The 58,986-nt window shown below is 40.0% G+C and overlaps 5 protein-coding genes across 9 annotated transcripts; 3 read left to right on the top strand and 2 right to left on the bottom strand.

Annotated features, from left to right (window-relative positions):
• Positions 1-1,223: 1,223 nt before the first annotated feature.
• LOC105191779 (probable phospholipid-transporting ATPase IF) lies at positions 1,224-23,885 on the bottom strand. 2 transcript variants are annotated; one of them, XM_025297021.1, is made up of 20 exons: positions 23,705-23,885; positions 11,204-11,308; positions 10,730-10,984; positions 10,470-10,619; positions 9,802-10,097; positions 9,398-9,612; positions 8,642-8,928; positions 8,203-8,382; positions 7,936-8,083; positions 7,709-7,851; positions 6,792-7,031; positions 6,117-6,259; positions 5,845-6,004; positions 4,377-4,685; positions 3,735-3,921; positions 3,481-3,626; positions 3,172-3,275; positions 2,840-3,047; positions 2,433-2,615; positions 1,224-2,102 (listed from the first exon to the last, which is right to left on the bottom strand). In XM_025297021.1, the coding sequence occupies exons 1-19, from the start codon at positions 23,705-23,707 to the stop codon at positions 2,475-2,477; spliced, it is 3,420 nt and encodes a 1,139-aa protein (XP_025152806.1). In that variant the 5' UTR covers positions 23,708-23,885; the 3' UTR covers positions 1,224-2,102; positions 2,433-2,474. The 2 variants fall into 2 exon arrangements, with proteins under 2 accessions (XP_025152806.1, XP_025152805.1); XM_025297020.1 differs by lacking the exon at positions 1,224-2,102 and having other exon boundaries at positions 2,303-2,615.
• Positions 11,762-24,977, top strand: LOC105191778 (2-oxoglutarate dehydrogenase, mitochondrial). The gene is made up of 15 exons (XM_019845366.2): positions 11,762-12,503; positions 12,817-12,926; positions 13,371-13,652; positions 15,194-15,404; positions 15,977-16,154; positions 16,750-16,865; positions 16,953-17,092; positions 18,167-18,312; positions 18,699-18,888; positions 19,468-19,689; positions 19,923-20,199; positions 21,084-21,169; positions 21,271-21,591; positions 22,125-22,409; positions 22,572-24,977. Exons 1-15 carry the CDS (start codon positions 12,302-12,304, stop codon positions 22,770-22,772), a joined length of 2,967 nt encoding a protein of 988 aa, XP_019700925.1. The 5' UTR covers positions 11,762-12,301; the 3' UTR covers positions 22,773-24,977.
• Positions 24,730-28,512, top strand: LOC105191774 (uncharacterized). 3 transcript variants are annotated; one of them, XM_019845365.2, is made up of 6 exons: positions 24,730-25,128; positions 25,190-25,326; positions 26,440-26,552; positions 27,334-27,565; positions 27,720-27,959; positions 28,277-28,512. In XM_019845365.2, the coding sequence occupies exons 4-6, from the start codon at positions 27,389-27,391 to the stop codon at positions 28,427-28,429; spliced, it is 570 nt and encodes a 189-aa protein (XP_019700924.1). In that variant the 5' UTR covers positions 24,730-25,128; positions 25,190-25,326; positions 26,440-26,552; positions 27,334-27,388; the 3' UTR covers positions 28,430-28,512. The 3 variants fall into 3 exon arrangements, with proteins under 3 accessions (XP_019700924.1, XP_025152808.1, XP_011153726.1); XM_025297023.1 differs by lacking the exon at positions 26,440-26,552; XM_011155424.3 differs by lacking the exons at positions 24,730-25,128; positions 25,190-25,326; positions 26,440-26,552 and adding an exon at positions 26,931-27,215.
• A 1,641-nt stretch (positions 28,513-30,153) lies between these two features.
• Positions 30,154-41,262, top strand: LOC105191781 (mitochondrial folate transporter/carrier). Of its 2 annotated transcripts, none has more exons than XM_011155434.3 (6): positions 30,154-30,814; positions 34,810-34,960; positions 35,542-35,794; positions 35,924-36,037; positions 37,647-37,792; positions 40,599-41,262. In XM_011155434.3, the coding sequence occupies exons 1-6, from the start codon at positions 30,655-30,657 to the stop codon at positions 40,777-40,779; spliced, it is 1,005 nt and encodes a 334-aa protein (XP_011153736.1). In that variant the 5' UTR covers positions 30,154-30,654; the 3' UTR covers positions 40,780-41,262. The 2 variants fall into 2 exon arrangements, with proteins under 2 accessions (XP_011153736.1, XP_025152811.1); XM_025297026.1 differs by lacking the exon at positions 30,154-30,814 and adding an exon at positions 32,308-32,440.
• Positions 41,263-44,677: 3,415 nt separating this feature from the next.
• On the bottom strand, positions 44,678-46,085 carry LOC105191786 (uncharacterized). Its single transcript, XM_011155440.2, has 4 exons — positions 46,053-46,085; positions 45,605-45,786; positions 45,273-45,380; positions 44,678-44,813 (listed from the first exon to the last, which is right to left on the bottom strand). Exons 1-4 carry the CDS (start codon positions 46,083-46,085, stop codon positions 44,678-44,680), a joined length of 459 nt encoding a protein of 152 aa, XP_011153742.1.
• Positions 46,086-58,986: the final 12,901 nt, after the last annotated feature.

Genomic DNA, 58,986 nt, shown 5'->3' with positions numbered 1-58,986 from the left:
GAAGTCATAAACTAATCACAACAGAGCCGAATGAACGTCTTAAAAGGCATTATTTATGAATATTAGTCACTAATTAGGTACACGCGAGTGAGGCGCGCGTGCCGGCCCTGAGCGCCACATAGGTAAGAGCACTTATTCGTTAACTTTAACACGTTCTTCTACAAAAACTACTTGTTGGACGCAATTTTGCTAAAGGAAAAAGTTTATTTTAGTATAAAGTATCATGTCCTGTACTCCGAATGAGGGGATTTCGGATCACCCTGTATATATACCATATATATATACGTATATATTTGTGCGAAATTTTCGTAGCTATTCGTGATCGAAATCGTGGTCGGTAATGTCAACACTCTTCATTTATCCCTCTGGATATGCTACTGGCAATCGCGGCAACTTTAGTTCACTTTAACCAAAAATGACAGTTTGGTCGGCGTCTCAGCCAGAACAGAAAATCATGATGACATCAAAATGACGTCAAAATGATGAAGAAAACTCAGTTTTGCATCACGATTCGGTCATTTTCTCGTCGTTTTGATGCATCATGATTTTTAGTTCTATTTGGGGCGTTGGGTCGTAAGCAAAGAATAATGTTTTGTTAAAGGAAGAGAAGTAATTAGGTAGTGATTTCATTTTAAAAACAGTTGTACCGCTTGTATATAAGGTGTTTCCTTTCAAAACGAGAGAATTTTCATTTAAAATTCCGAATGATTTAACAAGTCTGACTTTCCGTCTGAGTTTACAAGTAATTGGAATATGTAAGGTTATGTATACATTGTCAATGTGACGGTATACTGAGTGCGATTTTTATCTCTTAAACATCTTAGATAAAAAAATCAATAGCACGATTCGCTGATAACGGATTTCTGATTCACCCGACGCTTATTCCATTAAAAGCGTGTTTTGTCGAATTTTCAAGATTTTATATATTTTTCAGTATCTTCTCATAGGATATAAGAGCTGATATATGTGTATATATGAGTATGTTTTTATATACATTTCTCCTTTAATTCAGGCTTTAACTCATAAATATTTCCCACAAAATTTCGCAAGAAGAAGGAAAATTTCACGATACAATTGACAAATGTCATATATTTATATTATTTTAAAATCAAATTACTTTCTCCTGATTGCCACAAGCTTACCTCTGTGAAGTGGTTAAACAATAGTGCGGATTTATGTGCACATGTGTACTTTTATAGAGAAAGGTAGAATTATTATCCAATGTGAAGGTAGACGCGAGACTTATCAACATGTCCGCTCCGACTGATCGATCCACAGGAATAAATCGATCAGTACCGCGCTAGCTCTCGTACCGATTGGTTCTTCCACTATCTTTTGTTTGTAATAGATTACGTGCCTTATCATCCACATGTGTCATCGAACATTCGTAGCAAGTAACGTATTGGATCGAACCGGTATTGCAATCTACGTTTTTATTTAATTCAGTTTTGACGGAATTAATTGACGCATAATTTCTCAACGGGCACGGTAGAAAGTTTATATGTTAACGTATTGTGTGCACATAAATGGTATTATGCACATAATTGGTATTATATTTAGAATGGAAATATATCGACGGATCAGGGAGAAAAATTCACTTTAGTCTAGTATAAAATATATATTACAAATATGACTTATACATCACAGAGGAAGAGGGAAATTAGAGAACACTACAATTGTCATTTGCCGCTCGATTTCTCGCGTTGTTCTTCCTTACGCGCAATACTTCAGTATTGCAAATCATTGGCCGTCATAATTAATTGCGGTAGGTCGAGGTTCAAGTTCGTTACACGTACATTGTGTGTTTTATGCGAAGTTAGCGTCACGGTACACAATTTTTTATTCCTTTTCTGGCATACTGGAAGCAACTCGATTTACTACATAAATTTTCTAAAAAATGTACAGTAATAATTTATGAGTTGATCTTCTTACAGTGTGCCGACCAACATGCGTGTTAAAATGCATGAAATCGTGCATTTTTTTTACTAGCTTGATACATCTTATCTCAAGTTCAATATATATTGTAGTTTTTCAAGTACACTTGTATTTTATTTTATTGTCCATGTGATAAAGTAAATATCCCAATTAGTGTCAATGTTCCACTATAAATAAATACATTATAATTAATGTATTTAGTTATTAATTATTTAATAATATATTTAATTATTAATATATTAATTATATTACAAATAAAAATATTATAAATAAATTGAAATATTTTCATAAATTAAAAAAATATAATACAATTAAAAAACTTAACATAAATATATAATACAATTAAAAAATATAACACAATTAAAACTACAAATGTTCTTTTCAACGAAGCTTTCCAACGAAATCAATATTTTGGAGACTAAACTTAATACGTATATTATTAATTTATTAATTTATTTTCATAATGAGAATACTTGGTTACTGAATGGGACATTTACTTTAGAACATCATGTGGAGGGTCAAAATGCTAAAAATTTTTTTCAATAATTCTGTAATTGTATGGATTCCCCTTGAAGTTGATCACCATTCTGCCGGTCAGAATCCGAGGAATCGAGATTTCTGCGAACAATAGTTCTTTCAGTGTGTCTCTTACTTTTCCGTATGTGTCTTCCGCGACGTGTCTGGAAACAATTCGTTAATTTCCCCGTTTAATCTTTACCGAGAATACAGAAGAGAGAATTTGATCACCAACGTTTTACGCCGCGTATTTATTTTATATCATTTATATTATTGTTTTATTATAACTATTACTATTATCCATTACTATTACTATTACTCATTGTTACTGTAATGATATAAACAACAATTCACATAGAAAAGATAAAAAGAAATTGCAATATGCTACCTCGAACTCATAGCTGTAGTCGCTACAATCATCAGATTGAGGAAATTCTTCGTTCTTCCGAAGAATCTTCATCGGGCTATAGGTGGTATATGTCATCAATAAATAATCGGGTATCAAGCAAATAACGATGACGATTAGAGTGATTAACCAGAAGGAGGGTGACATTATTAACTTTTGGTAGACCCCCAGCATGTCGCCGTCGTATCTCCTGAAAAGAGACTAGTATGATTGCGAAAGAGGTAATCACGAACATTGCATTTACTTTTGTAGATGAAACTTAATATCTCAAACAATTGTTGTAGATTTGCCGATATTGCAAAATGTCCGCTTACTTTTTTATGTATGAGTAACTAAGCGCGAAACAGAAGAATGCTATTTCGGACGATATTACGCTTAGCACAAAATAGAAGGTCCAGTATGAGCTACGTAGCAATATCTGAAATTCCGATTAAAAAAGATTATATATAATTATATAAAATTATATATCATTATGTAGGGCATATTTAAACTTGATATCACAGGACAGATTCTACGTAAAAAGAAATAAATAAAACAATTTCAGTAAATATATGTAGCTGTCGCAGCCAATAGCAGTTAAAGACATATATATATATATTTATTTAAATAAATAATATACGCACCTGCATATTCGTTATCAAAACGACTAGATGAAAAATGATCGTGCTGAAAGCCCATTGTCCAACCGTAGTATTGTCATATAAATATGCGGGATTGGTGTACGTGAGATAATATATCATAAAATACGTCACGCATGTATGCCATAAACCTGAAAGCAATAACGACGGTACGAAGTCAGTATTCGTTGTTAACATTTTTTATTATTTACGTTGCAATATTTTTATGAAGACTTGCTGAACTCTCTTCGAGTACGCACTCAGACACATCCATATCATGAACTGTTGTCTTGACAGTAAATAATTCTTTCTATATAGCTTGTACAAATACGGTTGTTGTATGAGCTTCTTCGCGTTGTAGCTTTGCTCCAATAATCCGTACACCAGCACCGGAAGTGACGTGAATATCATGTTGAAAAACATGAAGAACATACCGTCGTAAAGTTCCTATAAAAATTCACAAAAACCATGAGGGCCAAAAGTCACCAAAAACTCGAAATTGACGATATAACGATACTGGCTCGATTTTTTTCTTATGTACAGAAAAAATTTCAATTTGTTAAAGTAACTGAGTAGGGACAAGTAGGAACTGAATAACGAGAGGAATGGCATCTCTCTGTTGCCGCAATTAAAAACAAAAAAATTGAACATTTAACTGTAATGAATTCTGAAGGTAACAAGCTCGTGTTTGAATAACGCCGCACATCTACTGGACGTATATTAGCGAAGTATTGATATTTAATATTTATTAAATCGTTGAATTAATTTATCTCTACTGCGAGATTACTTGTTTATTAATTGGGACGCTCATTTCACAGGAATCTTTCTATTCTTTCCGGGCAACGAAAAATTCAGTTACACACTAACAGACTTGTTTTTTTCGTGTAGGATGTCACTCTTACTTGCGTGGAAAATCCGTTGTGCAGGCCGAACAGCACCTGCGGCGTGATGAAGACAAAGTTTTTGTAGAAGAAATATTGCGTCAAGATACTGATGCGCTGGTAATACCAGTGGCCGTGCACCAGCAACGCCTTCTTCAGGAACATAAATTTCGAGAACGCGAAGTCGGCCGACATGGAAGCCTGGCGACCTTCTCTTCCCAATATCCCGATTCCCACGTGAGCTTCTTGTATCATCGATACGTCGTTACCGCCGTCGCCGATGGCCGCGGTATGTGGACGACCCTTTGCGTTTTTTATCAGGTGCACAATCTGTACAGGTCAGTCATGTTTCATAAGTTCAATCGGTCGTTCTTTGTTCTCTTTTTGCAGAAGGCTCTTATACGGAGAGAATTTTGTGATAAAAATTACTGCAGAATTTTTTAACCGTGGGACATATCGACGTTTCGCCGTATTATCCTTCCATTTTTCCTGTGTGCCATTTATATTTTGAGAACTGAAATTTGTTATTAAATAATTGCTGTTGCTTTTTAGCAAGATAAACTCTACTAACGATCTATTCGTGCATTAAAAAAAAAATGGCAAAATTGAAAACGTGATTATACATAAAAAAAACTACATACGTAACATTCTTTCCGTATATAGAACACTTGTCTCGCAGGCAGAATAAATACTTAAATATTGCCAATTAACATTAACATGGTATTAGTCAAATTATACGGACAAACACAAATATCGGCGTTTCGTCAACGTTCAAGCGGAATGCATGCGAAGATATAAGCAAAGGAAACGCGAGACTCGATTTTGCGAATATTATATATATAAGATATATTATATATATATATAAGAGTCTAATATATGTGAATATGCGATGTAATGTTAAACACAAACAGTGGCTTCGTCGTGCATATTGAAATAATCGTTATTGACATCACAGACTAACCGTGTAAAGTAAATTAGTGCCGTATAATTTATATTAAGATACTCAAGAAATAGTAATTATATATTTTTATATTTGAATTAATACATAATTAATAATTACACATATCTACACTAAGAAAATATCATATAAAGATAATTATAGCTTGTGGCAGCCAGTAATGTTGACGTTTAATTAGGTGAAAATGTTCTTTTATTTTTTTATTCAACAGCGCCTCTTTCTCCGCATGGACGTGTATGATTATATATAATTATACATGTGGCTATATATATATATACATATATATATATATAAAATTCATATATATATAGGTTATGTATATATAATCATATATAATTATATAATTAGACATAGTTATATATAAATGTATAATTTACATACAATTATATCTAATTTTCTTTTTACTCGGGCGTCTTTTCAGCATTCGCATTTCCTTTACTCCATTCAAAACGTTCTAATAAAACTCACATCATCATCGTGACACGTGAACATAGTAACGATGTGAGAATATATATTTTCTTTCTTCTTTACCTCGCTCTTTTGTAAAGGCGTTAGCCTGCAACAAACTACAGCTTCGCAAGCCATTCCCACGGTTTTCAATAATTCCGGGCAATTTTGCATTGTCATTGTCATGCTCGTACCATCTATTATCAATCCATATTGCTTATGCGGTTCCAGTTTCACTTTCCGTCTGTACAAAATGGAGAGACGAGGTACGTTAGAGAATAATACAATTAATAGTTGACAGAAGTAGTTGTCGAAAGAAAGAAATAACAGCTGACGAGTACATAAGTCGCACTTACTCGAACACTGTCAAAGTCACGAAGCAGGTTTGTCCCGAAGTCTCTCCCATCAGCCGTAAAACCTCAGTACCTTTTTTAAAATGACCGCAAAGAAAAGCGATGTTCTCCGCGGTTTCTCCTTTATCCCCGGTGAGCATCCATACCTAAACGACACGTTCACGTTAAAAAAATCATCACGTGATATTAATCTTTTGAGAGAGAGAGAGAGAGAGAGAGAGAGAGAGTCTCGGTTTTTGGAAATTTAGTATTATTTTAATAGAGAGTGTTTAGAGCACGAACGAACTAAAAATTTTTATTATGAGAAATTAAAAAATTAACGAAGTCAATTTTTTTACAATCATTCATGATTAGGAGGGAGCAATATTAATCGGAGAAAAATGATTTTGACGTAAAAGTTGAAAGAAAAGGTACAAAAAATTATACATTTCGGAGGAAAATATTACTGACTTCCAAGATAAGAATTAACTGAATAGTTTCAGAAACATTTTATTGAGCGCGATGTAAATAGCCCGATCAAAATATTCTTATTTTTAGAGATACATATTGTGTGTACCTTTAAGGACTCGCCGGTTAAGAACTCAAAAGATTAATTCGGTTAGTCGAGTCGAGTCGCCGGTGCTCTCGATCGTATTATTACGTTTTTCATTTCTTTCAATGTTTGTACGATAAACTAACTTTAATTCCAGCGACTCGCAAGCACTCCAAGGTTTCCTGCACGTCGTCTTGCAGGCGATCCTCCACCGCGGTTACTCCGAGCAGAGTGAGTCCGTTCTCTATATGATTATATGCGCGTGTTATATGAGTCGCTCTGTCGCTACCAATCATCTGCCGGGCTTGTTCGATGTCTCGTAACAGTTGTTCGTACTCGAGCTGATCCATTTTCTTGCATGCGACTACGAGCGTTCGTAAGCCTCTCTGAAAATTGCAAAACTCGACAAGTCCCGCGACATGAAACATATCGCGTGGCACAGTATGAGATTTATCCAATCAGGCGAGACAAAAATATTCTAATTGGTATTGACTGCTCGAATATTTGGACATTAACCCTCGGTGTACCTCCGTCATCAAGTTCAATTTTAGTTTTCAAGTTTCGCTTTTGAATCTTTCTATTTTCTGAGAAGACCGATATATTTTATGACCCTTGTTCCATCTTAGAATATTTTACTTTTCGCTATATGTAATAACGAAGAGAACACTTACTTATTTTTCTTAAATATGAAATAAATTAATTACTCGGCCTAATTAACATATCAAGATTTTCTTGAAATTTGAGTTCGAAATATTTGTAAGAGAATTGACATTTCGTGACTTTTATTTTTCCTTCCGCGCAAACAACAAAGAAAAAAAATTTCTTTTTTTCTCAAACAGAATAAATCAATTATCGAACTTGATTTAATTGATTCATTTAATTAACATGGAACGGCGGGGAATACCGAGAGTTAAGACGAAGAAGAAACAGACCGAATAATTTTGTTCGGCACCCAGATCTCGGAGCAATCTCGCGCACTGTTCAGTTGAATATCGATCGACTCGCTTATTGTCACTGTGATTTGCGGTATTATCAATCTCGCTGGCGAGAGATAACAACGAACCATAGAGAAATCGGCAACATGAGCGGCCGCTTCTTGGACTTTCCCACTAACGATCAACGGAAAAACGGCCGAATCCGCACCCTTGCAGTACAGCCAGTGATCGCCCGTTTCGTCTTTCACTATTACCGACATTCTCTTTCGTTCTGTTCAATATATACATACATGCATGTATAATACATAATTGACATCCCGATCGATTACGCCGATGTCCGGCCGCGACCACGTACCAGAGCTGAACTCCAGTATTTCCAGCTTCTTGAAGACCGACGCTATGCCGTTAACCTTCACCTCCATTTCATCGTTGGTGTCCTTTTGAAAAATCACGCCACACCTGGCACTTGCCTCCACCAACGCCTTCTCGTCCGCCGATGCCGCCTGCCATATGTCATACGTTTGTACATTCTTTTATGCGATCTCAATTGAGCGCATTCATGCCCGCGCTACGGGAACGGGAATCGTTAGCGTATGCGCGCCAATTGGATGGCTATTTTTACCTGATACTCCGGCAAGTCCGGATGCATCATCAGCGAGCTGTTAACTCGGGTGACTTTCTTCAATCTGAAGCTCTCGCGGAACAATGTGCGCCTGGCCACGACCACTGGACGTTGACTCGGCGGTGCGATATGCACCACGTGGCACAGGGAGATGCTGATCATGAAGTGCCAAATCTCCGCCTGCGATCATCGTGGTGCGATTTTCATCAGGATCGAGTGTGAGCGAGGATAACATTGAGATGTCCATCTTCTACATTTTTTCGAACGAGATTGAGGCGCTCGAATTCGAGCGATTCTTCCTCACTCGCGCAGAGAATGAACTTCTTTGTTAATTTTCAGAGAATTAAATCGCGGCAGAGAATTGAATTGCGGCGGTCGCTCTACTTTTCGAATGAAGACCGAGAGATTTAGAGGGTCCGCCTTCGGGTTGCAGATTTACCTGCCACGACGTCACTTTCACAGCTTCTTCCTCGTTTCCGCTTAGCGGTAGTAGGTAAAGATTCCCGTCGCAATCTTTCTCCATGTATACATTCCCGTCGATCGAACAGCGCCTGAACACCATCAGATTTTCAGTGAGCGTGCCAGTCTTATCGGTAAACAAATACTCAACCTGGCCGAGCTCCTCGTTCAAGTCTGACGTGTTGGCGAGTGCTGGCTGATCTTTGTCTTTATCATACATGTCCAAGTCCCAGCCAAAAAAAAAGGAGCCGAGGAATTTCTGTAATTCTAAAGGGGGTCGTGAATTTCGTCGTTGATGCGATGATACGCTTGTGAAATTTTCCAATTATCGAATCAACAGCAAGAAAACACCCAATAAGAGTCAACGCAAGATCTTAGTCGCGGCATGCATTCAATCGCGAAAATGAAGTAAACAATGAAGAATGGAGTCACGAAAATAAAAGGAAAGAAGAAATTCACAGACAGACTTTTACAAGAGTTATCCGGATGTTTAAATTATTCCGACCCTTTTTGACGGATAAAAGACTAAAGATAATAAATTACACTAGACATTTTTTATTCCCTTTTTCGTCTTTTATTTTAATTTATATTCGTAATCGAGTGGGTTTAGTGACTGACATTTTGGGTTGGCACTTATTAGTTTCTATTTTTTGTTGATAGAGCATTAGAGGCTTGATCATTGACTTTTCAAAGTATCGATCGTTCTTTTCTCATTATAAATACAAGTGCATCTTACCGACGGTGACGTACAGTGATATCGGTATGATGTAGTTATATAAAATGGCGAAATTCAAGATATCCATAACCAGAGTGGAGAAGGTAGTTTTGTAGTGCGAGCCTAAGTAAACTTCCCACTTCGAGTAGCTTTCGACGTACAGCTTCAACATAGTTGACAACAGCACTTCGAGCAACAGTAACACGATAAACACGATAAGATATTTATTGATCGACCTGCGAACGCGATAAAGCTCGTTGTAAGTATAAATTCAAATAAATAACTTCTCGAATGAAGATATATCTGAAGATGATTGACGCCATTCGTAGAATGATTGAAGCAGCGGTAACGAAAATGCGAGAGTGAATCTAGCGAAAGCGGAATGATCGTATTTTTACATTTGAAGAATATTGAAGCGACATCACCTTTCGGCAGTCGAGAATTTATTGCTGACGATTTTTGAGTTGAGCGACAATTTCGTGTCCTGTCCGGTGTAGACTGCATAGCCGATTACATATTCCGTGTCTTTTAGTCGCGAGCCGCGAAGCATCAGATTGTCTATCGTCAGGTGTCCATTAGTCATTTCATTGCCATTGTTAATTTCGAGCTTGCCAAAGAACGTGTAGAGATCAGCCAGGGGGTGCTGGCACGTGATTGTTGCTTCAGCAGCCACTATTTGCTCGAGTGACATCTTTGAGACGACTTTCGGGATTAACAATGTCTGAAAAGATCATTGAAAGTATCTGAAATAGTTTTGTAGCGCACAGCGCGTGTTCCAGAATTTGCTATTTCAATTTTACCGACACGTACAATGCATTATCGAAGAATGATTCGCTACTAACATCCTTGCGCGACAGTTATTGACCTAAATTAACACACTGTTAATTGAATATCTGAGAGAGCCTTCATAAAAAAAATTAGTCTCCTCGGAGAAACTTTCTTCTTGGCGTATAAGTTTCATTCTCTCCGGATAGATAAAAGTAATTGCTAGTTATTTTCTCTCTCTCTCTCTCTCTCTCTCTTTCTCTCTCTCTCTCTCTCTCTCTCTCTCTCTTTCCCTCTCTCTCGGCGAATTATCAACGAAGATAATTACCTTCAAATTTGTTTCCCCGTCGAGATTAGATGTCGTGACGTAACAACAGCCCGGCGTCTCGCTATGAAGAAGAAGGATGTCGCACGGCACGTCTTCGTCTCGAGTGACTTTCACGAGGTCCCCTACTACTATCTGCTCGCAATGTATATTCTGCAGGTATTAACGTTAATCAATCGCGGGAAGTTCCATCGCGTGGAAAATCACGTGCGGAATAAGCGCGAGCGATTTCGCACTTTAATGACGCCGCGCGCCCTACGAACCTGCGCACATTTGTTGCGGATAACGGTGACCGATCTTTGATTATCTTGCTGGTCCATTCTGTAGCGCAGGTAATCCTCATATCCCTGCTTGCACGCAGTTACAAGGATGACGAATGCTAAAGGCAAGGCGCTGGTCACCGGCGAAATGGGCGATTCTATCGAGAGCGCGATCACGGTCGTCAGCAGGAAGTAAAAGTTCGCTATCCTTCGGAATTGCTCGAAGAGATTCTTCGGAAGGAAGTTCCATAGTGTGTACTGTGTATTGCGGTAAATATTGCAATATATTCCGATACTATTATAATATTTCTGTTACATTTAAACTAACAAGAGCGCGACATATAGACGATCATTCGATCAACGACGAAAAATCATTGCGTCGGCGGAAAAGACATTTCCGATGGAAATGTGAATTTTTCCCAGCCATTAAATCGATGGAAAAACGCACGATTTGGAATCAACGCACACAAGCCTTACCTTATTTGATACGATCCGGTTGTTAACGAAAGGTATTTCCAGCGGATCGTTCTTAACATTTATTTTCACGACTCTGTGGTCGCCTAATGTCGAAGTGGTAGAGCCCTGTGAACAAAGATACTTGATTATTTACGCTGGTGAATGAAAATATTGAAGAAAATTTCAATGGTAATTAAAGGGATTACGATGCTGCATTGATGGCCGCGAGATGGTCATCAGTTATATATGCGAGATAAGTTTCTCTCCTACTCTCATATTTCGAAGATATTCAAGGTGGTAATTTTGTTGTGAGTTTATTGCTTCACCCCGTACATAATTCATATTTTTAATGCCATAAAAAATACCAAGTATTAAATATATCGTCAAACGTATTAATAATACTAGCATATCGTCAATTATATTATTACAATTATTATTGTAATTGCATTAATATGTATTATTTGATTTTTATATATTATCCGATATTTTCTGACTGATTAATATTATTCTTATCGTTAAATCTATTAATTAAATTACATATATAAAATTTAAAATTACTGTTAATGTTTAGTTAAAAAATTAAAAACTTTTGCACCCCCAACCACAGGAGAGAAGGAGAAACGTGAACTTAGTTTCTAATCCGAAATGATTGCCCGAGATGATAATATCAGTCGAGAATGTAGCCAAATATTTGGACATGACTAAACAGAGTGATACGAAATTAATCACGATTGACCAACGCGATGACGTAAAGTTATAAAATAGAAAGGAAGAAAAAAAATTGTCAGTTCACTCGCGCGATTCGCCCGGCGAGATCAGACTTCGAAAATCGCCCGATTGCTGGATCTTCGCATTGTTTCATGCGTGCGTCGCGCTGTTTCTTGTACTCGTTTGTGGTGTAGCGACTAATGGCGATGTACTGCACGAAAATACAACCTCATCAGGACATTCAACGCATTGTGTCGCGCTTATACCGACAGTTCGTACGCTATTCGTTCTCTAATTTAAGCATCTCGCAAGAGTAGAGAGCGAAACTTTTCTCCGCACAACAGATTCTTTCGCGAAAATCCAGCTCGCCGCAAACACGATGCCGGCGATAAGAAGAGCAATGTGCTTAGTATGACCAACAGCCAGTATTTGGATTACATATACAAGGCATGGCTGAAAGATCCAAGATCCGTGAGCTTCTCATGGGACTCGTATTTCAAGTTGGTCCACGCTGACAACACCAAGGACCTCCGCCAAGCCAAACTTGGTTCGATCCGCGTCAATTTGTCCTCTAATCCGATCCCGTCAAATTTGAAGAAAGGGCAATCGCACAGTAAATGTTTTCCGATTAGTGCGGTTATTACCTAACAGAATGCTTTCGGCTCTGTCTAGTGATAATTTATTTATAAAAAAAATGTTTTCATTCTGTTATCACAATTTTCCAAGCTTTCATGATACAATTTTTTTAATTTTTTTTCCGCTGCTTTCGAAATACTGTTTTTATAACTATATGCTGTATCTCTATTAAAATAGTGTCAAATTTTTAAAATAGAAAGACGTGAGGTTTAAAAAGTTGAAAAAGTTAAAAGTACGGATAACTTGAAAATCAACTAATCTCATGTTTTCGGACTTGAAATGACTCGTAGGGTCGCTGTTTCCGAAAGAACCCGTTCGATCTAAGTCGGACAGTCCAATGCAGGGAGATCAATACATAAACGGCGCACTCGATATCAATGCTACGATTCGAGCTTATCAAGTATATATCCCTCATAAATGTCATGGACAATATTGATTACTTTAGTCTTCAATCTTCGATGATCTGTCGATACTGTTTTCGAATTGAAGATGACGATAAAGAAATGGCTGAACCGTGGTTCGCTCGGCGACTAAAGTTGAAAATATACGCTTGAATCTCGTAGTAAAAACATCTTTCGTAAAGCATTCTCTCGTATGCGGTCAAAGTCCACTCAACAAGTTTGAGTGAAATATTCATTCTCTTGCTCCATCTCGAGTGGCGGCATTTTCACTGTCGCGTCGAACGAATTTTTACTTTTGAGCAAGATTACTTCTCGATAAATTTATAAGGCCACGATTGTGTAGCATGTTAACACTGTCGATCGATGACAAGCTGGGGACGCATCTCGAATCGTGCACGTGTGTGTAGAAGAGACGGACTAAAACGGCTGTTTGTTCGTTCAAGGCACGCGGCCATTTGATAGCCGATACCGATCCGTTGGGCATTCAGAATCCGGAGTCGGCGAAGCTGCAAGGTACCCCAGATCTACCACCCGCCATTGTAGTGCGACAGCATCTCAAGGGTATGACGGAAGCGGATATGAACCGGGAATTCCCGCTCGCGTCCTTCACAGTGATCGGCGGCAAGAAGAGGAGCCTGCCTTTACGGGAAATACTGACGAGACTGAACAAAGTCTACTGCGGCCATCTCGGTCTTGAGTACACGTACATTCACGACCTGAACGTGGTATATATATATATATATATGTATTGAACTATACAACAAACTGAAATGAGCATATCACCATTGTCTCTGCCCGGTGAGTTCGAGCCGAGAGAGATAATCCTAAGTAGGATCTCTATTCTTCATGTTATATATCAACAAAAAATAGAACTATATGGGTATTAAAAAAATAAAGTTCAGGACTTTAAAGGCAGTACTGACAAGATGGGAGAAAAAAGTCCTAATAAAGATGGGTCGAAAAATCAATATTGTCGGACTTATGAACAATTATTTATTTTAATTAAAACAATAACTTAATGATTTTTCACTGTGAAATAAATAATTGTTCATAACATATTAATTTTTTGACTCATGTTTATTCAGGGCTCTTTTCTTTCACTTTGTTATATAGTATTACTTGTCCTTAAAATCCTGAATCCTTTGTTTAGATACTCTATATGTAGGACGTTAGGAAATTGAAAATTGAATCTGGACAGGCCTCTGAAAAAAGTCTGGAAATGTAATACGTTAAAATATAATTTTTGTAAAATTTATCAATGTTTAATGTGCTAATCTCGGTTCGATTTCTACTAAGTGGTTTTCAGTGTTCATTTCAGTTTCTTAGTTGATAATTCAATAATGATAACGCGCGTCTCTTTGTCCGCATTTCTTCCTTTGATTTTTGTACACGCGGGATTCGTTTTCCTAGGAATAATAACGCAAACTTTGTCACCGAGTTTTACAGTTGGACGCAAATAGCGATACTTCGCGATGATAAGCAATACGCGAGCGGATTTTAATCGATACACGCAGATTAAGTTGCGAGATTAGTTATTGTCACGCGCGTTCCATCACTCGAGCGAGCAATTAACCGAAGCGAGTTTGCAAATCCGAGTTTCTTCTCGCCGGCAGTATTATCAATAACTAATGGAATAGAGAACACACATGTTATTGATCGATTCATGTTTGGCAGACGTCGAGATATCATGTTTAATTCGCTTTTCGCTATCTTATCGGGTCTTATCTCGTAGCGATGGAAAAAGTTAATGTCTATTATTTTGTATCAAATTATATATTATTGTTTATCAAAATCTTTTTGCCACGAAACATATAAACGGTAATTCGCAACAAGTTATAAGTTTCTTTGTTTCAGTAACGTATTGATAGCGATTTTATTTTATTTTCTTTTTATCAGTGAAGATAAGACGATAACGCAATTGCATGTTCGGTTAACGGTATTGATCATAATTCTTACGTTACTTTCGTCGTTTATTTTGCATCTAAAGAAAGAACAGAAACGAATCCTATGAGAAAAGCAAAAGAACTCGGTGGGAAAAGTAGCGGAAATTGTGAGACGGTTCGTTACTTCTTGAATACCGTTTTCTCTCTTTCTAACGAGCTAATTTGCGGCTTCTTTCGAAATTTACTTCCCCAATCCAGACGATAATTGTCTGAAGGCTCGTGCTGATCATTGCCGATGCATCTTCCAATTTTTACGTCACGGTACATGAAGGATGTCTACGTTGTAAACCCGCGGGACACACACCGATTATATTTTTCACCAGCTAGATTGGCTGAGGGATAAGTTTGAAGTACCGGGCGTCTGGGAATTACCGGCGGAATATCGGAAGTGGATCTGGATGAATATCATGAGGGCTGTGAGTTTTGAGAATTTCCTCGCGAGGAAGTACGGCACGGAAAAGAGATTCGGACTAGAAGGTTGCGAATCGTTCATACCGGCCATTGCGGAATGCATGGAGACATCCGCGGAAAATGGTAAACGACAGAGAATTATATTTCCCGAGTCGAAATTTTGCTCCTGTATTAACCTTGCAAATTTCGTCGACCTTGGATGAGTAAATTGGGAATCTCGAAATATTGTACGGATTATTATATGTATGTTCTACCTTGACGCTGCAAATAACGATTTATCAATCGGCTGTGCGAATATTGTACGTAACAAAAGTAGATACAGATTGACGAACAATCGGGGAGATTTATGATCGGGGCGATTTGTTAAATTATAGCAGACTCCAAATGTCGGCGTAAATTTCGACTCCGGCTGAGTCTTAGAGCGAAGTATCGATGGGGTGAGAAGTCTATCAACGGCGACTTCGAGCTCATTTATCCTTTCTAGGTTCTTATTGAGTCGATACAATTATTTTCACGCTGCACAAGGATACGGAATAATTAAGTTTGCTCGGAGATAATCTTTTTCGCAATCTCATAATTTTTAATGTCAAATGTCCAATTCTAATGATTAGACATCCACGGTTCAGAGTTAACGGAAAAACCTCAAATGAGAAAGAGATTTCTCGTTAAACTCTTATGAATGGTATATTTATTAGGGGTGGAATCTATAGTTATCGGCATGGCACATCGTGGTCGTTTGAATACCTTGGTGAACATATGCTCGAAACCGTTGGCTCAATTGTTAACTCAGTTCAATCCGATTGCCTTAGAAGGATTCGGTTCTGGTGACGTGAAGTATCATCTCGGCACGCACTCGGAAAAGCTCTTGGAAAGGTGAAGAGGATTCTCGATATTAAAGTTTCTAACGATATTATTCGACATTTAATTGCGATCTCAATCATTCTAATTTTCTATATTACGTTTAAGACGAAATTGTATGTACAAGGCAGAGAGAGAGAGAGAGAGAGAGAGAGAGAGAGAGAGAGAAGAGAGAGAGAGAGAGAGAGAGAGGGAGGGAGGGAGGGAGGGAGGGAGGGGGAGAGAGAGAGAGAGAGAGAGAGAGAGAGAGAGAGAGCGAGAGAAAGAAAGATATCGTTATTCCTTGCGCAGGTTTTGATAGTGCAATAATAAATTTATTTATTATTCCGTATTGTAGCAGGCATATATATAATAAGTTTTTATAATAAATTTATTATGGGTACAAATTAAAAAAAAATCTAGTCAATTTACTTTAAATAAAATTACTAAATTCTTAAATGAATAAGTTCATCTTAACATATTTGTGATAAATTTATCTTATTATCGCACTGCAAAACTCACGCGCACGCTCTGATTGGTTCTTATAAATTTGACTGATTGTTAACCAGGAGAATTTTAATTTCTGTCCTTCGATATTCCGCCAACTTGATTTATTAACGACAACTTTCAGAAGTAAGAAAAAAATGCTTCTCGCCGTAATGGCGAATTCTTCTCATTTAGAAGCGATCGATCCGGTCATAGTCGGCCGTGTTCGCGCTGAACAAGTCGAAAAGGGTGATTCCAAGTGTATGTATTGGCGCGGTAACAGATAATAATCCGTTAATATAAAGGAAGGCTATAACAATCCGTTCTCATGTAAAACCGTATCTTCAGATGGCAAAAAGTCATTGGCGGTGTTGGTTCACGGTGACGCCGCCTTCGCCGGCCAAGGTGTTGTTTACGAAACGATGCACCTCACGAATCTACCGGAATATACGACGGGTGGCGTTTTACACATCGTGATTAATAATCAAGTAAACATTGAATCGTGCTTTAAATCAAATACAGTGCAAAGCGATATATTCGCTGGTTAACACGTTGAATCATGCTGATTTCTGTTGACCTCAACACAATGACAAGTTTTCGTTGTGTTGGAGTGATCAAATTCAATAGTTAAGTTCAATTCAACATTTCACTTGTTCGCCAAACAAACAACGACACAAATATTATGTACGCAACAATACTGTATTAGCACTAAATTTATAACAATTTGACAACATCTGAGCGGTCAACGTGTCATTCTCTGTAACTTATATACGAGTAATTAAGATCCATTCTCCATTTCTTATCACTAATGCCACACCTTATTATCAACAAAAATCATAGTGATATTGATGATACCGATCTTTAGCACGCAATCGGTATCGATAGTCTCATGTGCACTTACATGCACGTATCTAATCAGCCTTGTGCTAATATTAAATCGTGTGAAACAATTATTGGCATAGAACGAATGTCTCAATTAGTAACGACGAGTAATTTTATTGTGAAGATAAATTAATATATTAATAATACTAATATACATGCTATAGGCTAAATGCACAAGGTTGATTTTGTTGGAAAATTTGAACATTTGGAGCTTTACAATTGTATTGTACTTTTCTAATGTGCGCATGGAAACATTTTAATTAATATATTTTCTCAACTGAAATGACTGAAGTACCTAATATTTAATGGCATGACAGTTCAGTTTTGTTTTTAAGAAAAGTTAACAAATAACTTCGCAGAGAGCGAACGAATCATCCGATATTGACTGTCAGCTTCTGAAATGTAAATAACTGTTTGAATCGTCATCGTCAGCGGTACGCTCGTAATTATGTTCCAGCATTTATTGTAATCTTTTAATCTTACTCGAAACTTATAATCGATAAATACATGAAATTCAGGATCAAATATACATTTAGGATAAATATCGGCTCATATTAGCTGATTTATTAAGGTAAACAGGTTCAATTCTTACAAAAAAAAGAATTTCGGGGCTTACATGTCAAAATTGTAATATTCAGCAAAACAGTTCTTCTCAAATATTCATCTGCTCATGACTTTAGATTGGCTTCACGACCGACCCGAGGTATTTACGATCCAGTGCACATTGCACGGATGTGGCGCGTGTCGTTAACGCCCCTATATTCCATGTGCACGCCGATGATCCCGATTTGGTGACTTACTGCAGCAAAGTGGCCGGCGAGTACCGGTAAATCATGATGAAAGATAAAGATCAAGATAGCACACGTGCAATATTCAACTCGTATAATCTCGATCTATCGGCTCTCTTGTGGTACTCGTGATGATTTTATCTTACTTGGGACTCGCGGTATTAATATCGACATTGAAGAACTTCTATGAGTTTTATTCAAAGATACAAGTGGACGGATAAGATCTGTCCTGGAATTAATTTCAAGTGCTGTCTATCTCTTCTCTGGAAAAAAAAATATTTCTCGCAAAGATCTATGCGCTATTTTTATTCGAGGATTAAATAAATATCTAGTCTGCTCTGCTTTTCTTTTTTATACAGAACTAGTACTTGCTATGAAAATCCGTTGACTTCACACAAAAGATCATTTTTTCACATAATATCAGAGCCACCTTCCACAACGACGTAGTAGTGGACATCGTTGGATACCGAAGGAACGGCCACAACGAGATGGACGAGCCGATGATCACTCAACCGCTTATGTATAAACGTATAAAAAGCCATCCAAGCGTTCTTTCGATTTACAGTGATAAGCTTATCAAGGAAGACGTGATAACGGAGGCTTTCGTCAAAGAGGTTGACAAAATATTTTGATAACGATTGGTAACTTAATCTTTCCTCCGCGACTGTGTACCCAAAGGAAAATCTATTGTTATCTATTAAGATCCAAAAGTTTCCGTTTGAAAAATATAAGAAAGATGACAAAATATAAAATAAAATCATTTTTATATTTTCGTATAATCACCCTTTATTTTAATACATGTTTTACAACGATAAATTAATTTTTCTACATCACAAAAGAATATTTTTAAATTTTCTACTTAAAATTATTTCTTTGTCATTCGTACTTTTTTCCACATTAATAGAATTTCAATCTTGAAAATTAAATTAAAATTGAAGTGCGGTTTGCGTGGTTGGTTACCAATGATGAAGAAGCGACCTCTGCAGCGTTAATTCATCTTAGGGACAAAAGATTAAATATTTTTTAGTGATAAATTAATTCATCTCTCTAAAGAATGTATTGGAATAAAGGGCGATTATATTTCAAAGTAAGAATGTTACGTTACGTTTGTTTCATTTTATGTTACCTTTTTTTTTCATATTTTTGGCAATTTTTGGGCTTTATTACATATGTTGTTATTTTCGGTTGCGCAGGAAATAAGCAAGTATTTGAGTCATTGCGATGAGGAGTTTAAAAAAGCTCAGACCATCAGCTCCATGCAAATGAGCGACTGGCATGATGTACCCTGGACCGACTTCTTCTCGAGTCAGAGTCCGAAGAATAATGTACCGCCGACCGGTATCGACACGGCGACCATCAAAGCGATATGCAAGGCTATATCCACTCCTCCCAAAGAGATCGAAGCGCACGTTCAAGTTAGTCGCGAAATGTGTACAAATATCGCCAACGATATTTATGTGCTGTCATCCGTACTCAACATTTTCCTGAATACTCAATAAAATCATTGTCAATTAAGTGAAATCTCAGCTGCGAATGGCTGGACCGGCCCTTACGGGTACTTATTCGTTGCCTATGTCGTGCAGATACGGATGACGCGGTGTTAAGTGTGTTAAAACCGCTCGAAGGTCATGGCCATGTTGCTCTATAGGTGTTGAGAGCGATGGACAGGCGTGCGAAACTGATGGAGGCCCGGCAGATCGACTGGGCGATGGCGGAGTGCATGGCGTTTCTTAGCTTGTTGAAGGAAGGTCATCACGTGAGATTGTCCGGGCAGGACGTCGAGCGCGGTACTTTCACTCAAAGGATACACATCATTCACGATCAGAGCAGAGACAAGACCTATAAGAATATCTTGCACGACGTTTTCCCGGGCCAGGCTCTCTACACCGTCACGAATTCCTCGTTGTCGGAGTACGGTGTATGCGGTGAGTTTGCTGCGAAGGTATACGCTTGTAGATGTAAAAAAGGAGCAGGAGGAGCTGAAATGCAGCCGAATCGCAGCGACGTATTTCCTTGGAATGGAGTCAGCTAATGTCGCTGCTCCTGAGGTTCGATTTATCAGCTGTTTGGTTGTTTATTAGCTGTTTAGACGCTGCAACCGAGAGATACTTGTCATTTGAGAAGTGACGTTCGGCTGAGTCCATCACGTGTTGTTGTAGTTGTAAGATACAGCAACCGGCACAATAGTCTTGATACGCAATGCAATTAGGTTATTAGATTCCTCCAATCGTCATTGACTATTCAACGAAGCGGGGACAGTGCGTCGAAACAGTGATAGCTTTATGTTTAATGGGCAGAAACAAACAAATGTATGTTACAATTAGGAAATAATTATTTTATTTTATTTTTCTTGTTTTTCTTAATTGCCCGATTAATTTAATTACACTTCGTGTTAATCCAGACAGAAGAAAAAGATCACGGCGACATGAGAATAACGAGGGAAAGATCGAAAAGTGAATTTTTATAGCATCATTCGCTATTTATTTTACTTTCGCTGTGACTTCCCGTTTTGCCTGGGAAGACCTGCGTCATTTTATATTTATATCACTTTTGCGGTTACTCGTGCTAAAAAGTATACTTTTGATTTTAGTAAGCGACACTTTATTTCGTAGTACGGACAGAATTTTGCACAATCAACTCTTAACGGTAATAGCAAAATGAATTTCACTGCGAGGAATCTAGAGACAATAGTTGACACAATTTGACTTGGTACGTAACATTGAGAGGGTGACAATTTTAAATTAAGTTTGTATCACTCAACAAAGTCTCACGATCCTGCTAACATTCTACGAACTGTTGACGCCGAAAGGGTTCGAGTTGGGCTACTCGGCGTACAACCACAATACTCTGACGATCTGGGAAGCGCAGTTCGGCGACTTCGCCAATACCTGTCAGGTAGTTTTGCTCGTTTCGTTCATTGTTCGCGCTCTTTTCTTTACGGTCAGCCTGCGCAACTCTTTCTGCAAGCTCGCTTCGTGAACAATTTCGCCTCACAGGTCATACTAGACTGCTTGCTGTGCTCCGGCCAGACGAAATGGGGTAGGCAGGTAGGGCTGGTGTTGCTTCTGCCGCATGGTCATGAGGGTCAAGGTCCGGAGCACACGTCGGCCAGACTGGAGAGGTTTCTTCAGTTGTGCGACGACGATTGCACTCGTCTGCCCGGCACGGAGCCCGGTGCTCCAGCCGACGAGACCGTCGAACAGATCATGACCAGGCAGCTGTTTGAGATCAACTGGATCGTCTGCAACCCCACGACGCCCGCCAACTTCTTCCATCTCATACGTCGGCAGATGAAGATGCCGTTCCGAAAACCGCTGGTTCGTTGAGCCATTTATTCTCTTCTCTATGGGTGGAATCTGCTTCAAGTTTGAGTGAAATATTTCTTCTTGCCATTCTCAGAGGTAGTAATTCACCTCGAATGGGGTTTCACTCGTTTTGAGTGAAATTTTATCTCAAAAAATTTAGAGAATGTTTGCTAAATTTCCTGGAACGTAATTCCACGCGGAAAGTACAATGATAACTCGAGCGTTACTCGCTCGAATGCGAGCGATTTTTCATTTATATTTCATTCGCTTATATTCATTTATATAGAATCAATTCTTTAGTCTGAGGCGAATTTCTACTCGCTTTGAATGAAAAATCGTGCAGAAGTTTAGAGAATAGATCGAGTAATTATTAATATCTTCCATCTTCTGGAAAAATATTACACGGGTTGTCGTGTGTGCCAGCGTTTCTCTCCTTTCTACCTACGACTCCAAGTCCTCGGATTAATTTGTAAAAGAATCAATCCAAAAATATTAATAAATGTAAAAATTGTAGCGTGCTATTTTGATCGATCCTCGTTACTCAGGTCATCATGGGCCCCAAATCATTGCTGCGTCACGCAATGGCGGTATCGGATTTTGAGGATATGGGACCAGGCACGAGCTTCAGGCACGTTCTACCGGATCCTTACGTGCAGCCTAGCAATGTGAAGAAAGTGTTGCTCTGCTCCGGGAAAGTATATTACGACGTAGTGATCGAGAGAAAAGAGCAGCAATTGGAAGATAAGATAGCGATTATCAGGATCGAGCAGTTATGCCCTTTCCCTTATCACCTTTTGGCGGCGGAAGTCGCCAAGTATCCGCGTGCAAAAGTGAGAACATTTGTCGATTTAGTGACCTAAACGATTGTCTCCCTCGAAATTGGGAAATTGGCGCGAGCGTTGACACGCGCCAATTTCCGCCAAAGGGGAATAATGATATCGTAAGCTTCTTGAGTGAGATTAATCGTGAGTCGTGTCGTTCTTCATGTGCAGATCATGTGGCTGCAAGAGGATCATAAAAACCAGGGCGCTTATTACTACGTGAGAGACAGGATAGCCTTAGCGTTGGGGATCTCGCTGGAGGACGTGAAGTACGGAGGTCGACCTAGCTCGGCCTCGCCAGCAACCGGCAGCAAAATTATTTATAAGAACGAGTACGAAAATATGATCGCAACGGCGATGAGTCTCGATTGATCTGGCGCGGTAAATTCTAACAACACCGCCACGACCAGCTCGGTGAAATTTCTTCAAGTAAAATCGTTCATATTTTACTCATGATGATTCAAAAAAATGAAGGATTGATTGGACGGATCGACAATTCGGGGCGACTCATTGTGCACGAGCGAGAAACCTCTCTCGAATTCGAGCTTTGCTTTTCGATCGGAGTCGCATTCCAAGGAATTTAGAGAGACGAAAGCGATAGAAACGGGAGTTTCGTCGTTTGGAAAAATAACGCGTGCGATTGTATCTCGCCCGGCTAATTTCACGGTGAATTTTCCCGTCGTGTAAACTCCATGCACTCACCAACAGACACAAGTACTCGATGCGTTCGCGATCTGAACACGGCGTCACTCTTCTTCTCTTACGAATCCACATCGTACTTTTACTTTCTTTATTTCCGCATTTTTCCTTTTATTCTCATCGCGCTCACCACCAGATTTCCCGAGCACACGGACGAGCAAGAACGCTCACTATGCTCGCGCATGATACGGAACTAAAAGCTAAACGTCGATTCAACCGGAAAGTGCTAACGATCGTCCTTGCCTACACACGCAGGTGGAATTTGCACCTCCGACAAAGGTCGCGATTGTTAACCGGTCGCGGCTGCGACTGAACTTCCACATCTCTCGCTCCTGGCCGATTTCGCTTTATAACGACGTCGTCTCACATTGTTACACGAATTCGAGACGTTTTCTTTCGAGGGTTCTCTTTCCACGAGGCTGGAGAGTCGTAAAATGTAATAACTAACCTGATAAACTTGATAAAGTAACTTGATTAAAATTTCACGATGAACAAATATCTGGACGATAGGATGGCGTGTCGCTTATCGAAATGAGACTTTACGTTGTCCGAAGAAATTTGCGCACACACACACACACACACACACACACACAAGGTTTTCTTACCATTTTCTCGTTTTACAATGATATTCGTGCGTGATTTTACAACAACAAGGAAAGGGCACTTGTATCGCCGCTTGGCCAGTCGTCCTCTTCTTTATTTTCGTTCGATTCTACACTACTCGGTGACGAAGATAAACCGAAGAATGCACACGTCACCGTATATTCATCACGTTTTGATTGTCACCAACTCGATACCCTTTGCGTAAGACACAACGTCGCCGAGAGGGATCTAGAAAGAATGGATCTTCTCCAGAAATCGGATTCTTACTTCTTTGTTAATCCCGCTTCGGCAGTTCTCTGTCAGCGTTTAGTCCGCACTGCAAACTAGCTCGCGAGGCTCATTGAATATTTATTTGCAATACTGATATTTACGCAAATATCAATTCGCACGGCGAACGATAACGAGCGGACCAAACGGGCCCGATGTAAAACGCTTCTCCGATGAAAACCCCATGAAAACGAATGCAACGCGCTGCTATATCTGAAAAATGAGCCCGGGAAACGTTGTGCAGTGCCGAATATATTTATTCTTTGTCGAAACCGCGGCTTTTCCTTTGCTCGCAGTATATTTTTTCTTTATCGCATATCGCTGGACTCTGAGAAATTTTATATTTGGACATCATATGAGTGTCCAAGGGTCGTCTTTGAGACGTCTAAAGTACATTCCGATTGCCTCGGACGCCTTTTAGACGCCTCTGAGACGTACTGAGACTTTAGGCACTCGCGCTGCTGCAGCAACGACCGAAGTTCGCGAGACTGGTTACTTAATAACCTCGACTTGAACCTTATCGGTGGTCTCCTCAAGTGCCGAAGCACTGTCTTTGCGCACGACACTTTTCGCTAGTCTGATTTCTCGCGCGCGCGCGCGCGCGCGTCCGTTACTTGTCGACGGCGACGGCGAGCGCAACTGAAGATATCCGAACGTGAGAACGGGTAAGGAAATCTTTATCGAACAATTTGCGCGCACCCACCCTTGTCGTCCATCGGCGATTAGGCATACGGGCCGTCGCTTATCGCGAACAGCAGATAACGTCCATGGACTCAAAACTGACGATTCTTCCGTACTTCGTATTCTTCCGTCACCGCGCATTACACTTATCTGTTGTAAATCGTCGACATGTTCGACGTCGCGGGCAGTCACGGTCAAGCAGGTTGCTCGACGACCTTGAAGAACTTTTCTTCTGTTCTTGAAACAGCGATCGCTTCTTTCGGAGAGACGAAAACTTACCTGCAGCGATTCGTCGATGGTCGGGGATAGTGGTCACTTTTTTTTTTTTCAAAGGACATGTGGAAAGGTGGAAAGTTTCGCGTGAACTCGACGACTTCGTCGATCGTGCAATTCATGGTCAGGCAAAATAATGCAAAAGAGTTTAAAATAGGAAATAGTCGGCGAACCCCAAGTCGGTGAACTGAAGATACCGAAGGAGGTGAGTACGCATAAGAAAATCTTTATCGACGAATCTATGATTCTCCGTTCGTTGTCCACAGCTAACCGATAAACAAAATGTGGGAAGATCGGCAGCGTAGTCGAGGAGAGAATGTGACATTCATGGCCATCTGCATTAAGTGTTTTGCCGACGGAGTCTGCTAATGTAACTTGATAGTAGACTGGCAGCGGAAGTCGGGTAAGAATTACGCTTCATTTAAACACGATTAAGTGATTACGAAACGACAGTTTCTAATCCTTTTCCATCGACGTACTCTCGGCGTAGATCCTACTTTATTTGGAGCAAACAGTGACGAATATTCTGATGAATGATGAGTGTTCCAATTTGTGACAATTGCATCCGTTTTTCTTAGTAAACCACTTAATACGTCTCTATATTTACCTAAAAGATTCTTCCTTATTTCTGTGCACAAAGATCGGTTCCTTTACAACCTACATTTCGATTTGTTTCCGTAAGATTAGCTATCTGGGCATATAAAGGTTTGCCTATTGTCGTAAGCAGAGTTTCACTCTTTTCTTGTTAGCGCTTTACGCACATCTATTTCTTACTAATCGCCTCTTACGTTACCGCGAATGGTGAACAATAACGCCCGTACCTTTGGTCTCTTCTGCACTTTCCGAGATCTGTCACAGTGACTTTGCGATTTAATTGATCAAGTGAAGTGCGATTAATTGAATTTACTTATCGCTCATGCGATGCGTTATCAATTTAAAAATTGAAAAGTCCTCGCTTTATCTCCGGTCGCGCATATAACGATATCTAGCAATGTAACTTCTCGGAACACAAACACGAAGTATCGGTGATTTTTATTATTCTGAGAAGACGATTTCGATGGATAATAATAGGCTATATTTATCGCGTTCATCCGGTTAAACTTCTTCCAGATTAAACTTATATTCCTTAATATAAAATTGTAAAAAATTGACAAAAGGAAAGCAATTAGAGTGACAATATCCAAAGTTAACTAGAAGATAGCTTCTAGAAGATCGGCGTACCGAGTTACTTCATTTCATATTTATAAGCATTTCTTATCTTCAACAATTCATTTTGAATAATTTAGAAAAGATAGACAGGTTGTCTGATAATTAATGTCACAGCGCATTTGTGCAAATATAACTACAAAATTGAACCACACAATTGAATTGAAAGTACTTTGTCATCTAATAAATTCCACCATAAATATCAAGGCATTAATTAAATAATATTACCGAATGAGCGCGTGAAAAGCGATAGGGCGATTTCTGCAAACCAGGTCTCATCTAAGATAAGTTTAATTTATTCCTTTTCCAGGATCTCTTCGAAAGGATTGGTAATGCAGCAGAGATATAGATCAGTATTTTGAATTCTCTTTTGTCGACAAAAGTAATTTCAAAAGTGGTTCACAGTCAATCAGAAAAGCACTTGTAAGGCATTTACTAGAAGTTGTTATGAAAAAGAATAAAACTTATTTAAATTTGATTTTGTGTATTTATTTGATGTAACGTTTGAATAATTGTCTATATATTATTGGTTATATTTTTTAAATTCGTCATCCACTTGAGTATCTCTTTAAGGTTGCAAGCAAGATTTCCTTCAAATTTGAATTTTGGGTTATATCTAAACAATATATAAATGTTTAAAAGCTGATGCAAATTTTAAAAATATAATATAATAGAATTAATTAAATTGCATTGATTATAATTAAATTAAATTACATAAAAATTTATATAAATAAAATTCAACATATATATATATATATATATTAAATTTGAAAATTCTTGCTAAATATTTTCGTTCGCACATGTAATGTATACCAGTAGAACCGCGAGTATATATTCCGAAAAGTATCGGTGACCTCTATTTTCTTGAGAAGATAATCTTGACAGACAACAAGCTATATTTATCGTGGCCATTCGTTTAAATTTGTTGAATATTGTTATATTTATATTATACATGAGCACGCACTCTTTTCCTTGTGAGTAGAAGCGTATATAAGATTCTCTATTCGTCGTACGTTATATACGGTTGTCCTCACGAGACGGGGTTTCATTTGCGGTTTGAAATTACGGAATAATATAACGTTGAAGGTTAGTCTTCGAACTTGGCGAGTTTGTTGAATCTTTTTCGGATCTTTTATTACCATAATGCAAAGGCAAGAAGTGTAAATCGAGAGAATTTTGTGAATATTTATTTCATTGTTTGCAGAGCAACAGAAATATATTGAACAAAGTCATCAGATCTTCTAAACGATTTCAAGAACATGATATATGAATATGAAATGACCGCAGAGGTCGACAACATAGAGAAAATAATGTCAATATTCAAAAAATTTAATCCTAAACTTAAATATTCTTTCAAAAGAACATATCAGAACTTTTACTTCGATACAAATAAACAGTATGAAAAAGAAGCAGTTTTTATGCTGCGAAAATTCGAAGTGAGTATTATAATTTTTTTATCCAATCTAACTTTCGCCTTTATGACACGTAACGTTATTTGTGGCATCGTTAACGAAAGTACCATCGTTAAAATTACCTTGTATTATTGTATATTATTGTGTAATTTGAATAAAATTTTTCTTTATTATACAGGACAATACTGGGCAGATAATTTATTACAAGGATATATATATTGAACAAATGGTTGATCACAGTTATGTAACATTATACCTTCCTACACCTCTCGCGGAGGAATTTATAGATATTTTTTCGCAAAGTAATGGACACAAAAGGACTATTTCTGTTACAAGTTACACTTATCAACGTTACAGTGAGAGAGTTGATTTAATATTGCATAAGATCGATTGTTTGGGTGATTTTTTAACACTACAGGTGTGCGGGCTTTTATACATACATATACGTACATATATATACACAATATACAGGGTGTCTGACAATTGAAGAAAAAAACTATGTGAAGTTAAAACAGATCAATAAATTGAGAAGTCATATAATATTTTGCAAAACTCGTAATAGTAATTTATTGATTTTGTTGTACTCGTAATATAATAATTTATTGATTTATTGAGTTTTATGTCAGACACTCTATACATACATATACACATATGGGCATATAACTATATAACATTGATAAAAAATTCTGAAATTGATAAAATTACACAATTACTATAGAGTTTATATTCATACAGAGAAACCCGACAGAAGAAGAGAGGAATTTTATAAAGGAGAAAGAGATAATAGAAATGTTCAAGGATATTTTAAAAGAATTAGGTATAAAACTAAGCAGGATAGTGACTAAATCGTTTCTAGGACTCATCGAAGAAGCCGAAAGGGGAATATAATGTAATATTCATTGTTCATAATAAAATTCATTCAATTTTTTATGTGCCGTAAAAAATGTAAAACACTAAAAAGAATTAATAAATAAAAGCAATTTAAATAATTTCGAGTTAATTAAAAAAACATGTTGCTATATTGAGTTATTTTATTTAATTTTCATATACATTTCTCATTTTTCTTCAGCAATGTAAATAATATAGGAAAATAATATGTGCTACATAATAAGTTAATAATATATATATATATATCACATACTTTTATACATATATAAAACAATTATTGAAACACATGATGCTGAATACTGTTTTTAATTATTTTAGTACTGGAAAATAGAGTTGAAAATTAAACGACTGCTATTTTTCGTTCATTTGTTAATTAAATATAAAAGATTCCTTATAAAAGATCCTTATAAAAGATGACATCGGTTAGCAAAATTCGAATATTAATATTGTTGAAAAATTGAGACTTTAAACTGCAAAATGAATCGTTTTAATAGCATTATTTTTGTTGATATTATAATCTTTTGAATTGTATATATTTTTCAAGATAGACTAAAAATATATTTTCTCTGGCGAAAATAATGGGTCTCATGGTTCTTGGATCCATATTATTTTTGCGAATGCGCGTGATTAGTTTCAAAGAATCCGTTATGAGCCGCCACTTTCCTTAATATGTGGCGACATCTGAACATTTGGTTGGAGTTAGCTCAAAGTGCCCATCATGAATTTTTTTTTAATATTCGTAAAAACTAAAGAATGAATTTTTACTAAATTTTTATTGAATTTTTAAAATTAGAACTCAATAAATTTTCGTGATAAAAAAAAAGATTTTACACTAATTCGTCAAAATTAAAACTTTTTGTATAAAAATTAAATGACAGTTTCGTTTTAGGAGTCTCTATTCCCAGAACTTGCAAGAAATGATACTTTTCCAACTTGAAAATATCTGAAAATATGTTTATTTTTTACAAGTTTATTATTTTTCGAAAAACTCCCTCAACTATTGCGTATTGGTGCGTATTGGTGCAATTAATTAAATTAGAATGAAACGAGATATACTTGTCGCACTCTAGGTTACTATACCAATGTACCACCAGTTCAGGAAGTTGTTGAAACAGAACAAACCTAAAATTTATTCATAGCCCATTCTTCTCTTTATGATTATCTTAAATTCAGCTCATTCAAATCTTTCATAATCAATAGAACGATTCATGGACGCTGCTACTGATCGTTTCATTGTTTTCGGAAGATTTGTAAGGTGAACTTATGTGAAATTCAACGAAAGACGGACTATGAATGGATCTTAGTCCGCCCCAGTGCGTCCAATCGAATTCGCCATCAGCTGAAAAGAATAGACCTATGCACGCATTCCCAGTACTGCGAGATCGGGAGAATTTCCCACGCTACAGCGCATGCCTGAAGTGACGTAGAACTACGTACATCTCAAAACCCACTGACGGTTTAAAGCGCATGACAGAGGATCCATGGAGGACCCTTTCTATTCTCCCTACAATTCCTTCATATTTTCTTTCAGAACAAAGGATCTTACGTCCATATTAGACTGACAGATTGAAAACTACAAGTGGACCAACTTAAATAACCAGGATTTAGATCACCTGATTTATCTGATTGTAATTTTCAATCCGTAGTATCATACGGGCGTTAAAATACCTTTAAATTTATACGGTACTGAGACTGCCACAGCGTTTGCTCAATGCGCATGCCCGGAAAATCTCCCGATCTCGCAGCACGGCGAGGAGGCGGCAGGTCCCTCAATCTGGTGGCATCGCGCCTCGTCAGGTCAGGTATTTTGGTAGGTACGAGCTGGTGCGGGTGTACTCGGCAGTGCAGTGGGAACTGGTGGAGCGTCGTGACGTGCCTTCTCGTTATTGCGTAATCGTCGAGGCCCGCCGAGCGGCACGAGAGCTGGCAGGAACGACCACGGCGAGCTGCGTCGAGAAGTGTCGCTTCGTCAACGAGCTGTTGTGCTGACAAGCGCGACGACAACGACGACAACGACGACGACGACGACGACGACGACGACAGGGAACAGCGAGGATTTCAACTGCGAGTGACGCTGCGGCAGCTCGACGACAGTGCCTCCCGCGGACCAAGAGATATGCCGCAGAGTGGAGGCGAGCGTTGCTAGCGCTAAGAAGGATGCGGTCGCGGTGTCCGCCGACGGATCGGTAACGAACGGTGAGGAACGGCTCAACATCCCCAGGAACATGTCGGCGATCAAGGATAGCAGCACGCCGCCGGGCGCGCCGCGCCAGCTGCCTGTGTTGAGCAACTTCAAGTATGAGTACTTCGTCGCGGGCATCTCCGGCGGCGTCGTTTCGACCCTGATGCTGCATCCGTTGGACCTCATCAAGATCCGATTCGCGGGTGAGTTACGCGAGCGAGCGGGAGAGACAGTGAGAGCGATCGAGCGAGCGACAGAGAAAGAAAGAGAGAGAGCGAGAGAGAGAGCGAGCGCACTTGCGAAAATGGCGACGGCTGTCACGTTGTGCCTCGCGATCGCCAGCACGTGGTGCTGTTTCCGGGAAGAACTGCGTCAAGGCGTCAATGATGCCTTCCCCGTCGGCTCGGCTCATCGTCGAGCGGCGGCACGGACGCCGTCCGTGCCGCCGCTCGCGGAAACGCCGTCCGCGTCCGAGTCGCGTCGTGCGCTCGCCGCGCTGGCTTGCGAAAACACCCGAGCGATTTCGTCAACCTCGCGGACCCGCACCTTTCTCGCCGAGAACTCTCGCGATCGTCCTTACTCGTGACGAGGAGGATCCCCGCGGGAAATCTCGAAAACGTGGTTGCCGCGGTTCTTTTCCTCTGCGTAGATCCCCATTATCCCTTCCTCCCCCTCTCGCTTTGTCTCTCTTCCTCTCTCTCTCTCTCTCTCTCTCTCGCTCGCTCGCTCTCTCTCTCTCTCTCTCTCTCTCTCTCTCTCTCTCTCTCTCTCTCTCTCTCTCTCTCGTCGCAGGGACGAATCGAACGTTCTCGTCCGTTCTCGTCTGGGAATCGCGAGCGAACGAGCGAGCGAGTTTCTGACGAACGAAGCGCAGCGGTCGTGATTCTCCGCTCTGGCGTTTCACTGGCGTGATAAGATTGAACGAGCGACAGATCTCGGGGCCGAGGTACACGCTGATTATCGGGGCACGCAGGCAACCCCGTCGTAGATGTGGAGACGCGGAGAAAAAGGAGTCCGAGGGTCGCGAGGGACGCTCGGGGAAAGCGGCGAGGCGTAGTTCCAGCTGATTCGGCGGGAACGCGATGATGATTACGAAACGTTTCCGCTCCAGAGAGAGGTGTTTATCTCGGAGGCGCCGTTTCGACAACGCGTTTCGTCATCGTCCTGACGTGAAACGAATGACTGATAACGAGCGACGGTCGACACGTGTCCCTGAAGATAAATGAGACGTCGTGGGATTGGTCGAAACTTTCGGACCTGGCAAGGCCCCCGCGAGCGAGGAAATTCCAGAAGTTCCTCCTGAGGAACGATCCTGCGAGATCTCCGGGTAGTCCTTCGCGATGTTCGCTTACGCTTTTCTAGCTAGCGACAAAGTGAAACTTGAGGTCTGTTCCTTTTAGCTGAAGCAGCTTGCGCTTTTCGCCGTTAGGCTGAAATAAGTATAGAAATTTGCGCCGAAGAGGAAAGGAGAACGAAGTCTCTCGGTGCAACACTCTTCAGCTAAAGAAGAACGGACCTTCGCTTTCTTTTTCTCGCGATGTATACTCGAGCGGTTCTTTTTAGCCGAGCCGAGCTGCGCTTTGCCGTTGGAGCGAACGAAGCGTATTCAATTTGGCGTCGAAGGCAGAAGGAAGGAAATTTCCCAGGAAACTGGAAAGAGAACAGGCCCTTTATTCTCTTCCGGAGGAAGAACCCGGTTCGGCGAAGAAGCACGAAAGTTATCGGACCGCGCGGAGGCGAAAACGTTCCGCGATCGTGCCGGAAGAAAACACTCCGAGACGGCCCCAGGACATTCGTACTCGTTCCTGCAATTCGATTCTGAATGAGAGGTAGTTGCTGCCGGACTGATAAGATAGAATCGAGCGATCCGAGTTCTATACGAGGCTGATTTCGTCATCGGCGAAAAAGCGGGGAACTGCGCGGCAGTTTCAGGTAGCAGAGAGAGAATTCCGTCTTACCTGAGAAATTCAAGGAACGATCCAATCGGACACTTTTTCGAACACGGTTTCTCAACAACCGGCCAGTTCTTTCCAGCAGCGAGACGAGAGAAAGACAGGACGAGAAAGACAGTTTCTTTATCCGCCAGAGTAGCGTAGCCGCGAACGTTGCGACAAGTCGAGCAGATCGATCGGAATGAATTTACAATCGGGCTGGAATTGTTGATTCATTTCGCTCATTCGTAAGAGAGAGAGAGAGAGAAAGAGAGAGAAGTACGTGTGATATCCATGGCTTTATGAGCCTTGGCCTTCGCTCATCCGCTTTAAACTTCCCGAAGCCTCTCGCCTCCTCGCGGACATCTACATTATCGCCTTCGACTGTGACGTCACAGACGAGGCGATAAATAGAGCTCTCTCTCTCTCTCTCTCTCTTTCTCTCTATCCTTCTTCCCTCACGGCAGCGCGCCTCGCGAAATCGCGGATTTCCGCGGCGCGTCGAGCTCTCCCAGCGGAATATTCGTTGGCCATTCACCAAAGCGTCAAGTCACGAGAATTCCGCGAGTTGCGTCAGCAGCGACACGTGACCGCCGTTATTGAATCGTGTGGTTGCGCGTGGCCGCCGAATCGCGCGCTCCCAGTTGGATCGCCGGGATTCAACAGATGGTGCGAACGAGTCTCTCTTCGCGGCCTCGTTTATTCTCGGAGGACGTGCGAATGCAATAGACATGGGGACGACAGCGGTGGCGGCGGCGGCTACTATAACGACGACGACGACGACGACGACTCTTGTTACTGTCCTGGGAACGCATTTCCCGAGGCGCGGCGTTATCGCGATAGCGAGAGATGAAAATTCCCCCGGCAAATAAGACGCATCGCGCGGAAAGAGCTGTTTTTGTACGCCGAGATACGCGATACGCGACACCAACACTACCACGATATTGGTGTGGCGATGATAAACGCGCGCGGGTACCCGATGCTCGATACTCGATACTTAGAATTGTGTATATACGCATCGAGAGAGAGAGAGAGAGAGTGTGTGTATGTATATCTAAACATTTAAATACCGCGTATCGCGAGGCGACGCGTTATCGCCGATTGGTTTCGCAAACAGAGCGAGAGCGGTGCGCGATAATTAACAGGCGAAATTAAATATATCGCGCGCGACTGCGATCGTGTGTATAATTCGGTCGAAAGATAGGAAATACGTTTGTATGATGATGATGATGAAAGTCGGCTCTGCGACGGCTCCGATAATCACTGCGATGACTTCGCACTTGGAGCCTTCACGATAAATTAATGAGTAAATTTAAAAGTGTATGACGTATACGGGGTGTCCGGCCAAACGTTAACACTATATTCTAGAATTGAGAACAAACAGAAAAGTTGAATAAACACAAGTCCGGAAACAACTCGTTAACGATATCAATTATATCAGTTGCAAGGAATGTCTGAGATTATTTACAGTATTAATCCCGTTAATTTTTATCTACGAGGTCATCTTAAAACTTTAGTTTACGCTGCGGGACTTGTTCAAAATATTGATGAACTTCAGAGACGTGTCGTAAATTTGTTTGTTATCATGCGAGACTCTTCTATCATTTTCGACCGAGTTCGCGGAAATCTTTACGAATTGAGATTAATGTAATTCGTTAATGGTTTTTGGTATATTCCGTATAATATGTGAAAGAAATATATCATATTTGAACATATTAATTCCAGACATCTCTCAGGTGTACTACTGGAATAATTCCCCCTATCTAGAATTATGAAAACCACGCAGGGAGATAAAACAACTGTTACAACTCTTTTGCGATAAGCGATCTAAGTCAATCTTTTGACAATATACGTCTAATGGGCGTACAATATTGTTACCTAAGTGCAAACTAAGCGTATTTCCGTCAAGGTTGACAATAAATCGAAGATATATGACGTTGTCTCTCTGGATAGAATTACGAAAGCAAATTTAATTCGACAAATCCGTACGAACACTTCGAGTTGTTTGTACGTCAAGAATTATTTTATCCGTAATTGTGAACAACTCGTAAATTTAGTTGATTAATTTCACATTAACATAACGTAACGTTATTTTTTCTTTTGGCATACATATATATCTCGAAATGAGCTCTTGGAGATTTTCGCAGTTGCTTATCAGCGATGACGTTATGTACTCTTTGATAAATTTAAATCTACGACAGAAGTGCTACCGTGAAGAGGCTCGTCCGGAAAGGATTGAACTAATCATTCGCGTTTTCCGATTGCAGTGAGCGATGGCCAAACGAATGCACCGCGGTACAACGGTCTCAGGAGTGCTATCAGCCAGATTGTCAAAACCGAGGGGGTGCGTGGACTTTATAGGGGTGTAACGCCGAACGTTCTAGGCTCAGGCAGTTCGTGGGGTTTCTACTTTTTCTTGTAAGTGCACAGCCTTTTATATTTCATTTGGCACGACGAGTTGCATACGACATGACGCGAATAATTCCAATTCGATGCGACACTCTAATTAAATGAAGCACGTTAGAGCCTGCGGTAGAGAGCTCAACTCGATTCTGCGGAGGATTGTCGTAAAGTCTAGAAACTCAAGAGAGAACCACGGTGGATGGTGCAATAAAATTCCCACGTCGTAATAACTTGTAAATAGCGGGGGCGGATTTATTTATATAAATTTTCTCGATTATTTATTTGGCGTGATGAGTTGGAGGAAGCGACGTGAATGTAATTCCAATTCGACGCAGCGCTTTAATTAAATGAAGCGTATTAAAGTCTGTGCGGTAGTTCAGTACCATAGCGGATTGATGAGTCACTAAGACTCAGGAGAGACGGCAACAAAGTTACACGTCATTGCAACTTGTAAACAGCAGGATGAATTTATTTATATCAATCCCGTCGGTTAGAAATTGAATCTGTCGCTTCGACGAAGAGTAAAGTAACACGCGAATAAATCCCGAATATGCGTTCGGAGACAACGAGTGACTGACTGAGTGATCGTATTGCAGCTACAATACGATAAAGACCTCGATTCAAGGTGGGAATTCGAAGAAACCGCTCGGACCGTCCATGCATATGTTCGCTGCCGCTGATGCCGGTGTGCTCACGTTGCTCATGACTAACCCGATATGGGTGGTGAAGACGCGATTGTGCTTGCAGTATGCCGAAGACGTCAAGCTGGCAGAATCCAAGAGGTATCGCGGAATGATGGACGCTTTAAAGAAGATTTACAAGACGGAGGGCATTAGAGGCTTGTATAAGGTACGCGAATATTCTCTCTTTCGATTGAAACCTTTGATCGGGTTGCGACTGGACTTTGCAGCAAGACGAGAAACGCTCTTGAGCGTTTCGTCGTTAGTAAGTTATCACACGGCCCATTTGTTTTTGCAGGGTTTAGTTCCTGGATTGTTTGGTGTCTCGCACGGTGCGATTCAATTCATGGCGTACGAAGAGATGAAGAATAAATACTATAATTATTTGAACGTAGCCATTGATACGAAGCTGGTGAGTTGAGAAATTGTATATTTGTGCGTTACGCATGTGTTTTTAAAAATGTCCCGTGCACCGCTGATGGCTTGACGTAATATTTAGCTTTAAAGCCTCGAAACTCTCGCTACTGTAGCTCAGATATTTTATCCACATGTTGTCCTCTATTGGATATTTGCTTGTGGGCGTGTTATTTATTGGATATTGGATATTTGTAGTATTATCTATCGGAAATGTCGCTCTTAGGTTAGTTGGAGAGTAAATTAACGAGAGATAAAAATTAACAAGTACATACTTCCCTCTTTGAATCTCAATATATTGTCGCAGTGTTAATTAAGTTGAAGAATATATCATTTATTATTAAAATAATTATTTAAAGTAATTAAAGTGATTATCCACGAAAGACTACACCTTACGCAAAATTTTTATTCTGATTATTTATTGTTGTATAAAATGAAATCTTGGGTTATACTTCGAATCGCGTGGGAGTCACATGTAATTTCTGCATGCAGTTCCTGAGATACATTACTATGAAGTCTCGCAATTTTACATTGAATTGTACTGGGAATCAACTACTCTTCGCTACTGTCACTTCAAACACATCGTGTGTTATTTTCTTTTATATTTTTTATTCGTGTGTGCTAATCTCTAATATACTACATGTTCAAATCATAAACAGCCTGCCGAAAGTGCCCGAATATCTCGTCTCACTGAATTGATAAGTTTATCATATGTTAAAACGAATGTAAGCAAGAAAGAATAACAAATCCTGAGAAGATTAGCAAATATTTCTACGCAATACTTGAATTCAAGTGATATATTGCTTCATTGAAATATGTTATTTTTGTTACATTTTTATATTTGGTACATTTCTAATTCAACGGATTGGAGATGGATCTCCGTGTTGATGTTTTTATCTGTTAGTCGTATAAGGTATTCACACAAGTTAGTCTATGGAAGCAAAAAATGTGAACATGGAAGAATAACATGAATGAAATATTTGAAGTGATTGCAAAACGATAAGTAACCGAATATAATCAGATATAAAATCGTAATGGTTTCAAGCGATATATTTCAGGAATTGGCAATTTAAGGTACAGATAATCAGGATTCCAATTTTACTCTACCCAATTTTACCATCTTTGATTAATTGATCGATCATTCCAATGAATTTAACCAATCACATTTATCGTTAAGCGGAATTGGCCGGAATTGACCAATCACGGTTAACATCTAATCGGTCGGTTAAGTTAATCGAAGATAGTGAAATTGGCTTTATAACACATATTAAAATAAAAATGATTTATAAGGTGTAACTTTTTGTAAATAATAACCATTATATAAGTAATTATTATATATATATATTGTTTAATTGTAATTACTAAAATGAAGTAATTAATATGTATTAATTAATTTATTATTAATATCTCATTCAAAAAATAATCGAAGGACTTTTAACAAGAAAGAAGAAAAAGTGATAAAATTTCAATTACAAATTAACTATAGTTAATTGTTCGCAAAAGAGTATAAAAGCGGACGTTGGAAGATATTGTTTCGCTGATAAAGCGTTTGATAAGAAACTAAAAGCGGTTGTACACGATGGTCAACATGCGATTTTTAATTACAGAGCACAACGGAATACATCGTCTTTGCTGCGTTATCGAAACTTATCGCCGCGGCGTCGACGTATCCTTATCAAGTAGTGAGGGCTCGGCTTCAGGATCATCACCACGACTACCGAGGCACCTGGCACTGCATTCAAATGACATGGAGGTCAGAAGGTTTTAGGGGTTTCTATAAGGGTTTATCACCTTACCTTTTACACGTTACGCCAAACATATGTCTCATTATTCTTATTTACGAGCATTTTACTAACGGCAGTTAATTCGCGTAAATACCTTATCGTTGTGGTCGCAAGTGAAAACTCTGCAACTTTAGACAATTATCGCAATCGACTCTATTTTTTATCATTTTTCTTGTTTTCCTTTTTTACGCTGTAGAATGCAATATCATGTATGTCGTAATGTAGGGCGTAACGATTTATCGAGAACTTACGATACATGAATGGATGTGCGCGTATGATCTCTCGACGACGACGACGACGACGACGTGGCCGTGGTACTCAACTCTTTTAATATAGACAATTATCACGCGTCGCGCGCAACTGTAAGTGCTATTGCGGTGCTATCATGCGGTTATACTATCATTCGAATTAGCAGTAGAAAGCCGTTTTTGTTATTCCGAGAGAAGAAGAAGAAGAAGAAGAGGTTTCGTTGTGTATAGAATAATTTTTCCGTCTCGAGTACTGCTCCTGTGCTCTGAAGATCGCCTGGAAGGGTTATCAGTAATATTTTTTATTTCCTTTCCCCGATAGAGATGAGACGTAGGTAGAGTTTGATAATGTATCGGTCTTCTGTTCTGACGCGTCAAGCGCAGACATATTTTCTATTATTTTTATTTCTATTTAATTTATAGTAGATTCTCGTTAAGTCGTATGACGTTGGACGAAGGAGGCACCTGACATGGGGGAATAGATACTTCAAAGAGCGGACTTTACTATTGCCATTTGAACTTTTCACTCGCAAACGAACGAGCGGACCGTGAAATGGCAATAGTTGGCGCGTATCTTACGTAGGACGTATATTTTATTTATTCTGTTCACGCTTTATTATCCAAGCACATACTGAGAGACTGCGATAGCAATAGAACGAACGAAGTTACTCTGTTATATTTCTCCCTTAATTTATAAAGCTTTAACTTATAAATTCACGGCGGGATTCGGCTGACGTGCTTTATGCAACGACAGCTTTGTTACGATACAATAAGGGGATTGTATTTTAATCGAAACGTCATTGGGATTGTATAAAGCACGTCACGACGATTAGACTGGTACGGAAGATAAGGACTTCTGTTTTACTGGCGTATCGCGTGGACGAATTGCGCGTCTCGACTAGACTCGGTTTAGTCGGCCGTACGCACGCATACACATATCGATACGCTTGTTTATACGCGCCGATAAGAGAAACAAAGTGGCACGAAACGAGGAACGTGCCGGAGCGAATGTGACGAAACGTTTTACGCGCAAGTACGCAAGCCGCGACACGCCGGCGAAAGATACTTCAGAATATCACGTCGCGGAAGACGACGTAATCTCGAGTGACGAGATTAGTAACCAAATATTCGCATAACCACGCGGAACATATGATATTTCCGATGCATAACGCGCGAACGAGATATATACGGACCGATGGTTTCTCCGTGTCTCCGCTTCATTCGGCGGGTTTCAGTGCGGATTGAGAAGTCGCCCAATTCCCGGCGACTCTGTCCTCTAATCCGTTTCGCTTTAGGTTTAAGGGCAAATGTAGCGAAAGTTGGCCGAATCTGTATTCTATCTTGTTTCCTACGACGAGAGAGAGAGAGAGAGAGAGAGAGAAAGAGAGAAAGAGGGACGGCTCTGCTCCTCTGTAACGCGATCACTTACCTCATTCTAATTAAATGGAGCACATTAGAGCCTTCCGTGATTGCTCGAATCTACGAAGGTCGTCGTAGGGCCCGAACACTCGTGAGGGCCACGGTAGATAGCAATAAGATTCAACTTGTAACGTCGTTGCAACTTGTAAATAGTAGGACAAATTTATTTATATCAATTCCCTTAGTTATAAAGTTGAGAATCTGTTTCTTTGGCGAAGAATAACGGAACACACGTGAGAGAAGATACTCGAGCGACATTGTGACGATATTAATAAACACACACACACGCACACACACACACACACACGCACGCATACACTCAGTCATGCCCGAAAGGTGTCTGTTATTGGATCGCTACCAACTTCTTCTGATTTCTCACATCTCCTCTGTCTCATTCTATCTTTATATTATCTCTGCTGTGTGACTATTTAGATGTATCATTGTCATCACCATCATTACCACCACCACCATCACCACCACTATCACTGTCTGTCGTCCCTGGATCTCATTTCTTCGCTCTGTCTCCCGATTTTATCGGTACTATTGACAATTTTCTGCCAACGAGCTGTTGATGGAGCAGCAAGATACATCATCGCGATGTAATCGCGATTTAATTAAATCACGTTTATCTCGATTATATCCTGCAGCGCAAAGATTTAGGTGATTTGCTAACTGTGAGAGCATGTGCAATGGCGTCGTGTGTATTATAACGAGGGCTTTGGGTACAGTAGTTTATAAGCCACCAGCAGTACGATTTTTGTGAACGTACGATTTTTTACGATATCATCAGCCACGTCCGATGCGTGTCGCATTTGGCACAAGTCTCCGGTCGCGATTATAATTGTGACGAAACACACAAAAATAAATCAAAGCAGCGCCTTAGAGAGAGTTCGCCGGCTGTCGCGCGATCCGGCAGCCCGCCAATCTATGTTTTTTTTTTTCCTTTTTTTCGTTCGTAGAAAATCTCACGTGGCATCAACAAGAATCGTACGCGGGTTCAATCAATCAGTGAGCGTCCTCTCCGGAGTACGTTTCGCGTTCTCGAATTTTGTTTGTTTGTCAAAGCAGAAAAGTAAAACAAAGGCGTATTGCTGGTGGTTCGTTGCAGGTATGAGAGTTGGCGCGGCTTTTACAAGGGATTAAGCGCAAACCTCATCAGGGTGACCCCGGCGACGGTTATTACATTCGTGGTCTACGAAAACTTTTTGCATTATCTGCGATCCAGCCGCATGGCGGAAGAAGTGCCGCTCGCCGTGTCTGCGCCTGCGGCCAGTCAGCTGAAGGAGTAAGGTGGACTCCTCCATGACGCGGTCGTCTGTTCCCACCGGCATGTTCGCTGAAACTCTCTCGATCGAACTTCACTGCTTCGGCATAAGAAGGAAATGTATTCCAGACATGAACTTCGGGAGACTCGAGTTCATTCTATTCCACTTTCCGGTGCTTAATTTGGCTCTAGCCGACACGCGTACACTTTGAGTTACTTTCTCAATATCTTGGAGCGAAATTCGATGGAGATTCGATACTGGAATTGACAGTATAAATATTGCTGTTCGCGAGAGTAAATGTTTGAAAAGTCCGTCGACATGAGAACATCTGGGAACATTTGGTCCAGTTTTGAACAGGAAGGTTGTCCGTGACTTTTCGTGCGAGTCTCGGAGTGTATCTATCTAGTTCAATGGAATAATTCATTTTTTAATGAGAAAATTCTTTCATCGGGCGAAACAAGCACGTTTGAAACTCAAAAAATTACGGACAGCCTTTGCGTTCACGACTATACAAGACATTGACAACTTACGGTCCTTCTGCTGTTTGAGTGGAATTTCTCTCCAAGAGATTTAGGGAGTGCTGATTGCTGTTGATTAGTAGTTACTGTGTTGTATTATTGGTTCCCGACGACGCGAGACACGCAGTCTGAGTGTCTGCTCTCTATGTATGGATTTTGCACAAATTGCGGATCGCCCAAGAATTTTTCCGTCATATCGCGAATGTGAATGTTAATGTGTTTGTCCTTCCTGCGTTAATGGATTTAACTAATTTACCCTGGGATGGACTAGTCTGTGTGAATTATATTCGACCGGAATGAAACAGGATCTTTAGGACTTTTAATTGAGGAGACGAATATTTAAGTACCGAATCTTTAATATTTCCCTATTACAGTTGAGTCTTTTCACTTCAAATAAACAATTAAGAATATCGTTTCGTAAAGGATCGCCCGCAATGTGTCGCAATAATTGACCAAAACGTTAAAAATATGTTAGAAGATGTTTGAATCTGTGTGTGGACTCGTGTAAGAAAATCGTATGAGAAAATCCGTGAAATAAATCGTGTTGCTGACTTGCGTGTCGCCTTTTATAAGCAGGTGATGAGATACTCCCGCGCGAGTTCTTACCATCTTATCAGTAGTAGAGGAAAGATGCTTCTCACGACATAAGAGTAATAATCAATAATCAATATCAATCGTTTTGTCAATTATCATTTCATTCTCCCGTTCTTTTATCGATTCATAGTCATGTTTTCGAACATAATTCTTTATCGATTGAATTTGGAAAGTTACGTGGATGTAACACCTTCCCCTTTAAAGTCATACGTGGTAAGTTAATTATGAAACCACGTATGAGCGCAATTAAAAGAATTAGAGTTAGTTAGTTCATATAGTGCGAAAATTTTCGTGAATATTCATGAAAGTGATTTGATGTAACTTTCCTTTTAATTATTTTGATACAATATTTTATTCGGCCTGTTCAATATAAGGCCTGTTCGTTTTGTCTGCATTGCTGAACTGGTGCATTAAGTTAAAGTGAGACAAACATAGGTTTTCTCACTTCAATTTGTGTACTCCAGTTCAGCAGTGCAGACAAAACTAACAGGCCTAATATATAAGATGTATTATAGTATATGAAACATAATTAATATAATATTATATATTTTATATATATTTTTAAAATATTATTTATTTAATTTGATATATGTGGTGTTGATTTTGGTATAATATAATCTATTGAGTATAAACTAATATATAATATATAATACGTTTAATGTTGGATTTTTAATATCTTCGCTTTACGTATCGTTCTTTTTTCTCATGAAATTGTACAAGCCTGTTTCTAACACTTTTTCAATACATTCTTGGCATTCGCTGCCAGGTCCCTTTTCTTCTAATACTTGTTTAAAACAATAAAAATAATATAATTTTAGATTAGGGTGGTAATTTCCCCTATGAATCACGAAATGGCGTTTTCCAAGTTTTTCAAAATTTTGTGGTGTATAAGTCATATAGCAAGCGTTGCACAATCTCTTTTTTTTTTTTTTAAACTTTTTCCAATATAAATGTCTTGTTCAATTGGTTTTAAACAATAACTGTACGTTATAGCCAAATATTCATAATTTTTTTCTTTGTAATCCTCCGGTCGTATACCGTCAATAGGGCCATAAAATTCATTAAAATTTTTGTTTTCCTGGCCCACTGGAATCTTCATGTTCCAATATTAAGGAAATAATAAATTTAATTCAACTAATTTCAGAAAAGAACGTATGCGTACTATAATGTATTCAAATGGAATAAAAAATTTATTTAAAATTATTTTACTTGGTTTTAAGTTTTCCGTTTTTTTTTTTTTTTTTAAAGAAAACGGTTTTTAAAAAAACGGTTTTTAAAATGAAACGAAAAACTTAAAATCAAGTAAGTAAAATAATTTTAAGTAAATATTTTATTACATTTGAATACATTCACATTATAGTAGGCACATGTTTTTTTCTCAAAATCCAAAATCAACACCACATATATCAAATTAAATAAATAATAATATTTTAAAAATATGTATAAAATATATAATATATTAATTATGTTTCATATATCATAATACATCTTATATTATATTGACCGAATAAAATATTGTATCAAATTAATTAAAAGGGAAATTACATCAAAACACTTTTATGAATATTCACGAAAACTTTCGCACTATATGAACTAACTCTAATTCTTTTAATTGCGCTCATACATGGTTTCATAACTTACCACGTATGACTTTAAGGGGGAAGGTGTTACATTACATACACGTAACTTTCCAAATTCAATCGATAAAGAATTATGTTCGGAAACATGACTATGAATCGATAAAAGAACGGGAGAATGAAATGACAAAAGACAATTGACAAAATGATATTGATTATTGATTACTACTCCTATGTCGTGAGAAGCATCTTTCCCCTACTACTGATAAGGTGATTAAAACTCGCGCGGGAGTATCTCATCACCTGCTTATAAAAGGAGACACGCAAACCAGGGACACGATTTATTTCACGCATTTTCTCATACGATTTTCTTACACGATTTCTTACACGAGTCCACACACAAATTCAAACATCTTCTAACACATTTTTAACGTTTGGGTCAATTATTGCGACACATTGCGGGCGATCCTTTACGAAAAGATATTGTTAATTGTTTATTTGAGGTGAAAAGACTCAATTGTAATAGGTAAATATTAAAAATTCGGTATTTAATTATTCGTCTCCTCAATTAAAAGTCCTAAAGATCCTGTTTCATTCCGGTCAAATATAATTCACGCGTACTAGTACATCTCAGGGTAAATTGGTTAAATCCATTGACCCAAAAAGGACAAACACATTAACATTCACATTCGCGATGTGACAGCACGAACAACGTAGATCAGTATTCCATAAAGTATTGCTTCATATGCATGTAGATAAGAGACAGTTCAACGAAAGCGTGTTGATCGACAACGGTTAAGTTGTTGAGACTGCATTTCCGCGACGATTTTTCCAAAAATACACGCGTTAGTCTTCGCATTCTTTAAACTTTTGGTTTCCTTTGTGTTTGTGTTGTACTTTTCCTTTGTTCATGAAAGAAGTCTATCCGAGAGCGCGTCCTCGTACGTTTAATTCATGTAATTGTGTGTACAAGCGTCTTAATTAGCGCCCGTAAATTAAGTGTTGAGATCGACTTTGTGCGACAATCTTCACAAGATCCGCGTTGGTCCTTCTCTTATGTTTTTTTTATGTTTCGTTTAAATTTTTATGTGCTATAAGCTTCAAACAGTTTTTGTAGAACTTTGTCTTTTCTTTCGATTTAATGGTTAGTTTATGTACAGTCTGTCTGTAATTATGCATAATATCGGACGACTTTTAATAGACGTTGCATTTATCAATGATGCAGGAAGCCGTTTAAATGGCGCCGATACGATCGCTCACTAGATCGAAAGGATTGACGGGGCATTTCTTGTAACGTCGGTCGCAATGCTGTTCATGTTCGGCCTCTGTAATTTCGTCCGGGAGATTTTCGTCCTTCGAGCTGGACGGTCTATCGTAAAGATATAAAAAAAAAATATGTTATAGCAAATTCATGAAAAGTCCATCGCGAAAACTTTCCCGTGGGTCCTTGGAAACACGCGCGGAATAATTCGCGAACTTTTAGGCGGCTTACTTTTAGGAACTTAAAGTCATAGATATCGTTAAATCCTTTGCAAAGCACAGGAGAGGTGAGCCATCACACGCAAAACGGGAAAATTGGCTCGTTTTTTGCGCAAAATATTTTCTGTAGTTCTGTCGTTTGTATCATGCGTCTCTGAGATTCGTTAGCACGAATGAGAATAAAAATGAGAATCGACATGTTGCTAGAAAATTTAATTTCCCGAATCGCCTTCCTCGCGCACATGATCGACACAGTAACGTAAACACCATTATTGTTGTATGTGTGTGTGGGGCTATATAATATCATAATAACGTATTATGTAGCGTCTCCTTATAGAGTGCTACTCACGTAAATACGATCTGCAGGATATCACCGAGCACACCGTTTTCGCTTAGAGGATATTTCGCAGCCTCGCAAATTACTCGCAGTAGACAATCCAGTCCAGGATAACCCAGGCTTTTGCACATATGAAATTAATTAATATGCGAGTTGCAGTGTCGTAAATCATCTGCTAAATTACATTTGTCTGTGTCGTTATGAAGAGGGAAAGGAGAACAGGATAAAGAGAATCAGAAGAGAGGAGGAGCCTTCTGGTGAAATTGTCTCGATAATTGAGACATGAGAGATATCGGGGAAAAAAATATATAAAATCGATAGGCGTGCGGATATTCGCTACATACCTTTCTAGCTTCTTGATAGATGCTTCGTACATCAATCGACGATCGAGACTTCGTTTTGCGAGATAATTTTCTTCGTGATAATGACTCGTGTTCCACGGCACTCCGTAATTCGCCTCGAAGTAGTACGCCACGGCGATTGATTTGTCGGGAATGTCCACTGGGATCGACACGGCAAAGAATATCTACGGGTGAAAATACATGTAAATATATGTAAATACACTATCTCAGTCTCGTATCTGGATTCAATTTTCATTTTGTTTATGTTAACTTTAATAAGCAGTGCGTTGTTACATGTACAGTTAGTTTATCGACTGCAGGTAGAATATGCGCAACAACCAAATACTAAATAATCTAATAAAGATGAATGCAGATAATGAGTGTGTAAGAAAAGTCTTGTTGCTGTGTTTATTATTATTTTATATTCCCTCAAGAGTCGACGGAATATTACCCGGTAAACAGGAAACATAACATGCTGAGACATTGATTTCGCGTGAGACTCATGAATGTTTTTATTTAATATTTTACAAATGTTTTTTTACAAAAGTATCATCGGATAATGCGATCTTTCCAAATATTGTAAAAACATCTTGGAAACATTGAAGTGTCATAGTTACTCGTAATAATGCCGACACAACGTTACAAATTACACATTAGGAGATGATACGCACTCTTGAATATTATTGCAATAACGTTTTGTTCACTGGGTATATAATCAGCCGACGAGAATAATAAGCGCACGCTTCATTACGTCGCGATATCTTTGTTATTCAATCTTGTTATTCGATCCGAGATGCAAGGCGAAAATCTTATTTAATGACTATCCTAATTTGTGATAATTGCTTTCCTTAATAATAAGTCAGCTAATGCGAGTCTATATTTGTCCTACATTTTTTTTTCTTTTATATATTATCAATCATAACAGGTTTCGAGTAAAATTAAAAATCATAATATTGAAACGTGCTGTAATTACAAGCGAAAAACAAAATCGCCAAACCGAGCGACGCGTACGCATCGCAGAACGGTTTAGTGAATTGATCATCGTAATTTTTCATGTACACCCTTTATATGCATACTCCTGTATGTACACATTTTTCTATATAAATATCGATATAGATACCGATATTTTTCAAAATTATCGATATTATCGTTATCGATGGTTTTTAAATGACGATAATATCGTTATCGATATTCTGAGAAATCGTTGCGTTCCTAAGTGACGCAAATTTGGCGACGGGCTTGCCAGAGAATTTCCCCCACCACTCACGCACATTTAGCCGGCTCGGTCTAGCCGCGTGACAGTGTCGAGTGCGTGGCCCACACGAATGGACCGAGTTAGCTGTGTGCGTGCGTGGTGGGGGAAATTCTCTGGCCGGCCCGCCATCAATTCCGATCACTGGAGGATGGAAGATGCTGAACGCGATGGAGGACGGAACGAGATTTGCGGTACATCGTATATTTCCAGGTATGTCGAATTATTTATTGTTTTCGATTTTCTCCGTTCTTAACGGACCTACGACGGCTACGACGAACTCACTGAGAATGAGATACGCCCGAGCCGGAATTTCGATTCTAACCTGAATCTCGCGAACGTCGCGAAATCGCGCCGATTCGCGCCTTTAAGACCGGAATGATTCATGCTTATAAGTTATTTATAATGTTTGAGAATGTAGATACAGATTAACGTGTTGATGCTTTCTTACACATGTGTGTGAAACATGTACATTATGTAATGTATACACACATACGTGTATTATGTTTGCGAGTATCTATTTTCCATAAAAGTGCTCACGGCACCTGACCAGAGAGCGTTCTAGAAGCTCTTTTAGGTCCTTCTTTAACAATTTCCCCAGGTAGAACGGAAAATCACGATGACATCAAAATGACGAGAAAATGGCCGAATCATAATGCAAAAATGAATTTTCTTCATCATTTTGACGTCATTCTGATGTCATCATAATTTTCTGTTCTGCCTAGGTTATGTTGACAAACAGTCCGTGAAAAAAAAAATTTCGTAGTAGAACACGACAGTCGAAAATACTTCTATGGAGATTTCGCACAAACTGCTCGTTGTTGTACTTTCGGGCTCTTATTATCGAGCATCTTACTAATCGTTTGGCTTTCTCGTTACACATTATGCGAGTATCTTGTAAAGTGATAAATACAAGCTGCGCGGTACGTTCGCGCGCGGAATGTTGTCCTTGTCGTTGTTTAACGGGGACATTACGTGTGTTGCAGTGTGTTGTTCCAGCATGAGCGGTTAAATCTTCACGCGGAGCAAACGACGCGGTAAGTACCAACTTGCACAATGTTGTATTGTGAGGTTCTGCGCCGGACTTTCATGAATGCGGAATTTGCGAGATACGTTAATAACGCAGAAAACCGCCGAGTTTTGGCTCGGGTAAGCGGTGAAAAAAAATGAAACAAATCATTACTTTCTTTTTTTGCAACAAGCATCATTTTATCATAAATAAATAAATATTGATATGTAGATTTGCTACGATTTTGCGCGAGAGTTTGGTAAATGTCGAGTGATCGAATGTGTTACATCGTGACTTTTTCGTGGCGGGACAAGACGGGTTTCCGCCGACGTGTTTAATAATGCGCAGTGAGTTCGTCGATTGTAACGCGTTTGCGCTGAAAATTCTCTCGAATCACGCTACGCACGTACCTTCAAAGGGGCCGAACGATTAATACCTATCTGTATCGATGTAATACGCGGCCGCTCGGCGGCAGTTCGGGGCGCATTAGCAGATGAAAAATGAATGATTGATCCGTCATACCCCCGTATTGCTGCCCTCGGGAAATCTGACAGATCGCATATGTCTCGATACGCCGTGTGTGATATTTTTTACTGCCGACACATGTGTCGACTTCGTAAGGCACCACAGCGACAAAAGCAGCATCGTCGTGATTCGGTGTCTGGAAAAAGAGAAAAAAAAATTGAAATCCGCGTGTCCACACGCAGCGGCCAAACAGTTGCTTTCGTTTACTCAATGAAACGAATTTTTATGACTCTTACGTGCAACAAGTATCTGTTGTTCAATTATGAGTAGTGATTTCAGAAAATTCAATTAGCTTTTAGTACGACCGACGGAGGTGAACGCGCGACGGTGAACGTTTCTGCGAAAGATTACACGCGGGAAGTCGACTGCTGATTAAACGGTTGGCCTTGTTTATCCAACAAGTACGTTTTTGTATAATCAAAATCGCTAATAACAATAATCCAATGCGACGAAAATTGGCAGTAAAAATTACACGAAACAGAGTCGGTCGACGGTCAAACGTGTGTGCTCTCTTGCTCGTTCAATGAAACGAATTTACAACGTGCAGCGCAAGTGCCTTTGATATAATTAAATCGTTAATAAGTCTTCCGCGCGCAACAAAAATTGACAATAAAAATAATGACGAAACGAGAGTCGATCGACGCTCAAACGGCGGATCTTGTTTATTCGATCAAACGAATTTGCACAACACACGCTAAGTATGCTCGGTCGAAACGACACATCTCTCTTTACCTCGGCATCACGCGCTCTCTGTATTCGCAGTTCGACCTATGAAAACAACGAAACGTCAATAATAGCCCGCGGGAGAAAAAGCCGCGCGTAATAGCGCCACTTAAATTCCAGCGTGTTCTCGTAAAATATACAGAGAGAGAGAGAGAGAGAGAGAGAGAGAGGGAGACCCGCGATACACAGACAGCCGAATAATATTTTTAGAATGTCACGGGGAGTTCTCCTCGCGGATATTGTTCTTGCGAGACTCGCGTGGCACGCTTGGCTTAAGCTCGCATTATATATCTCCGAACAGTAACCTCGAGCAACAACGACTGCGAGCTTTCTCTCTCTCTCTCTCTCTCTCTCTCTCTCTCTCTCTCTCTCTCTCGAGTCGCTACGGAGAGACTTTCAGAGAAGAAAACCTCGAGCCGCGTTTGCGAAAAAATAAACGGTTTGTGAAATTGCAATTGATTGCGTGCGCGCGCGCGCGATTTCATAGATTTGGGGAATGCGATTTTCAATCGGCCGTGATTCCATGTAACCAACTCGATTTTGAATTACACACATGAAAATTGAAATCGCATTTTTGCGTTTGCAAGTAACAGATTTTCAGCGAGGCGTAATTTTGATCCGCATACGCGTATGGGATCTGTTTTATCGTATTTTGCGACAAAAATTCAGTTGCACGTCGCGTTGCGATTCAAAAGGAGAAAGTCATAGTGCTCGCGCTATCGCAAATATTGCGAAATCGCGCATTCTTACGGATGAAGAGGCAGGGGATTCCGCCTGAATGCGTGACGTTTTGTTTACGTTTATGCCACAGCGACCTTGCTCACCCTCTCCCGCCCCGTCTCAGCTGATCGCTAACCACGTGGTCGTTGACTTTGTTCACGAGTGCCCATCCAGGCCCACTCAGTACGTCATATTAAGCCTTGCTCACACTGTCCGTTCAACATGCACGTCAACTGTTTTAATTAACTAATTTTAAACAAAATTTATTTCGGAATGGCGCATATCCCGTGGGGCGCGATCGATCTGATTTTTTATATATAGAAGAACAAATCGACATAAATCAATGAAACAGATATTCAAATTTTTGTATTTCTCATTATTGGGTTATCTCACGTAATGCTTTCTTGTAATGTAATGTTTTCTTATTGATCAAGATGAATGATATAATATTTTATAGTTATATTTATCGCATAATGTCGTACAATGTGTATGTATTATTCGAATTTACAAAGTGTTTTGTACAAAGTGATAGCGTGTCAGTTGAAAATTTAATAATTTAAGAGTGAGAAAATAGATAAACGTTGTCATGAAAGAGAATGTTTGAGACATATTTTGCTTTGAGAGTTTCGAAATACGGTATCCAAAAAGACCCTGATTCATTCTTTGTAGTTTAAAACACAAAAACCTCTATCGCCAGGGTATTGAAAATTTAAAATAAAATTAAATTAAAAAGACGAGAACAAGTTATAAGTAATAGTGGTCAATATATCTTAGATCAAAGTTGGATGTGTTGGATTTCAGCACTTACTGTAAGAAGTCGCTTTACTTATGAGATGACCCGATATATTCAGAGAGTAACTTTCGCGATTAAAGATCTCGATGGATTCTTATTCTCACTCGCGACACGGCCCGGCTTTTAGATCCTCTCTTTCTCTTTCGCTCTTCCTGACATTAGCCGCTACAAAGGAAAAAAAAAAAAGTAAAGATATGCTCGGCGATATCCGTCGTTTCCTTTCTTTATTTCGCGCGTCCCTTCGATCTATCTCGCGATCGCCTCGTTGTTCTTCGCACGCGCGCGAAACATCGGAGACGATTCGCCGCTCGTGCCGTTCGCAATTGCAACGGTTTTTTGCCGGAGAACGAAACGAAGAAAGAAATTTATTTCCGGGATGGCCGAGTCGCGCGCACACATTAGTAACATTAATTGTCTCGCGCCTTCCTCCTCTCTCTCTCTCGCGCGCGCGCGCGCGCGTTTCCCTTTTTTCTTCAAACTTTACGACGGGGACTCGTGCCTCTCGCGGGCTTCTTTATCTCTCGATGATGCTGCTCGTGCGAGGATAATCTCGTATCAGATACTCACTTTCTCATCCCTTCAGCGTGCAGCTGCAGCCGGATACGCGAGAGTCTCACGAGAGTTTTCTGCCGAGTGGCGAATCGACCCGCGCGCCGAACTCGTCTGCGAAGTGAAGATGACGTCGGTTAACGCCGGGCTAATAATTGTGGTCGTTACTAAAGGTGCAATAATGAGTCTCGTTTTTACACAACGTGTTTTTAACGTCCTCGCGGTAGATCCTGTCATAGGCACTTAAAGTTTACGAGAAGAGATTTGCAAAGGAAAAATTGCTGGAGGATTTTGTTATCGAAAAGCACATCGCGTTATATTCTGCTTTCACGTCGCGAGAGATAAATTTACTAGAAGCAAATGATTCCATTTGAAAGTCACTAATATATTATTAATCGTGAACGTTACTAAACGTGTAACAATGAGCGTAACTCGTCGAGCCGTCACGACGTAGTTAACATATCTCCTGTTATAGGCACAGTTAAGAGTTTACGCGAAGAGTTATTCGGAGTAAAAATTACTTGAAACTCATAGGGAGAAAATTTTAGAGTGAAAATCGCTATAGATCTTTTTCACTCACATTGGCACGACCGAACACTTTCGCCCGAATCTCTTCATGGGTGGATTTATTAAAATCAGAAGGAAATGATTTAATTTTTCTGAGTGACGTAGATATGGCATTTGTCGATCATGTGACCTCTTTGTTTCCCCTGGAATTTTGTGGCAAATGTTTCTCATTCACAGTAATATTTTGTCGACGATGTTCGACTTAAAGAAGAAAAATTGAACGTATATCTAATAAACGTGTACACATGCGCGTATATGCGTGTACGTGTGCGTGCACACATGTGTATCAGTATCCCTGAAGAGGTTAATTTATTACCCTTCCGCTTCATATGCGCCGTTTATATTTTACGAATGAAAGTCTACTGTCTCGAAATGGATTTAATTTATGCGAAAGGAACTATATAATATTCTCTCTGTGCAAAATAAGATGGAGTAGGATAAAATACAGTAGAATAGCATATAATAGGATAAAATAGGATAAAAAACGGAATCTTACACGCCAGACTTACACGCCGTAGGATACAAATCTAGTCAGAGTCAACAATCGAGTGCAATTACGATAAAGCGTAAAGCAATTATGACAAAGTGTACAGTAGATGGCCAGAGTTTAAGAGCTACGTTTGACAGCTCCTTTGGTCGCGTTTTTTCTTTTCTCGTCGAATTACAAGCAGTACTTCGCGAATGAAGGGATGCAGCATCGCGACGTGCGAGTTAACCCTTTCACTGTTAGTGGGAAGTGTACTTCCCACCTTTTCTTGACTCAATTTTGCGTTGTAAATCCCCCGATTAGTTCTTCAAAATTATGTAATCGGAGATTTGAGTTTTCCAGATAACTGAATAGTTGCTCAACATACTCCAATAGGTTTTTATACCCAATTATTTATTTGTGATTATTTGTAACAAATCAAAGTTGAAAAAAATGCTGTTTTTCGGGAAAAATCGATTCCTTGGAGAGTATTGAATGTAGAGGTCTGAAATTTTCACCAAATATTTTTCTGATGCACAAAAACATATATTTTTTTTCAGTATTTTTTTGCAGGTTAGATTTTTTTTTATAAGTAAATATTTCTACAAAAACGGCCAAAATCTGATTTTTTTGCACTTTTTAGCTCTATTTTCCTAGTTTTTTCATTCTGTATTTCCATCTCTTATCCATACTATCAATATTATTTTACTAAAAAATGAATGTTTAATCTCTAATAAACATAAATATGCAGTATTGAACATTTTCCCATAGTTAATAATAAGTTTTTTCCAACTCGATCGAGTTCCACGGTCTAGAATCATATGTTCTTATCACGACCTGGTCATTATTTAATAATAATTGGAATTTTCATTAAGTTTGTACATCATGATCGCCATATTGAGTCTGCCATTTTGAATTTTGCAAATCTGACCGTAGATTCGTAATCGGCGACCCTAAAAACGTAGAACTACCAAATATTTCAATAATTCTCTCAAGGGAAGTTAATTCAGCAGTGAAAGGGTTAAAGGGAGTCGCGTGTTTTGGGAAATGTTGAAGAAATAAAGGAGAGAAGCGAATTTTCGTGGATTCCACAGCATTGTGTACACGCACGCATATTATACATTTATACGTAGATCGGAGCGTGTATCGAGCGAGGCTCGATCGTTCAGACGGTGGAATGAGATTACGATTCGCGCGATGCATTAATCCTGCGATTAGTATGCATCTAGCGCTAATTGAATTAATAATGGAATTGCGGGACGGCTGTTTCTGCCTTGTTTGGTGCATTCCTGATTCAATAGCGAACTTGTAATTATTCTGCGAGACTTTACGAACGCCTGACCGCCGCGGTACCGGCGCCAGGTCGGTGGATACCGCGGAACAATGCTCGAGGCCACCTTTCGCCGCGTCCCAGCTGGATATCCCGGCACGAAGTTGTACACGCTAAATACATTATTGATTAGCGCACCATGAATTCAGTGGTCGCGAACTCCTGGCCGCTCGCGTCGTCTCGCGACCAGGCCGCAGCCGGCTGTTTGTATGTCGCGAATGTGTCAGGTTGGACGTGTTGACGTGTTCGTTCGTCTGCTTAGACGTGACTGCACGTAAGCGTGCAATCGTGGACGTAAAGATCCGCGCGCACTTCTCTTTCGAGAATGCAGGTTTCGGGAGGCAGCCGATGCCCAAGTAAAAAACGATTCGGCTGGCTAAAGCCAGGCTAATAATTGTCTTTGTTACCGAAGCGTGCGGCAACGAGCGTCGTTACCACGACGTGCATATCGCGGAGGGAATTTTGTGGCAAACGTTATTATGGAACTTTACGATCATCTTATGTGGTTATTAAATATAGTTTTTTATTTATAACCAAAATTACCATGGAATTTTCTAACCGAACATCGACGTATTGGCTTAATTTCTATTATCTTTCAGTTTTATTATATGCGTTATTTATATCGAAGGAGAAAATGGATGCTAAAATTTTGTTATCGTTTATTTAACAAAGCGACATTTATAACAAAAATTACGATAAAATTTTGTAATCGAGGAACACATCGACATATTTGCCTTAATTTTCCGTCTTTCCGTTATCCATACTTTATGAGAGAGCGAACTGGTTAAATTAAAAGAATTATTTTTCTTCGAAAAATCTTACGGGAATTCCTCGGAACATTTCTTCCACTGGACGAAGTCGAGTATTTATTTTGAAATGCACGAAAAGTGTGCGACTGTTCTTTATGTCCACGAACGTACGCAGAATTGCGATCTGTTCCGAATATTTCGTAATTTCGCTCTGATTTTTATTACGACGAAAATCGATCTTTATTCGCCTTATTCTATTATTCCGCCTTCTGTTTTACCCCTGCTATTTACATTATATACATTCTAGGAACTGAAGTCCACTGTTACGAAATGCACTGTGTGTTCTTAGCAAAATGCACGTCTCTTCTGAGGATTTCTCGAAAACAAATTCCTCCGTCGGATTTTGGCTGTGTTCCGAAATGCATTGCAGGAAAAGTGTATCAACTTTCATGCCCGCGACTGTACGCGGAGTCACGACGCGTTCCGAATTCTTCCTTTAATTTCGCCGTGATTTTTATCAGGAGGAGAAAATCGATTTTTATCGTAGGAATAATTATTCACGCGCGCGTGCACGAGCGCGCACGTACATTGAAATAAAAGGGCGCGAGGTTTAGGGAGGAATTGCGCGCGAGGAAAATTTCACGGCACACCCCCGGCGGTACGTGGGACAACGCCCGTCGGAGATTTTCGCCGCAATTTTCCGCGAGTCTGTGGAATGCGAGATGCGACGTCGTCGTTCCCTTTCTCGCTCGAAAGACGACGATAGTCGGTGACTTCGTGCGCCGTTGTCGTTGTCGTTTTCACGTAACGAGCCGGCAGACATCGCGAAAAATCCGAAAACGGAATTCTCTCGCGGTCGCCGAATCGGTTTAGAGGAATCCGCTAAGGTATCGATATACGCGTATGAGCGTAACGGTATCCCGCGTGTGAATATTTCCCTCTTGTGATTTTATGGAAATATGCATGTGCAAGATATCGGAACGAGCGTTGAATTGAATCGTCATGCTCTGAGGAGCATGTCGAGAGAGAATGTCGAGAAAGAATGCGTTTCGATGAGGCGGAGATCGTGTTCGAATAACGACGAGGAACGTAAGGTGAATGTTCGAACAAGTAAAAATGGATCAATAAATTAATAATTTACGTGTCAACCTAAATACACAAAGCAGATTTTACTGGAAAGCTTGAGGGGATTTGGAATTATAATTTTCTTTTTCTAATTTCTATGGAAGCATTTTAATTTACTTGTATTATTTCCTCAGAGAAAACCGAAGTACCATATATATATATATATATTGATAGTTTAGCCTTGCTATCTTGAATTATTTTAAAGAATTTTCTTCAGAACAGTTTCGACTTTATGACGAAGTGTCGTCTTGTGAGATAAATTTTTCGCTTCTTTTCATAGTTAAGATAAATCGGAGTCGGTTTGGTCAACGTTTGATGAAAGCAGAAATTCTCAGGAGACGTAAATTTCCTAACAAACACGGGCTCTGCGAATAAAAATTAATAGAAATGATACAAGGTCTACAAAAATCGCGCGTTAAGTTTAATTACACTTCACCATTGTCCCGGACAACTGAGGCACTCGTAAGAAAATTTCTCGTCGCGAGGAAGACGTCAGCTTTGATGTAAATTTCGCTGAAGAACATGTAGTGAATTTTCTAATAGTAGCGCCTACTCAGTCCCAGGGATACAAATAACACGTGAAACGGAAGGACGATAAATCGGGGCGAAAAGCCGGCAGGGTTAATCGCGACGGTGAGATCACGGAGTCGTCGATAAACGATCGCGAGACTCGCCGCGCAAGAGCGCAAAGACCGCGGGCAGAATCCCGCCCTTGAATTGGGACGCGGGGGTGAATGCTCGACGCCAGCTCGGAGGGTTGTTCGCCCCATAGTGCAGATGGCGGCTCTTGGTCGGTATCCGGGACCTTCAGCCCCGCCCATATGATTTAAACAGCGACCTTTCCAGCGCTGACCCACCACGCGCAGTTCAGACCGAACGACTTCGGGCTGGTTGCGAGATTTTCGCCAAGGGTGAACAACACGACGTGTTGCAGTGGTCACTCACGTTCGTCACGCGGGCTTGTTTTTACCTCGAAAAAACTTCCATTTCGACTCGGCCTGCGCCTCGTAATCTCGAACAGCGGATGCTACGAAGCTGCGGAAAACAATGCGTTGTCGTAAGAGAGCCGAGTTCCATTTGTGTCGCTCGGTGCTCGCGTTATCCACAATGTGATGACCCGGGGAATAAAGTGTTTAATATTTTACCAAAAACCAGTCGTGTCATGAGCCTATGACAACAGTCAACGTTAGATTATTTTGTGACGATGAAATTCTGGAAACTCATTTTCGCGAATAAACGAGAAATATACAATATATTTATCTAGTTAATATTTTTCCGGTAAAGTTTTCAAGCATAGCGTCTCTTTAATCGAACTACTTTTCCTTCTCCGTATATACCCATATAAAAATATATTGCACGATGAAATAATGATGAGGAAGCGATTTACGGTAATGATAATGACCATGATGATGATGAAGTCTATTCACGTTCATGATAAAATGCCAATTAGAAAAAGAAACATTCTCTCTTGTAATAAACGCTACGGCACGATACAATCGTTCGTAATCACTTCACATGCATACTGTTGTTACTACCTTTTTGTTAAAGCAACAAAAGGACAATTGGCTATAAAAATCACTAATTTATAACAAGATCAACAGTCTTTATTTTTCAATGCAGCAGCGCATAATTTCATTAGCCACCACTAAACTGAATCCCCAAATCAGCGCGATGTTGTCATCCGGAATTATTCTCCAGGCAACTACCGCGCTGAGAGAAAAAAATGTGTTTGGTACTTGTGACTGTAATTGCATAAGATTATAATCAGGAGAAGCATCTCTGTAATAAGCAGCGCTGTAATTTTTGCGGCAGAGCAATCATATGTGTGTATTGCAGCTACTATTTGTTTATTGGAACAGCAAGAATATATAGTTGGGTCGAAAAACAACTATACACTTTTCACAATATTACTATTGGACACATTATATACATTTATATATATATTTTATATTATTCACATATATTGCATATAATTTTGTAACATTTCTCTTTTTCACTGCGCCCCGAAAACACGCTTCTGCAAAGTGCAATCCCCGACTTCCTCCCAAAGAGCACCGCGTTTCTTAGGAAAATTTTAGGTCGCCCGGCGAATCCGCGCGCGCGCGGGGAAAGAACGCGACACACGGGACAGCCTGCATAATTAATCGGCCGCTTATTGCCCGCGAAGATGAACGCGACGTCCGGAACAGTCTCTTGTACGGAGCACGGCGGGGCACGGTAGCGCGACGTGATAGGTGAAAAGTTCAACAGACAGATTTGCATCGGAATTACATCGCGTAAAGTCGCGCCTCGGAGTGAGGCTGTGTGGGCACCACGGTGCAGTCGCCGCGGTCGGCGGGCGCGACCGCGTTAAATACTGCCCAGGATTCCGCTTGCCTCGTTCTTCCGCACCTACCCTACCTATCTACCGATCTACCCACCAACCAACCAACCAACCAACCTACCTACCTACCTACCTACCTACCTACCTACCTACCTACCTACCTACCTTCCTACCTACCTACCTACCTACCTACCTACCTACCTACCTATCTATCCGCTCTCGTCCCGTCTCACCGCCCTTCGCCCAACTTCGCCTAGCCGCACCTCGGATCGCCCCGAGGTACGTCGGACAAGTTCATTTTCCACTTTGACCAAAGTTCGGCGTTCGCTTTGAGCGGCATGGGAAACGAAACGATTATGAGCTTCCACGCCGGCGTTGGCAGCTCAGGCTTGGCGATTTACGACTTAACGAAAATTATTGCGTCTGTTAGTTGTAATCGCGTAATCGTGACAGAGAGAGAGAGAGAGAGAGAGAGAGAGAGAGAGAGAGAGAGAGAAAGGGAGAGCGAGCGATATGGTCATGAATAGATAAAGGGGCAGGTCCGGTTCCTTTTTTTTTCCCCAGAGAGTCACCCTCGAATCTTCGTCCTCTTCCGCCCGAGCTTATATCGGACGGGCCGAGCTGGAAAAACGAGATTACGGCGGCCGATGTGGCGTGATAACGCGCGATAGAAATAGGCGCGGGCGATCCCAGGATTAATCGTTCGAATCCGCCCCGAGATGTCGGGGTGGAATGCGCGCACCCCTTTCCGTCGTTCGCTCAGGCCGGGTGTACACGCGCGGTGGCGGGTGTACGTGGCGGGCGCACGTGTGTTTCAGCATGTGTGTGTGTGTGTGTGTGTCAGCCGGAAATCGATTAACCCGATTCCGTACAGCGTCGTGCACCGCGAGTTAACGTCAACCATCTACCTTGCCAGCCACGTACGAAGGCATTCTGCGCGAGGCGATCTGCCTGCTTGCCTGCATGCCGCGCCCCATCGCGCGCCGAGGCGGGAGGAAATATTTTGCAAAAGTGTAGGGTAAGCGTTTATTCCGCCAGCCAGGCGGGCGGTCAGCCAGGTAGCGCGAGGTACTGTTTCCCGAGGAGGTCCAATCGTTTTCGAGGCCTGCCAGGCCGACGAGATTATTCGCGATGTTTAACGCGTGTTAGTCCGGGAATCTGACCCGCGCTTACGACTCTCTCTCTCTCTCTCTCTCTCTCTCTCCCTCCCTCCCTCTTTTTCTCCCTCTCGATAATCGATCGAGTAGTTAATCG

Source organism: Harpegnathos saltator, unplaced genomic scaffold, assembly GCF_003227715.2.
Source record: "Harpegnathos saltator strain DR-91 unplaced genomic scaffold, Hsal_v8.6 scaffold167, whole genome shotgun sequence".
Classification (NCBI taxonomy): domain Eukaryota; kingdom Metazoa; phylum Arthropoda; class Insecta; order Hymenoptera; family Formicidae; genus Harpegnathos; species Harpegnathos saltator.
Note: the sequence above shows the minus strand (reverse complement) of the source record. Positions and strands in the feature narration are given on the sequence as shown.

Coding starts and splice junctions, on each gene's coding strand:
- LOC105191778 (XM_019845366.2), top strand. CDS start 12,302: ATGACCAACAGCCAGTATTTGGATTACATATACAAGGCATGGCTGAAA. Junction 12,927..13,370: donor CTACGATTCGAGCTTATCAA/GTATATATCCCT, acceptor TGTTCGTTCAAG/GCACGCGGCCATTTGATAGC. Junction 21,592..22,124: donor TGCCGTTCCGAAAACCGCTG/GTTCGTTGAGCC, acceptor CTCGTTACTCAG/GTCATCATGGGCCCCAAATC.
- LOC105191779 (XM_025297021.1), bottom strand. Junction 10,620..10,729: donor TCCGCAACAAATGTGCGCAG/GTTCGTAGGGCG, acceptor TAATACCTGCAG/AATATACATTGCGAGCAGAT. Junction 4,686..5,844: donor CGCCTTTACAAAAGAGCGAG/GTAAAGAAGAAA, acceptor TGACCTGTACAG/ATTGTGCACCTGATAAAAAA.
- LOC105191774 (XM_025297023.1), top strand. CDS start 27,389: ATGATATATGAATATGAAATGACCGCAGAGGTCGACAACATAGAGAAA. Junction 27,566..27,719: donor TTATGCTGCGAAAATTCGAA/GTGAGTATTATA, acceptor TTTATTATACAG/GACAATACTGGGCAGATAAT. Junction 27,960..28,276: donor GTGATTTTTTAACACTACAG/GTGTGCGGGCTT, acceptor ATATTCATACAG/AGAAACCCGACAGAAGAAGA.
- LOC105191781 (XM_011155434.3), top strand. CDS start 30,655: ATGTCGGCGATCAAGGATAGCAGCACGCCGCCGGGCGCGCCGCGCCAG. Junction 30,815..34,809: donor CATCAAGATCCGATTCGCGG/GTGAGTTACGCG, acceptor TTCCGATTGCAG/TGAGCGATGGCCAAACGAAT. Junction 35,795..35,923: donor GCATTAGAGGCTTGTATAAG/GTACGCGAATAT, acceptor TTGTTTTTGCAG/GGTTTAGTTCCTGGATTGTT.
- LOC105191786 (XM_011155440.2), bottom strand. CDS start 46,085: ATGTCTCAGCATGTTATGTTTCCTGTTTACCGG. Junction 45,787..46,052: donor TTATGTTTCCTGTTTACCGG/GTAATATTCCGT, acceptor TTTCACCCGTAG/ATATTCTTTGCCGTGTCGAT. Junction 44,814..45,272: donor ATCCTGCAGATCGTATTTAC/GTGAGTAGCACT, acceptor TCTTTACGATAG/ACCGTCCAGCTCGAAGGACG.